We start from the raw sequence: 70,578 nt of genomic DNA, 5'->3' as shown, positions 1-70,578 counted from the left end.
GGAGGGGTGCGCAGAGGGGAAGGCAATCCTGCCTGTGCAGTGCACCGAGAACAGCAGGGTGTTAATTATACTAGCAGGGCCTGTTTGGTTGCTTTCTAGTCAGGCAGTGGCGGGGAAGCTTTATGGCACTGCATCTGGACAACAGCTGCATTACTGAGGCAGCTCCACGGGAGCACACGGCTTCATGACCTCTGCTCTATGTGTATGCATGTGAATGTGTCTGTGTGTGTGTAGGGAATATGCCTGCATGGTGCCTACAGTATAAAATCAATAGGCTATAGGTATGTGAAAGTATGTGTGTAGGTGTGTTTATGTGGTATGTATGTGAAGAGGTTAACATGATTCAAATGTATATCGAATACATGTGCGTGTTTGAGTGTGCATGAATGTTTTTGAGTGTGTGTGTGTGCGTGTGCGTGTATGTTTGAGTGTGTGTGAATGTATCTGTGTGGGTGTTTTCAGAAGCTCACCTTTGAGCAGCAGTGGGGTAAATGGGATGAGCGGGGCCCTCAGACTGGCTAACAGGTCCCTGTATGACTTGTGGTTCCTGGAGGGGTCCTGAAGCACACACACACAAACATACACACAAATAAGGTCTTACCATTCTCCTGTGTCTTGAACTCAGAGGAATGTGGTATGGCCTACCGCAACTGAAAACTCACCGCAATGCTCTCAAACTGCTGGAACTGCTTGCGGAACTTTCCTGGCAAGCCCTGTCAAAAATTGCACAGAATTTTCAGGAAAAAAAACCAAAAAAAACAGACCTCACCTCAGCTGAAATAAATATGTGTGTATGTAATGTGAACTGCAGGTAGGAAGGAGAAGCAAGAAAATGATGGATTAAGCAATACGTAGCTTGCTATTGAAATAGAAAGGTACACATGAGAAGTGTTTCCTTTTGAAAGGTACTGCTTAGTCAGATAGGTTGCCATGACAACAGGCCTCTGCCAGAAATAACACTCAGCTCATACAAAAAAAGGCAGAAGTATGTGTATATATGTGTGTGCACCTACTTGAGCGAGTGAGTGAGCAAGTGAGGCAGACGGATGGGCACAGAGAGCAAGAGATAGAGAGTGGCAAAATGAAAGTGAGAAATAAAAAGGGAGGGAGAGAGAGAGAGAGAGCGAGAGATTGATGCTCACCTCCCAGGTAAGGCGTAGGCGGCTAACTGCAGGGTTGTCCAGCCCCAGAACAACGGCAAGAAAAGACAGCAGGTCCTGCTGCTGCTTACACCTACAACCGAACCCAACCAGGGCTGTTAGCACATGCTCTGGAAACCTGACATCCAATAACTTACATTAATGAGTGTGGCTCTCCCCACAAACACACACACACACACACACACACACACACACACACACACAGTATGGCCTGTGGTTTAAATGTATGTATTGAGTACATGTGTGCACACAAAATATATCTGTATGTCCAAAAAATACATCTGCGAGTACATGTGCGTGTACACACACACACACACACACACACACACACAGGCAGAGGTTCTTACAGAGCTGCAATCTTGATGAACTTGCGCAGTAGCTGTACCCTCTTTGGCAGCGACTGGCACTGCAGGATCTCCGTGGCAACCCAGTGTTGTACCTCGCTGCACCGCTGCAATACCAGCTCCAGGTTGAGGGGGCGCCATCGAGCCTCCTCCCCGTGGAACACATAACTCACAAACTCCACCTGTTCAAACGCATGGCCAGCATTCAGGCACACGAAACAAAGTTAGGCACAAACAGTGAGTGTTGAATGTTTACATTCAAATGACTGGACTGGAGTGTGTAGATGCATTTCCTCACCTCATGCACACAGCTGAACAGCTCCCAGTCAAACACCACCAGCTGATTGGCTACTTCCTCTGCACTCATGTCATGGAGCTTGCTGTCGCCCGGTGACCAGTGGATCTCTTCAGGCAGGGGCATCTGATGGACACAACCATACAGAGGGAGATGAGAACCCCACAAACATCCAACATGGTATGCAGCTAGAAGGAAACTGCATGGCTAAGTGTCTAAGCCTGTGTTTATCTGGTTCTTATCAACACAGTCATCGCTCACTGTCTGCCTCCCTGACTGGCAAACAATTAGCCATGAATGTGTTAGGACAGAGAACCGTAGCACATACCAAGCATTTAATCTAACAATAGCAGTGACAAACATGCCTTATCAAATGCCTTATTTTCAACTAAACCCTGAACTTCTCTTAATCCCTAAACTCCCTGAAATACACAGGGCTAGAAAGTCAGTCTGGGACACCTCCTTATCAGAACTTCCCATTGCAGTAGAACAGCCATAGAGAAACAGTTCAATCAAGCATGGCTAATGAGAAGTCCAAACCGTGCAATGTTAATATAGGGGACCTGTGGCCTTCTCTCGCTAGCAGCTACAGTATATTAGCATGTGTATTTTATATTGGTTGATCTGATTTTCATCTTTACATGCATATTTGCATGATATTTGCATGCATATACCCGTTTTCTCAAACCCCTCCCACTGCACTCAGTGAGCTTCCCACCCACGTTGCCTCTCACCAGGCTCTCCAGTTCCGAAGGCTCACATGCAAACAGGTGGGTGTTGACTCCCAGGGTGGTGAAGACAGCCTCGTCACTGGGGCGGAACACAGCCTTCTCTGAATAAGGACACGTGCACAACACACACACACACACACACACACACACACAGCACCACGTGTCATGTGACATTTAGTTGCTCATCGCACGCCGCTAAGTACAGCCCAACACTTCCCACAAACGCTCAACTGCCTGCTGTGCTTCACATGCTGAAAGATACATGCTGTACATGACTGGCGTCCCCTGAGCTTGGCTCTTACAAATGGTTCGAAAGTGGGAGGGAACGAACGCTGAACAGAGGCGGGGTCATGATCAGGCCACGGGCACCCCTGTGTGGGGTCTTACCTCCAGACGAGGTGACGGCCACCAGGATGAGGTTGGCTGGCTGGGTGGGCTGCTCCTCACTGTACTGCAGCTTCTCACGCACCAGGGCCAGGATCTCACCCACGCGACACGACAGACGGCTGCGGATGGTCACGTATGAGTGGTCCGGCGTGTACACCCTGCAGAAGACTGCGAAGAGGAAACACCTGCTGACTCAGACCCCCTGGCCTGTGCTGATAGCCAGCTAACCATCAGCAATCTCCTCACTGCATTCCTATTGCTTACAAGGTAGCTTTGTTAAAGTCTTCTCCATACCACACTGTGTCCTAGGTGATTTTTAATGCAGTTACATTATTTAGAGACTATCAGACCAAGATGACCTCAAAAGAAACTGCTTCAGTACTGGTTCAGTGCAGCAGTTTGCTATTTGTTCCTCTGGTCGTATATCTATGCTAAAAAATAGGCCAGATGAGGTCACTGGCAGTGAGGTCAAGAGCTATTTCCTCTTTTGGATTGCTTATTGATTAGAGTCTGGGAAAGCACCCGGCTTGGTCCTTTGCTTCGATAGCTTTGGACTAATTAAGTGCTGACAGTGTACACCAGAACTCGACCATGAACTAAGAGCCGGAGAAGAGCTCTGTCTTCTTCTGCCGTCTCTGAAGCTTAAGCCATAAACAGTGTTGTGGGTGTCGGAGGTGAACTCACTCTCGTCAGAGCCGCGGAAGGCCTCGCGAGGTTGCAGGCAGGCGTCTATGCGTCGGAAGTGGCGGAAGAGAGGACGCACTTGCTTCCTTCGGCAGTCCTTGTCCTCCTCCGCCCTGGGGACGCAGGACAGCGAGAAAGCAGGGCAATGACAAACCTCTCCAAGGGCGGAGTACGTTTGCTTGGCGATGAGCAGCTCTCAGGTTCGAGTGCTTAACTGCACGTTAAGAAATGCTTCCTGAACCAGTGCCCATGAAACGGCCGAATGCAAACATTTCCCAAGTATATACTCTATGTATAAATATGCCAACCAGCAGAGGGTTTCTGCTTTGTGTTGTTATTATCTCATTTCACTTGTTAAATGTAAAAAATAAAAGAAGGATTTAAAGGCTTCATTAGATGGAAGAGGGGATTTAACAACCCAGTCTAAGCTCAGTCTCATATGGAAAGCATCAAGTATTTTTCCAATTAGCTACTTCAGGTCATAATAGGCTACAGTGTGTTTCCTGGGGGGTTTAGTGCCTGCTACTGTGCTACTACAAAAAGGACTCAGGGATATTTGGCTTGACTGTTCTTTTATAGCCAACCTAGTTATATCCTGAATGGCCCATAAAGGGCTTAACGAACTCCATACGTCTTTGTCTTTTAATGAAGATCTCACAGTATGGCGTGGCCCCTGTGCATCACCCCCTACTCATTCACGCCCAGCTCACAGGCTTCCAACCTGCTCTGGTGTACACCACTCACGGGTTGTGGAGGATCTCGGTCCAGCGCTGGAGCTTCAGGACGTCCTCCACCAGCTCTGGGAAACGGCTGAGGTCTTGCACAGCACACAGGTACAGGTCCTGCAGAAAGAGTGCGATTAGGGCAACAATCCGGAACAACTAGGCAGGCAGGAGAGGCAGGGTGCTGCTAGGAGTCTCACTGGGCATGGCTAACTTGGAGGAGACAGGTGCCTGCCCATCCACATTTACTGGAGAGTTTCAGAAGGCCTGGCCAAAACAATTCCAACCTAGGTGTTGCTTAGTTTTGTTACCATGGCAACCCTGATAGGCTCCTGCCAGGATAAACACTTGAAGCCTCTAGAGTACTTTTCAGTTGGATGTGTTATGTGTGCACGTGTATGTGTGTGAGCATGTGTGCGCGTGTGTCTGTGTATGTGCGTCTGTCCACGTGTGTGTGTGTGTGTGTGTGTACCTTCGGGAAGCTGTTGCAGCCATCGCCCTCCTCCTGGAGTAGTTCTCTGTACGTGTCCAGGTAGCGGAAGGCCACGCTGAGCACAGCCTGTTTCCTTTCTGCGCCGTCCCAGCTGGGCCAGCCTTCACCCTGCCTGGCCTCTGTTCCAAACCTGACCCTGGGGTCAAGGAGTGCAACACTTACACACACAAACTATTGCCTGTATGAATTTTCCATTGTGTGCCATATAAACATATAGACCAGAGGACCTCATAATTACAGACAGATAGCACCTATCACACATGTGCACATGCAGACACTTACAAAACAGGATTCAGCCAGTCTCCAATCACTTAACACACACACAAGCAGGGATGGAAAAACACAAACTGCATGTGGCCAGCACACCAACATAATTACAACCTTGGAGAAGTGCTGAAGCCAAGAGAACACACCCATCATGTCTACACATACACACACACTCTTCTTCTCCTCTTCTATAGTTTGTTATTAACAGGCCTTTGCCACGAGACTGCAAGAAGTACAAAGTTTCCTCCCCCTACAGACAAAGCACTGCAAGTCATTCATTCGTCTTAGTGGCAGGTACTCTATTGTAAGAGCACTAACTCCCAGACATATAGGCCATACTTTATATGGACTTTCCCTAGTGACTCGAACAAACTTCCGCAGATCAATTAGATAAACGGTTTGTGCCCTCTTTTATGATTAGAACATCTGTAGGTCTCTGGAGACAAAGTTGTGTACAAAGGATATCACTCAGAAAATATACACATAGATGCACATACATCCAGTATATTTATACAACAGAAACCTAAATTCAGGCCAAACTAAAGTGGACTAGCCTTAATTTTTTCCTGGTGCGCCCTTCAGGTCTATTTAAAGAGTCACTCCCCAACACCCTGTCCACATTTAAAACCACTATTCCTGTTCATAATGGCCAGGCAGTACACATGCATGAGCTGCCTTTGATGACATTCCAGATCTAGTGACTCTATATTTCTGGCTACTGCCACTTCTGTGCTAGAATGCAGTGGGCAGTGGGTGAGCTATGCTCGCCAGGTTAGAGCTGACCCCCTGGCCCGCAAAGCAGCACACAGCAAGCCGGCTCACCACGGCACAGAGCAGGACTTTGATCTCTCAGTCGCTCAGAGGGGAAGAATGTGTGTGTGTTGAGCTGACAGAGCCATCATTGCTAAGTAAAAGAGAGGGGTTCTTTTTTTTTTTTTTAGAGCTAATCCAATCAGAGATGGCGAGAGGGAAGTGGGCCGAGGGGGTTTCCCTTTGTCTACGGCCTCAGCAGGAAGCAGACGTGTTCCCACAACAAAAGATCTGATTAGGGCTGGATTATGTCCAGCTCAGACCTGGAGAGACACGTGGAAGAAGTACGATAAGGGGGAGAGAAATGGAGTGAGAGGGCTAGGAAGGAAAAGAGAGAGAGAGAGAGAGAGAGAGAGAGAGAAATGATGATAGCAATCAGGGAAGCTTACCAGGGGTGTGATTAGAGCACAAACATGACCCCTCCCACAGCCACACCCACACACTGGGGCTGTCTGAAAAAACAACCCACCCCCCAGTGTGGCTTGGCTTTGTGCTCTGAGACCAGACCCCCCCCCCCCCCCCCCGCCTCCCCAAAGTCTTACCGGGGGGGCATCTACACTGTCCTCTCTTCATACATGTAAACACAAGCCCAAACCTCATACTCATACAATGTACCTTTGTCACAAATATTTAGGAATTGTGATAATTAGCCAGCCTCCGCTTGCCAGAGGTTGGTCAAATGAGCGTTTTGCCACAGAGCATAAAGCCTGTGGTGGAGAGAACTATCCTCCCCGTGTCGGCGAGGCGTTAAGAGCTTGTCTGCTCCTGGAATGACTGCTGGTCCCTCCAGGGCTAAGCAGCCTGTTTTTAACCAGCCGGTGTTTTGAGAATTCTCAGCTGCTTTAGATGCTCTGTTCTAACTTCTCAGGCAATTCAGGGTCAAGGCTTGTTTGTTTAAATACTAATACTAGCCGACCTCCCACCTACTAGATTTTCAGATGAGGAAAATCTTGGGCAGTAACAAAGTTATTATACAGATAATCCAACTCCTCACATAATACCAGAAAGAAATGAAACCTGTTGCTACTGGTCCATTACTAAAACGCCCCCAAATTCGTGTGTGCACTGGCTTTTGGCACAGCAAAAACGTCTTGCAGAGGTTTTCTGTTAATATTTCCATGGCTGTAGAGAGGCGGTTGCTAAGCGCACCCACGCCATGGTGAAGGATACTGCTGAAGCAAGACCTGCTGAAACTTGTCAGATGCCAAGAAGATAGGGTGCGTCAACATGAAGTCATCTAGGAGGATTTCTGCAAAATGATGGAGAAAAAGAGAAAGAGAAAGAGAAAGAGAGAGAATTAATCATCCTAAATCACAGAGATGCAAAAGTGTAACTGCATGAGCAGGTGTTCATGATGCAGAGGGAGCTGTCCTGATCCAGGAGCTGCAGAGGGAGCTCTACTGATCCAGGAGCTGCAGAGGGAGCTCTACTGATCCAGGAGCTGCAGAGGGAGGTCTCCTGATCCAGGAGCTGCAGAGGGCGGTCTCCTGATCCAGGAGCTGCAGAGGGCAGTCTCCTGATCCAGGAGCTGCAGAGCTCCTACTGATCCAGGAGCTGCAAAGGGAGGTCTACTGATCCAGGAGCTGCAAAGGGAGGTCTACTGATCCAGGAGCTACAGAGGGAGCTCTCCTGATCCAGGAGCTGCAGAGGGAGCTCTCCTGAACCCAGGTCTAGCGCATACTCAGAGCTGCACTGTGCACAAGCACACACCTCCGCACCGCTGCACCTGCTTGGCTAGTCGTGAAATCAAATGGCAGCATGCCAACGCAGTCTGGGACTGTGAAAGAGGTTGGATCTCACCTTCACTACTGTCACAGATTGTTTTCAAAACCCCAAGGACAGAAGGATTCATGAGTGAACTCCTGCGATTGCATGTATAATAACGAAGGACGCGCCTCCATCCCCTTCTGTAGCAGCACTGCCCTTCACAGACCCAGCAGCAGACAGATACCATCATAGACACTTTATATACAACAATTAAATGTTACATGGGATCCACTTTATAGTAACATTAGTAACTAACTGAATTGACCATTGGCTTTTGAGCTAGCACACATTTACCGTGTCAGTAAGGTCTAACAGTCTCTCCAAGCTGTCAGAATTATGCATATGTATCTGGGTTAGATGGCATATTCATCATCAATTAAAAGAACACATGCCTACCACTTAGAAAATGAACAAAACAAAAAAAAAAAGGCAGGCAGGAAATGAACACATCAGCTTGGGAAAAGTAGGTCGCAGGTGAGAGAAGTGGAACCTTCCCAGAGTACACAAAAACCTGCAGAGAAAGCGACCAGGAAGGGACAAGCTCCTGTCCACTACTCAAGGAACAGCATGCCGTTAGAGAGCTTTCGATCCGAGCTGCCTCGAACCAGCCCATCGTAAAAACACGATCAGCCACTGCACTCCACCAACTATTAGATTTGTCATAAACATCAGATCAGCGAAACAGACATGTAACATTTTGTCAAAATCAAAGAAATCACGACTTGGCTACTAATTTGTTTCCTTTCTGGTTCTCTGGTCTGGTGCTGGTAGAAAGGCGGGTGCGCAGGCTGGGCGAGGCGTGTCCTGGAGGAGGGCGCTGGCAGGTGTGTGAGGTTGCTAGATGTTCCCAACATGCTCAGACTTGCCTTCTGAATTGACTAGAAGCTCCTTTGACGTCAAAAGACTTCAGCCATACAGGTGAGAGGAGACCTGTGAGTGAGTGTGTGTGTGTGTGTGCGTGTGTGTGTGTGTGTGTGTGTGTGTGTGTATTTGAGCAGGGGTGATAGAGGTTGATTTGTGAATACCAAAAGCTGTGAGCATTTCCACTGATTTTATATAAAGAGTAAAGGCATTTCAGCGTTAACATTTAAGTGCAAACTGAAAGAGTTTTGCAAATTCCTATTCTGTCTCTGTGCCTGCTTGTATAGCTGACCAAACATGCATTCTGTATGTGTGTGTGTGTGTGTGTTTGTGTGTGTGCGCATGTGCGTGAGTGTATGCACACTTGTGTGCGAGTGTCATGGTGGGCGTGTCGGCTGGGGCCCTGTCCACATCTTTGCAGCTGCAAATTTCCCACGGTTGCCAAGGCGACATTGCCTTAAATGGCTACAGGATGACAGAACGAAAGATGGAGTGAGTGAAAGTAAGTACAGACTGTAGAGTACAGATGCAGCATAACTTAAAGTGCACACAACAATATCCAAAGGAGATGCAAAGTTTGAAGTCAGTAGAAAAGTGCCAGAGAGGGTGAGAATGACTAGGACAGAGTGAGTGCAGAGTGGATGAGGTGAATTAACACCTCTGATAGTGTCTAGTCCCTCAGATTTGAGCCAGCATGTGTGTGTGTGTGCGTGTGTATACCCAAAAAAGTTTTTTTTTAATTCCTTCTGGTCCCAAAATTAACTGTCACTTACAATTCAGTAATAATGACAGTTCATGCATTATAAAAGTAGTGTGCCACTGAGGAACACTAAGAATCTGACTATGTATGTTTTTTGTTGTTTTTGTTTACGTACATGTGTGAAGAGATATTTTTAGCTTCTTTTCATGAACAGACTCATGTCAGGTAAGCAAATGCAATGAGCCCAGCACACACACTAAATAAATTTGCACAAAGGTTCGGTCCTGCTCTACCATCAAAATCAAAAACCAGTTAACAAATATGTGAAGTTTGCATGGCACGTAAAAATACTGCCTCTGCTTTCAAAGACTATTTTATATACAGTCATATAGTTCTGAGAAGCCTAATTATCGCTGACTGACTAATACATTTCAGCCTGGCAACGTGAATAAGGTAAGCAACAAAGTTCTGATGAAATGAAATGAGGGAATGAGGGGCTTCTGCCTGTCTCTGAGAGAAAAGCCCGTCGTCTGGCCCGCACTCTCCATCTCGCTCTGTCATCCGCGGCTCTTTCCCTCTGCCCACCTGCCTCCATTATGACAGCGCTTTAAGTGCAGTGAACCTCTTATGCCCACGCATTCACACACACTTACAGACACACACACACACACACACACAGACACATGCGGCGCACTCCCACGCATTCACACACACTTACAGACACACACACACACACACACACACTCACACACACACACTCAAAAAGACGCACATGCACACACACACACACACACTCACAAAGACGCACATGCACACAAACGGACACACAAGCACACTCAGACAGATGCACACACGCTTACACGGAAGCCAAAGCATATATCAGCACATACCGCGTCTGCATTTGCATGCAGGTGCCGCATGCGTACATGCATATATACACACGTACCGAGCCCACTTCTGAAACGAGAAAAATGCACATCTGCGAGGGAGGAGGTCAACTCTGCCAACACAACACAGAGCCAAAGCGGTTCCCGCTCCTTTAGTCGTGGCTCGAGAATACCAGCGCCAACATACAGCCCTCCGAGGATGAGGAGAAGGGAAGGCTTTGGACAAGACCAAGCACACGACACGTGACGCACCTCAAACCATAACCGCACACCTGCCAGTGGCCTGTGTGTGGGTGGTGGAGAAGGGGGGTGGGGAGTCACGTCACTCCGCTAACAAAATCTCGCAGATCCCCCTTTCAGCCTGGAGGACAGTAAGTTTACCATTGCATGATGGGAAAACGGTGACCGCCGTAAACCAAGACTGGAATCAGCAGGATATCCAAAGCGGAGATTTCAGCAGTGCAGGGTTATACAAAAGTGTGATAGAAAAGCCGTTACCATGGAGGCCTTATCATATGTGAACCCTGTTACTCACACTCTTGCTCCTTCCTCCATATCTCTCTTTCTCTCTCTATTTCTTTCTCTCTCTCTCTCTCTCTCTCTCTCTCTCTCTTTTCTTCATCTCTCCCTCGTTTGCATTGCACCTCACATGAGGCAGTGAGACATGGAGACGGTGTGGGAGAGTGTGTTCGTGTGTGCCTGGGAAAGAGAGAGAATGTGCGTGCGAGATCTCCAGAGCGTCACATATCGGTTTCATCTCGAGCCGCCAAATTCTTCCCTTCTGGCTGTTCTCATTTGGCTGTTCTCTTCGGCCGTTCGAGCTCCACGTCCTGTCACCTGGGCATGTGACACGATTTAACGAAAACACAGCTAGTGGTGACGACTACTTCTCCACAGTCTCTGGAGGACATGAAAGGGCCTCTTATTCATTACAGTCCGAGTCTGGAACCAAACACGTTACGCAGCTTGTGTCTGTGCAGGGTGGATGTACGTCAGGATCCTTCAGATAACGGAAGACGTGAGTGTAAATATCATGCAAACTTTTGGAAATTCCTAAAATACCCTCCAGCATAAATAGCACTGCTATTTCCCTAATATAGTAGCAGCCTGGGTTTTGGCCTAACCCAGTTCATTTATGTCTGGGCGCAGACCCACCCACCAGCTCCCAGGACACGCCCATAGACCCGACCCCTGCACACCCTGATCACCACTACAGCCTTCTGTCTGCTGCAAGCAAGCCATGACTTGGCAACTCACTATCTCATTAGATAAGAACAATATATATAATATATATTTATTTGTATACTATACAATCTTACTATTCAGTTCTATACTTACAAATACCATAGAGTGTGCAGCATTAGTGCATCAATACCACACAGAAAACACAATACCATACATTGAAAATAAACACACACACGCACACAGACACAACAGGCAACACCCATGCAAACCAGCCACAGATGACTAAATGAATCTGCTTTCACACACATTTGCCTACAGTGGGCACACACTAATACTGCAGTCTGTAGGTCACAATTGACTGCACTCTCAGAGATAAGTGAGAATTGTCTGCTTTAAATTGTTCAGTATTTGCATTGTACTTTACATCACAAGCGCCAATAAAATTAATCAAGCACTTCCTCTAAAAGAGCAACAGGCATGAAAACCCAGCATTCAAGTACCTCATCCCAGTCTTCCCTGAAACACTTCACAAAAACTACTTAACACACGGAGCACACAGAAACCAAAATCACCTTGGACCTTATCTAATCGCTTCTGCTAAATATGTCATCTGAACCTCCCAGCTTTAAACATGCTCTGACGCTACGCGGCACACACGGCCCAAACGTCTCCGTGTGTACATGTGTCCTACTTTCCACTTTGCCTCTCTCCAAGGACATACATGTGGCCTCAACCATAGCCTATCTGTAGAGAGCGAGAGTGGCCCCAGTGTTTCAGAATCAACATCAACACTAACATGGGCAAAGTGGTGTCTGGAATCAGCACATAACATCTCATTCTGGACCATTTGTCTTCTACCATGCCAATCCAAAAGGAGGAGTTTTAAATGAAACACTCCACTTACGTATCCATGTGGAGCCATGTTGTGTTCTATGGTAAATGTACATAACTTGCCCTGCCTCATAAACATCCCTGAACCACGTCTAGAGGTAACGACACCCTATTAGCTAAAGGCAGCTTAAGAAAAACGTTTCACTCCACCACCCTCACAATATTAGATATTAGTTAATAATATATTAGTTTTGTTTTATCTTAAAGTCACTTTGTGCTAACACAATGACTCTTAAAACACTGTATACCAACAATAAATGATCTGGCAAAGTTACCATGTCTCTTTAAACAACATCGATTTAAAAAATGAACTGGTATCTAAGCAGAGCTATCATTAATTATTCATTGCTGCCTCTTAAAGTGACCGGATAACTCAACACAACGATGGCCTAGTCAGTCAGTACCAGTGAGTCAGTGCCAGCTCAGGGTAAGGGATTCACTCAGGCAGAAGTTTAAGATTCCATGATGGATGAGAGACCAACCTTCTGGTTATGATTAAGATTTGGCCTGTGGTAGACGATTATAAAAGGACACCTGTAGACTAACGCAGGGCTCATACTGTAATGGACCTAATCGAGTGTTTTATGATAATGCACTGGCCCATCACTTACCAAGTCACTTAACAAGACCTCCGGACAACACTGTTGGTAAAAAAACAGTTCCTGACAAGTTTCCGAGATTCGCATGCATCCATTTAGACATGAGAACCCTTCCTCGATTCTTTTAACTGTTCCTTGGGGATCTTTGCACCAAACACATCACTGCCATCTTTATAACAACACTATACCTGTTTGATAATGAAAATATAAGCATATGACTATGTTATGTAGTATGTATAATTAAGAGGTGGCTGATTACTAAAAATAATGATTATAATAAGGAAATAAGGAGTAAGGCTGCACAAGAGCACTGAACAGTTGCAAGCTGTTTTTGGCTTCTACAGTAACCGCACTTCTGCTACAGGTCTCATTACACCCAGATATGTCTGACACAAGCTTGGGTTACAAATGATTTCCAAAACGTAGCCCTGTGTTCCTTAGGAAAATAATAATGGGCATTTTTGGACTCTGAGAGGGTTCATTTGAGCTCTCTGATCTTCGATCAGTATTTTTTGAGCCAAACTGCTGTTTACACTCGGGTTTATTGCCCTCAGTGAGCTTTGACCTTAAGCCGTTCCTTTTTCCTAACGCGTTTTTTCTACGCTATTATAATTTTGTATAGTATCAAGTAACATGATAAATCTGGTTCATTTGTTCTGTGACAGGTGCAAGATGGAATGTCAGAGCCCTGAAGGTGTTTGGATGAAAGGATGATATAACATACAAGTTCTCACTTTTGCTTTTGAGTTTGGAAACTCTAAGAAAAGCTTGCTGACACTGAAAATGGCTCCCTTACAGAACGCAACTGAAGAAACAAATTGCTTCTATCTGGAGTGTCTGCTCTTAAGAAAGGATATATACCAAACTTTTCACCCAAAGATTAGGCTACTCCCTTGTTCAGCAGAAGAACCACTCTGCTTGCAGTATTTGGTGTTTGTGAATTCAAAACCCTTCTGTCCTAGCAAGCCTGAATCACAGAGATGGAGTTCTTTTTCACAGTGCACACATTCGACTGTTTCTTCCGATGACTGCGTGCTAATCACATCCCTCTCTCCCACACAGAGCAGGGAGGCGGCTTTGCTATGCTATAGGCTGTTATTAGGGCTGTCGGTCTCGGCACTGATCCGGGAGCTGAGGGCCATCTGCGTGTATGTATGTGTGCGTGCGTGTGTGTGCATATGTGTGTGTGTTTGTGTATGTGGATGTGCGCTAAATGTGGCTATGGGGTGGCAAAAAGAGTGCAACCGCTGCTGTCACTTCAAAGGGCCATCACGTGGTCTATTTGCCATGGTGGAGGACTGGCTCATCCCCACTGCAGTGCTGTTTTAGCACAGTGTGTGTGTGTGTGTGTGTGTGTGTGTGTGTGTGTGTGGGAAAAAGAGTTTATCGAGGTGGGTGAAAGTGCCCTCCTTTCTGATATATTAACCCAATCTCCATGTTTGAGAGAGCACATGAGTGAGAGCGAGTTGGAGGAAGCTGGAACAGGGGCGCATGCGCTTTTGGGGCTGGCCTCTTTCCGACTTTAGCTAAGCACGGTCCCACCATGCCCAGAGGGCCAGACCTGTCCCCAGGGAGCACGCTCCCCTCACTGCTCAGCCTCCCTTCCTTCCTGTTCCCTCTTCCTCCTCTTCCTCCTCCTCCCTAGGAAAGAGAGCTGGTTGCCATGTGAACAGGTGCTGTGTCTAAAGGGAAGCTCTTTTGCACACAGGCACATTTGAGAAACACACATATGCACATGCATGCACGCACACACACACACACACACACACACACACACTCACACTGGAGCATGCAGCACTCATGAAGGCAAGTATCCACAAACAACAAGAAAACACCTTGCAAAAAACAACAATCATACATGTGAGAAAGAGCACCCAAAATAAACCCCCTCCCCAATAAATAAATAAATAATACTCTCACATATGTCAAGAAAAAGCACTGACACATACACACAAACACTACAGAAGTGACACATATTCATATTGCGCACGGTCAGGAGAAGTGGCCCAGGGAGCCTCCATTCCATCTTTTTGGCAAAATGCAGCCCAGGTGCGTAGGTAGGAAGAGAGTGAGTGGGCACAACCAGGGAGAAAAAGGGAGAGAAGGAGAGAGAGAAAGAGAAAGAAAGACTGACATTATGTAAAGCCCTCCAAAGAGAGGCCAGAGAGTGGGCAGCCATTTCTTCCTAATCCCTCACGCTTCTGTGAAAAAAGCAACATTCCTCCCACACAGAGCCATGCGACCGCTCTCTCACGCTGGCACTTGCATCCCTCCACTTCTCTCTCTCTGTCCGTCTTCCTCACTTTCCAAGCTTGCCAAAGGCTCCTCAGGAATCCATCTGAAGATCATTCTACATTCTGAAAAGTGCTGCAAAGAGAGTTTGGTGGGGCTCAACCGAATGGTTCTTAGGCCAGCGGAGACTCACGTTATTTAGGCTGATTAGGCAAGCATGACTCAGCTCGTTGTCATAAAGCACAGGTGAGTGTCATCTAAGCACACCTGATTAGCATCATCCATTAGCCTGGTCTCACAGAACCGCTGAGTGCACTGTAGCTGTACCAAGTAAGCGGCAAGTTAATTTAGCACACAGGCTTGTCGGAGTTGAGCCGTTTCCGAAGCACCAGCACATAGGTGTTCACTCTTTAAATGCAGTGGTCAGGGACACGGAAAATCCGCAGACAAATAAAAATGCATGGGAGCAGGAGACAAAATGGCTTCCCGATGTCACGGCTGCCAATCACAAACACCTCCAGTCTGAATCACACCTGAACTGGAAGAATGACGCACAGCAATCTAGGTCTTTCCCAGAAAGCAGGAAAACAGGATAAGATAAACCCCCCCATGCCAGCCAACTCAAATGAAGTAACCAATACCCTGGGAAAGCAATTAAGGTTATTACAACTCACACAGATAATAGTAAATGTGCAAGCTTCTACTGTAAAGCACCCAGGTTCGCATGGACTTGCCTCAGCCAAAGCATGCCGCTTCCTACACATGAAGTGTGCGGGGGCAAAACACTCCTCTTACTGCACACGCTGGCGGGAAAGTCCGAGTGCAGTCCCAGCTGGCGCTGCCAAGCCAAGGGACTTGCCCCCTGTCAAAGGGCTGCGTGCACTGTTGTGTATTTTTTTTCTCAAGTCGTCCTCTGAAAACCTGCCCCAACATGTTAGCTGCAGACACGTCTTCTGCTTTCTGATGGCACTGGGAGTGCAAAAGGTAGTGATTGCACAACAACCTGCCACATGCGACCTGATGTGAACCTCATAACTTTTTGCCCCATCGCTGGCTGGCGACGTGGCTGGTCTGCAGAATTGCACCACTTGTCACTATTGTGAGAGCTAGTTTATGCCCCAGTATAATGGTTAAAGATGTAACTCTAGGGCATCACATAATGTAGCATTCCCATGTATATACTAAGAAAATTTTGAAACAAAGTTTAAAAAAATGCCACCACAGTAATGTGTACAGTTGATTGGAAAGCAGTTTAAGGCATGTGGTTTGGATAAGTGCATTATCCTCTTTAATATCTAATCCAAAGATTCACTGCAGCAGATCTGGATGAGAGAGCCAATCTAGGAGTCTTGAGCTAATCTGGGATTAGTGGCACTTTTTCAAATGTTCTCAGACCTCCATAATAACAGACAGCACTGCAAATGACAGCCATGCCTGGAGGCTATTAAGGCTTAAGATTCCAAGGAACAGGCTAGACAGGAGACGTTTACAACTCAACCGTCAAATACACAGTATAGTAAGTCTTCAAATGTCTCTGGATAGAGAAAGGTGAATTATTTTTTAAAAGGACACTAAAGACAATTATTTATCTTTGACACTTATTATAGTCACGTGAACAAGAAAAACAACAAACTTTTATGAGTAATCTTTTTTTTATTCTATTTTCTATTTTTCAGCCACTGGATGACAGTTATGGCCCACATCAACAAATCAGTTGAGTACTTGGCAAAAGCAAATGGCAGAAAGGGAGCGTGAGTGGGGCAGAGCAAGAATGTTAATTTCCTGACACGTATCTTGAGCTGACCTGAAAAAACAAAGACACCTCATGCACAACACCCCAGGTCAAAGCGTGATTCTAGAACGGGTTTACTGGAAAACACCAAGACAGGATCACAGTCAAGACTGCACGCAGGACAACATGTTTCCCCAGCTGAAACAGAATGAGGCAAACTCTGCATCACTGATGACCTATGCAAATGCTTCAGGCCTTTTCTGTCCTTTCTCCATTGGTTATATTATGAAGCCCTGTGACAAGCAGGCACCTTGGCCCTAAAGTACATTTTGCATGAGTCATTTATAATAGTAGCCCAAGTCATGGTAGAGGAATTTCAAACTGAGCATTTCTTTTTACATCCTCATTAAGAGCAGCAAAAGTAATCTGTGATAGAAGGCTACAATACCGCAGAGCTCAGGAAATTACTTGTCAGTCTATTGGATTCACATACAGTACCATTCCCACACACTGGCTCTTATGCACAGCCATACTTCTCAGGGCCCTGTAGTTTCCATGGTTACTTCACAATAACACTTCACTGCACATGTGCACTAGTCCTGCTGCAGCACAGCAGACTAGAATTATTATTAGAAAATAAAATATATATATATTGATAGTGTTACGAAATATAAACCTTGCTGAGGTGCATGCAACATGCTCATACCTACCTGATGACATTTTTCAAACCACAGATGTCATATGCCATATTACACGAAGTTGTGGTTGAGTGGGCTCACAGATTGACAGCTATTAAAGGAAACGCGATAGGAAAGCACCTTGGAAATCCTCAGTTATTTTCTCATATACACTGGTGAAACTGCCTTCTAGCCCAGGCAAGGTCTGAGAAAGGAATGTCCCGGCTAAAAGAGTTCCCCCTGTATACCCGACAAAGGTATGCACACAGGTAATAAAAAGCAATGACGACAGAAGTTATTTAATGACAATATCAAGTGAACTGGTAGCTGTGGACCTGAACATAAGATAAATGGCTTTCAAAGAAAAACTATGCAGGCCTACATGCCAAGGAAATTTGCCCTACTTCAGAAAGGCAATTTTAATCTAAATCTAGCAGCTCTAGATAGGCCTATCGTTAATTACTACTATGGGTTGCAATTGAAAGCGAGTATCGCCACGTTAACTCGCACACTCATATGAATGTTATTTTTCCATAATCGCTCAGCAATAGCTGAATAACTAGTATTATTATGTAACATCCAGAGAAGCGTAGTGGTCCAATGAGGAGTAATTCGCCTTGGGCAAATTGTTCTTTACTACTCGTGTTCTGATTTGGTCTTCGACATCATTTCAGACCTTATTATACGTTAGAGTTACGCTCTACTTTGATCTTTTACGCATTAAAGTTGTCATTACACAATTACACAAGGAGGGGTAAAACGGATAGAACGTGTAGGCTACAGCATGCAGATGCTCATTACATCCTAGGAAATATTGGGGAATCATGGTCATTTTACCAATGCACCAGACTTATCAGTAACGCGCGACACTGGCGGGAAATGGTATATTTTTTAAATGATTGAATCTTACCTGTGCAGTTGCCAAATCGCTTTCCCGCCACACTATCCAGAAGCGCCAGCGCAAGATTCTCCGGAGTGTCAGCGGGGAGTGGGGTCCAACTCGTGTCCAAACTCGCCTCAGAGCTCTGTTCATCGCTGGACAGAGATGGGCTCCTGATGTCCGCAGTGGCAGAGGGCCAACACGGCGCCTCTTCGCTTTCGGGGCTGAACACCTCGCGGGCCGGGCCGCTTTCGGGAGAGGTCTCCCTGAAAAATGGCACCACACGGGACAGACTGGCTCGCCGCCGCGAAGCCCCTGTGCCAGTTGCCTTATCCCCAAAGCCACCAGCCCGAGTCAGCGCGTTGGTCTGTTTCTTTAAAAACTTTTCAAGAGGCTTCATTCCGGCCGGCATTTTGATAGAATACCGCAATAAGGCCTTGTGTTTATCCTAATTAATAATGAATAAGGAATTGTGGGAATAAATAAAACAGCGAGTTTACATTTTAGCTGAGCTGCATAAAGCACAAAATAGATATACTGGTTTTACTCCTTGCTGCAATAGTGTCATGAAAATGCAGCCATCAGCAAAATGTAAATATTCCGACCAAAGATTAAACTGTCTCAGAAGATGCTCTATGATTCAACTGACAGTGATCCACAGTCTTGTAACAGTCCACAGCTACCGTCAAAAACCAAAATGTGTCCCGATGCAACCGCTCCCAGTCTTGCCGTAGCCGTATTCACTGCAGTCCTCCGGATTTTGTCTGAGAGACAATTTTCAGTTGCAGTAAACGAACACAAGACATACCATAAAACAGCGCTGAAGCCTGGGTCGAAGAGGTAATCTGCTTGGTGAGGATAAAACGTGGTTCAAACCAGAAATGCAGATAAGAGCAGCAGCAGCAGTAGATCAACACGGCTCCGTTGTACACCGCGTTGAACGCGATCAGTCTGTTAAGATGCTCAGCAGTGACACCGACGAATGGTGCGCTCGCTGCGGACGACTATGCCACCTAACGAAGTCGGCTTCTGTCGCAAAAGGACGAGGGTGGATTGTTCAAATGTGCTGTATAGGCCACATATCTGTTCGGTCCAGCGACTCCCCTTCCTTCCTTCTCTCTCTTTCCATTAACGCGGCCCACCGTCCAGTTCTATAAAGTCGAAGGACTCCTAACACGGCGCTTTCTCCTGCCTACACACACTATACACACCCTATGGGGGTGTGTGGATGTGTTGTAAACGCGACGGCGGCTCGGTTTCTCTCCTCTCCACCTCCTCCCCCGTTTTTTTCCCCCGCCCTCCTCTGCAGTTGCGCGTGCTATTGGCGGTGTGCGTGCGTCGGTAGTCTACTGGTTTAGTAGCAATTCCAGACTCCAGTAGCCGTCAAACTGGGGACGTGATCACAAGTGCGTGTGGGACACATAGAGGCGCTATTTAAACAAACATATTTGCATATATTTATCAGGTGTTTTGTTTTGTTTATATATATATATATATATATATATATATATATATATATATATATATATATATATATATATATATATATATATATAAAGAGCTCTAAGAGCTGGCCAACCTTATCTAGCTACACATTTTAGTGTCTCCTGCTTTAAAAGTCAGGTAATCATATAAATGAAATTGCTTACACCTTCGCATTTTACTAAAGGGGACGTGTAACAGTTTAGGTATGATCATTGATTTTTACGGAAACATTTCTGTGTGATAGGTTAGCGTTCTGTGAGACACGTCGTTATTAGACGTGTCTCAGAACGCTAACCTAACTTATCACACAGAAATGGCGTAAACGAATAAATAACGACGTGTCTCACAGAACGTTAATCTAACTTATCACACAGAAATGGCGTAAACGAATAAATAAGAGACTTAGGCTACAACTGGAACTAAGACCCATGCCATATAAACATCCAATTGTTTATTCATTGTGTGATAACATACAAAGTAACTTGATAATTGGTGTTAGGTTGCCCCTTCACCTTCTGTCCTCATTTCAGGTTCCCTTGGAAACAAACACGCAGAGCGTTTCAAGAGTAAACCCCTTTACTTAAAGTAAGTACAGCTAACATTTGTAATGCGTCTTGTTACATTCCTATAAATACCCAACGGTTCCAGAGTATTCATGCAGTTTAGTTTTAGCACTGTGACAGCATGGGTTAAAATACACGTGGTCCACCTTGAAATACATGAGGATTCTTATTTCAAGTTTGGTTTATTTGTCACATACATAGTCATACACAGTATAACTCCCAGTAAAATTTAGTAACTGTTTCTAAATATCCTGTTCCATATCCAAAGATTAGGAATACTTTCTAAACATGTATAAATATAAGTCTAAATGTGCACAAGTTTAAGTAAGTAAACTATCAGTTTAAAAAGGGAAAGTTGTAGTTTTAGTTTGCTTTAAAATGAATTAATTAATATGCTAAATTCTGTGCAGAGTCATAGGGAAAATATGGATAGAGTGTAGTGCAAAGACAACCAATGATCTCGTGTGTGAAAAATGGTTATCAGGATAGCTTGGTACAGTTCACTGCCACAAAAAGAGCTCATTTATCTTCAGTGCATGCATAATCCACAGACAATCCACAGACATTCATTAAATGAGACCCTACTGGCCCTCAAACCCTGACAGTTTATGATTAAAATGAGTGAGCCCAGCAGGCTCTTTCGCAGCTGTGTGGGTATGTGACTTCACGGCATCTCAGAGTCCACGTGCTGAGCTCTGTGGTACTGAGCACTGGGTCAGTCGGATTCCGAGTGTGTGAAATAAGATAGCATTTACTGTGAATGAAAAACGAGTTATTAAACTTATTAATAAGTAATTTTGTTTACTTATGACAAAGTGGCAGACCATTATGCATGTAAGCAAGGCCAGTTGCTGACAAAACTATAAAGAGGTGCGTGAGAGAGAAACCCATTAAAAGTGCTGCTGTAATGCCCCTGGAATGACTGTAGGTCACAGTGGACCTCTGGACAAAGATTGCCTGTGACAGAAACCTTGACCTCCTGAAGGAGAGGGTAGTGTGACGTAGACTGTCACTCAGAGGGAAATATGTTTTCTAGCTGCCATGCCAGTGAGCTTGCTCTTTGGTCATGTTTATCATCTGCAAACCTGGGCTTGAAACTAGCTGTGGTCACTGCCCTAAATTTAAACATATAAAAGGACACTTTCAAAATACTGTGATCTTAGCAGGCTGGTGAAGAGCCTCTTAAAAGGTGTGCTCAGTAGATGTATTGTGTTTTATAGGTCATGCTCCTAACAGAATGAAGAAGGCTGAAGCTTTCATACATAGAATAAGTTGTGACCTTAAACTAATATCTGACTGCATGTCATAGCTGTTTGCTATGCTCTGTAAGAAATCCATAAAAGCCTTAAATGCCATTTTTAAAGCCATAGATTAAATAATAAGAAATGTTTTACACACACACACACACACACACACACACACACATATAAGAATTCCCCAGTGTTTGAATGGAAATAACATTTTGAGAGAGAAACCATGATACAGGAAGGTGTTACATAACCCTGACTCTGTGGTTGACCCTAAAATAAGTTGACCTGTACTGTCATTGCATTTTGAAACCACTGACCCAGACACATGGACAAGTCACTTATTCTCGCTCTACCCACTGACATACATGGACATGGACACATTATTATACTTTAAACCCACTGACACCAACACACATGCATATTTATGCGCTATACCCACAGACACACGTGGACATGTAAACGCTATAATACTCTGTAGCGACTGACACACACATACACACACAAACATGTAGACTCCTACTCCGGATGTGTCACTTTTCTATTCTAATCATTTGTAACTGACAGTGTAGGTAAGAGTGACAAGGAGCTGGGTGATAATGTATTTCATTGGACTTGTTACTGATTTGGCCAGCTCTCATGTCAGATGCTGTCAAGTCACAAGACAACCTTTGAGCTGAAAAATGACACTCTTTCAGATTAAAGTCCTTTTAAGGCAATTTTTTACTGAGCCTTAAACACTGACCCAAAGTGTTAGCTGCTGCTGTAGGTTCAAGCAATGTAGTGCTTTCAGATTTCTATATGTTGTATTCAAGTCATTATAGAAACAAAATCTAGCATTAATAAAGTACAATGCTAAGTCAAAGTCTAAGGCCTCTATTAGATTTGTTGTTTTGGCAGTTGTATAATGACCATATATAATTATTTCTTTGTCTCTTTATTAGAACACAACCAGAAAATACAGGAAATGTGTATGCAGTCTTAAAAACCATGAAAAAACAGCTTTATAGACTACAGTGGCTGCCTTAAACCTAAATGGAATGGATCATGAATTAAATGGTACCAGAAGATTACTTCAGGACAGTATCCCCAAAAGAATTTAAGATGTTTTTATTGCCAAGGGAGGACACTCTAAATAGTGACTTTTGCCTGTAGAAGCCATTTTGTTCTGAAAATTGTGTTGTTGGGTTTTTTTGTTTGTTTAGGGGTTTTTTTGGTACATATTCCCTGTATTTTCTGTTTGTATCTTAATATAGAGACTGAGAAATAATTAAATATTTTCATTATACCATAGCTAAAACAGCACATCAAATGGTGGCCTAAGCCTTTTCTACAGTACTGTAGTCTAAAAATATATTTATAATAAATGTTTAATGCTAATAAAATCAATAGTTGTAAATCTGATAGAATTAAGGATTTGGTGGGCAACAGCACATTATATTGCTTAACTACTATTTATGACATCAGTCTGGGTTTATTCCTAAAGTTGACCACTATGGGATTATCCCTAAGGATAATAATTTTCCTTCTTTACGTAACGATGAATGTATTAAAACAAATGCCTAATCCATATTTCTTTGGCTGTCAGATTTTTTGAAAGAATTGATGAGTTTTCAATTATGGCCTTTCCTGTAAAGAAATTCTATGTGATATGGGAAGTGTTAGGAAACTTTTAAAATTGATTTCACTTCAGATTACAAAATCCATGCCCTTAAATGTAATTTATAACATGTTGTTTTACATTACTCAAAGTGAGTAACATTTGATCTACTTTCGATTACTTCAATATTACCCATTGTGTTACTTACATTGATTACACTTAATCTGCATTTATTAGGATGTATATCCGTATTAAAATATATCGTAAAAGTAACCTTCCCAACACAGGATCTGGGTGAGTAAGCATTTCAGGGTGGAGTACTTTCACTGTATTGGCACCACACATTCTGTTCACTGCAACACATACATGTACGGCATTGCATTCCCTTATTTTAGTGGTTATTTCCAAGCATTTCACACTGCAGATAACTTTCTCTTTCATTCTGGAAACTACACCCTAGGCATTTTTCCAAAAAAGGAGGTTTTTGTTTTACCAAATTGTACATGTGTGATGTTTACCAAAGGTATGTGCAACACATTAGGAGCAGATTACACTACAACTACAACAGTGCTTGGGTTTTATTATGAGTGCAGGTATGCAACCACAACCAAACAGGTCTTCTCTGGCCTTTTGGTTTACTGTTAAACTAAACCACTGCGTTGTTCACCAACAATCTGTGGGGTTAGGTGAAAGATACATGGTTTCCATGGTGACCGCAGAGTGAGAGTTATCCTGCTGTTTATCTTGGATCTTGGCTACTGCCTGTGAGCAATGTATGTGATTCATTTCTCCCACTGTAAAGGAGGTGTTACTGTAGATCTCAAACTGAAGGAAAGCAAGTAAGGAACAGGGAAGAAAAGTCTTTGCACATCACTGAGCTGTTGTCTTGGTGATTATGTAACCATATCTCTTCTTGTATTGAATGTGACTCTTGATAATGCGTGTGCACGGCTAAGGCAACGCTGACTTCACACACAGACACACACACACACACACACACACACAGATGACGAATGACCTCATGGGTGTAATGCACTAGCCCTGGAGTGACAGGGCTAGAGCAGGCATCTGTGATGACTCATGGAATAACCCCCCTCCCCCACTTCCAATGCGCACCCCGACCACACTCCTGACACTCACTCCTCCACTCCCCCATAAAAGCTGTGACAGAGCTGTTCTTATATGCCCTGCCAACCCCCACAACACATACAAACAAACAAGTACACAGCTTAGTGTGGTCACATGCAAGTAAAGACAAGTGCAGTGTCCTCATGCATAGCATGTTGTCATTTATTACTGCTACAGTGAATTCTGTATTGTTATTTTTGCAGTAATATTCAGGCATTCTGTATTAAATATAAAAATGAGTGACAAGAAATTACCTTTGATTTCCACAGGGCATAATTACTATATTTTAAATACAAATTTGACAAAAACATACTAAAAATATTTTAAAGTAGTTCTCAAAACTTTAATGCTTGTAGTATTTTAATATTCCTTTACTGAATGTAAAATGAACCCATTGATCAGTCACGTCCTATAGTATCTTTTCACCTAGACTTTCAGTTGGTTCGTACTTTTGTATACCCAAAGGGGCAGTTTCCCAAAGGGGCAGTTTCGTTAGGGATTTCTTCGCATCTCTGGTCATCTTCTGTTACCAAATGTTGCTATTTACATATGGCAACTTCACTGCAATTTTACCTCTATCTACAAACTGCCATGAAGTAATTTTAATTTGTTGGTCTACTAGAATAGATTTACATGCTTCAAAGGATCAAAGACACATTATTTTCCTCATCCTGTTCACGTCTTTAAATGAGAATCAGTTGTCATAAAAATCCACTACTCACTAGATACTTTTCGGTAATTCTGATGTACCCAGGTATACTTTCATGAAGATCAACCTGTGGGAATACAGATTTCCACACAAACTCAGATTTGTTTTTAATCTCTGTTTTATTAGACTTATAAGGCAAAAGGTTATTTAATCAGAGTGTAGGTGGTGTGATGTGAGTGTAAGGAGACTGATTTATGTCAAATCATTTTGTCAGATTCTATGCTGTACACAGACAAATTGGACATTGCAAAAAAAACAAGCCCAACTCTCAGAATTTCACACTCAACTGTCTTTGGCCATTTTAGGTCATATTAAGGCCCCATGCAAATAATCACATAAAAAGTAAGCTTCATGCACCTCCCTGGCATCATGCTTCAGTGAATAGATACAAAAACACTCTGAGGAACAGTCAGACAAATTGTTGAATGCAGCTCCTGTACATGACTGACCAATTATGTCGAATGAGAAGGGGGGACCTATAAAGAATGGTCAAAGCAAGGCACAAAATAGTGGACAGTGCATGATTGTAGAAAACAAATGTCAACATGAAACAAAAGCCAAATCCCGGATGTTTTAGGCATTTTAGAAATCCCGGTCGGACACATTTTTAGGTCCCAAAAAGAGGACATCCAGGAAAAAGAGGACACATGGTTACCCTAGGAGTAAGTGATATGAAAATCCAGCATTGAACTGCACACAGTTTTTGAAGCAGTCTTCCATGAAGTTCCACAGTAAAATAATTGGGACATTGGTAAAAATGAATTTCAACCATTGACCTCTTTGTGGTTCTACCAGAACACACAAAAAAGATTTCACCTCACAATGAAGTGTCTTCTCAACATAGCTACAAAATGAATAAACCTTTCTCGGTGTCCAGTACTTGCTATGCATTGTGTGAGTGTGTATCAAGCTTGCAGGAAGGCGGGCAAGATGGAAGGTGTTACGAGATAATGTCATCTTGTAACAAAAAAAAAAATGGCTGAAATTTCATAAAAAGTTGTTTCTTTAGCAGCTGAGAAAAGTTGTTACTCTGGCATGTATTTTGGGCTTTGTAACCTTTCACGTTGTTTACATGTACAAAAAGCTATATAACACACTAAAAGAAGAACAAAATGGAAAAACATAATAGGTCCCCTTTATGCTACCCTCTCACCAACACACTGCATTTACAATGCAATGACAATGCATGAGGAAAACATATACAACTACACAAAAGTAGCCAAGCAGAAATTGTTTATTGTTATATTTCTACCCCCTCAGATGAAGATAAATTTGTTTGGCTGTCCTGTGTACAGGATCATTGTTTGCATTCAGCTCGACCACTCAGCTCTGTGTATGTGTGTCTCTGTGTGTGTGGGGGGGGGGCTGTTGCACTCATAAGGGAGATGATCTTTAACTCGTTACCCATACTCAGCTTCCAGCGTTGTGATGTATGGAGCTCTCATCCCCATCCCCAACCCAGCCATGTCTGCTGCCCATAAGGCGAATGCATCACACCCAATGCAAGGAAACAGCTTATGTCAGCTAGACTGGGTCCACTAGACAAAAGCAATACTCTTCCTATAGCCAGAATAAAACATTAAATGCATATATTAACCCTTTGGCCAATATATCCAAAAAGCACTCCAAATGGATTGTGGATTACTGTTGTCCTGGGGCAAAGCACATAATTTAGCTCAATGCCTTCTGAGAGGTGTCATAACTAATTGGTTGGCTGATAGATGTCTTAATATAGCTTGCATTAGCCAAGGCCTTGATCCATATGGGATCTACTCATTTAAAGGTAGACAGACTTGACTACAGACACACCAGACAAGTAATCCCCAAACATAAGTCACAAATGCAAGTGGTCTGCAGTCAGCAGTGTGTGAGGTGCTCAGCCATATAGACTAAGTGAGCAGAGGAGGTGTGAGAGAAAGATGAACTGTGGTGGAGAGAGAGGCAAAGAGAAAATCGCTTTTATAATGGAGCCGAAAAGTTCAAGTGCTCAAGTGCATTTGCTGCTATCTGCTCACACACACACACACACACACACACACACACAAACAGGAGTTAGTGCAGTGGATTAGGTGAAGTAAAACTCAGTATGAAACATGAATCTGCTTTTTGAAACACAGAAGCAGTTGAAACACAAGCAGTTGAAAGTGAAACCCATTGAGGTGTCTGTCTTTTTTTGGGGGTTTTTTTTTTGGGGGGGGGGGGGGGGGGGGGTGTTTTTTTGTTTGTTTTATGGTTGGTAACTGCATCAATCTTGGGAAGTCTTTTCACATGCTTGACCAGGCTTGAGTGCATCTGTGTTAGTGCAGCGCACATGTTCATTTCACATTTGCCTCATACGTCTCTCTTTGGGTGGCTGCTCACAAACAGCTATCATGAATCATGCTTGCATCTAATGACTGTCAAATGCATGTACACGCACACACACACTCACAGAATCTGGGGGATGGGGTGACATGGTGATATCATCCTTCGTGGCACGGTGCTTTGTTTGGTGGCCGTCGCCTCATGACAACGCCGGAGGGGTCAGCCCCTCCTCGGCAATGTGCCTCTCTGGAGGGGAACAATAGCTGAGAGAGGGGATGCAGATAAATATGCAGAACGCAGCACCATCCCTTATTAAAAATGCAGAATTGATAGAAGCTGTAAAATCAAGCTGCATAGTTGTACTTGTACTTCAGTAGTTCTGAAATGAGAGTCTGATCGGGCCCAAGACCATATTCAGTATTTAAGACTTGGGGCAAATTTATCTTATTCTTCGGTCATTTCCTAGCAATGTTTGCAGGCCAGTTTCCTGGGCACAGTAACTACAATAGCATATTCCAAAGAGATGCCACTAACAATGACATTTAGCGTTGGACAAGACCTATTCTCTGGGGAAGGCTTTTTGAAACAGATTCTTTGTCATAAAACATTTTAATACTTGACTAAAAGGCAATGTAATTGACTTCTCCAGTGAATATTATTTTTAGTTTCGTCCAAGATTAATTATATTATGAGCTTACACCTTGTTTTAGCCTAAGGATTTTCAAGGGAATATCTCATTTAAAAATATAATTTAGGAAAAATGTATGCTTAATTATTAGTTTAGGATTATGAACTGTGCTTGGGAAAAACTGTAACAGTGTTTAGTTCCATAAGACTTGGAGGTGAAAGTACGCTATTATGATGAAAACTGACACTATGATAGGTCTGCCTGAGGCATGTAAGGCATGCAAGGGGCTCAAAAAGCCAACTTTGTATCTGAATGTCTTCATTACAAAATGAACGACGAAAACTGATTCAATATGAGCACTCTTCCTATGAGAAGTGTGATGCACACAGTGCTGGGTCATCCAGAGCTGAGAGTCATAAATCACACCCATGTTTCGCTGATCATATACAGGACGCGCAAACAAACCCGTGCAGCCAACACGCTTCACATGTCATGGTGGATGTGTGGTCACTGGGAGGACAGCAAGCGTGAACATGCCTCTGCTCTCCAGATGAAACATATATTGGGAGCCGTGTGTTCTACTGAGCTACACTGTTACTGCCACAGGGAGAGGGAGAGGGAGAGGCTTTTAGCACACCAGTCCATCAGAGAGTCAGAGAGGCAGTATCAAAGTGAGTTAGTGAAAAAGAGACACAGAGTGAGGTGTCGCCACTAAACGGGTAGGAGTGGCAGGGAAGAGTGAGACAGAGAGAGTGGCAGGGAGGAGAGGTGGAGAAGTGGACAAGCGGCTCTGTAGAGGGAGAAAGCCTGAGGGAAAGAGACAAGAAAGATTAGAATGATGCCACAGAATGTGCCAGCAGGAGAGGGAGTTTTTTTAAACACATTTCACAGTGTGAAATCTCTTTCAGCGAGACAGGAAACTGAAGAATTGCTTTTTTATTTAATTATTTGCTTTTTTTTTTTTGGTCCAAATGAATCTGATTGTATAACAAGCTTGGATCCTACTTTAGCCTTTTGCTAGTTTAATGCAAACAGTAATGCATCACAGAGGCCAGAACATCGCAGTGGCCTCGGCAGCCCCTCCAGCTGCCACCTCTATGAATATTCATTGACGGGCAGGCTTAAGAATTATTCGTCTGATTGGTCAAAGAAATAATTTTTCGCAGAATGACCACTGTACCCACCAATGCAATTGCTCAGTGCCTCTCACTCTGAATTAGATGAATATTCATTACGTTTTTCGGCTTTGCTGTGAATAAGGTGTTTGTGCTGCAGACAGATGACAGGCGTTTAGCCCCGGAGGCATGTTCCGTCAGAAACACAAAAAAAAAGCAGAGGGAGGAAATGTAACCAAGCAACTAGACTGAAGTCATGGTAAAGGTGATGAGTCTATTTCAAGCTATTCACTTGAATATTTGTGCTAAGGTGGCATTGATTGCTGTGCTTGCATGCATGGCATGGTGCAACAAGGAATGACAATGAAGGAAATCATAGGAGCTCTAACAGTAGTTAAAAACATGTAAAAAAAAAAAACCCAACACATCCCAGAACTGACACTCGGTCAAGAAACTCCTTTATTTAAAGGTTATTTCAACTGAAAAATTTGTGTAATTATGTGCAGCCTAATATTGAGTAATTAAACAAGTCCAAGACCACGCGTAATCTGAATTTAGAACACAAGCCCAATAGCAAGCGTCTATTACAAAAATTAGCTCTCACAAAGATACAAATTAAATTTAATGAAAAGTGTACCATTTGCCTTCTAATTATGGTAAATAGCATCTGCACAAGCTTGTCTTCTATGTGAATGAACAAAATAATTAAACCATTTGAAAGTCTCATTTGAATTTGGGTTACAGTGGCCTTGTACCCATTCATCTGTTGTCTGAAAAGTAATGTTTAATAAGGTTAATGAGCACCATTTCAGTAGCAGGATTAATGTGCAGGTGGGCATCCTTAAGTGGCCATTCGCCATCTGTTAAAATATTTCGCCTTTCCGTGGCTATACCCAGCCACTAATGAATATTACTGTGCATTGAACCGATGAATGCTGCAACAAAAAAAACAAACAAACCAAAAAAACAAAACAGGAAAAGCACTGAGAATGAAAACGGATGATGTGGATTAATGTGTGTGCACATTTTTTTATACATTTTATTGCATATTACATATATAATTAGATAGCTAAATTATTCATTAGCTACATTTGGCTAAATACCAAAAAGATGCAATGACAGGTTAGCAATATCGTTACTGCTGCAAGGTCCTGTGTGCGTCCCTTGGCTCGGGAGCGCTCCACAGTAACAGTACATTAGCTAGAAGCCAGCGGGTCTCACATCAGGCCAGTTCCCCCACATGGCCAGCGTGACAAGGGCAGGCTCTCCCGCTTGTCTGGCACATGACAAGGGACATGGGGTGACATGATGCCAGAGACAGAGTGAGCTGCCAGCTGATCACTTGGGGTTCACAGTCCTGAGGCAACAGCTCAGGTCCAGACGATAAAGGCTTGGTTTTTGGAGCTTTGAAGAGGGACTGAATATAAAATCACACAAACTATCTGCTTGCGGATAAGGGGGTGTGGAATTTTGCCATCTGCGCAATTTTGGCTGCAAGTTGAAGTACTCTGTGTTGCGACAAAACCGAGCTGTCTCACACTTCCGCTACCAGAAACGGGGCCAGGTTTGCTTCGCTATGATCACGTAAGAGCCAGCCCTCCCCAAGAGACGATGACACGGCCTTCCACGTGGGTCTTATTTTAATAGTTCTCTTGACAAAATTTTTCACAAAAACAAAACAAACAAAAAATCAAAACACTTTAATATATTCAAACACCTGTGAAACATACAAGCCTCCTCACAGTGTTGGCAGGTCTAGTCATTCAGAACAGATATGTTAAACCAATTCAGTTTAAGGCATTTAAAGTAATGTCATCAAATCACCATTTCTCATAAGCCACATCTCAACACTGAAAACAAAGAGAGGATAGCAGATATACGGGCACATCCTTGGGAACAAGTGAGCTGGCCGTTTGAAAGGCTGCCTGCAGGACCGTCCCCTGCAAGACATGCACAACTGTCTCGCAAACATGGGCATCCGTCTAGAACTGCTTTCACAAAGACATGTATCCATGTTCTCATGCATGCCTGTACAGAGCTTCTAAAAGAGAGAGAAAAACCCAACCTCTTGCAATAAGCATATATAACATATAAAAGGAAAAAATACTGACAAAATATCAATGATTGCAAGTGAATGAATTCAGTTAAGCTGTTAGATAAAAGGGGGAAAAAAAAAAAAAAGGAGGCGAGGTGTCCCTGCCGGCATTGCTCATGGTGACAGTATTCCACTGGTGGCCAAGTTGAAAGTATTACCTTTAAACCACAGGCTTCAATAGATTTTTTTTTTTTCCTATATACACTTATATTAGGAAGCTATCACCAAGCTTTAGCACTGTCAAGTACGTCAGTATCAGGCAAAGTTAACGGTTCTTTCTGGTTTTACAGTATTGAGTTCAACACAGTACGTCAAAAATACTAGTCTCAGAGGTGCATCGTGGATGGGGTGGGAAGAATGAGGAATTCACCCTCCTCTCCACACGGGTCTAGCACCATAAGGATAGATCTATAGGATGTATATGGGTGGAGCTCTATTGAAACCCCCACAAACACAAGATGGTTCGAAGATACCGGTGTCAACTAATAATATGAGATATGACCTCCAATAGCCCCTGGAGACCCCACACCAGCCCCAGACAGTTCGTTTGAACAGTCTGTAACGCAACTCAATGGGGCTGCTGCGTCAAAGCTCTGATCGACAATTAAAGGCGCAGTATCGCAGATTGCTACGCGGTGCGCTTGGTACTGGCTACAAAAAGGGAAGTCCTTGTGTCTGTGGTTCTGTATGCCCTTACTATGCTGCAAATATTATATTATAATATTATATATAGAGTGTGTGTGTGGTATGTATGTATGTATGTATGTATGTATGCATGCATGCATGCATGCATGCATGCGTTAAGCCATTTATCTAATGAAAAAGATCATACAGATCCTCAGCTCAAGGTCTCCTGCCTTCTCTGCCTGGTATGGAAACCATATTCAAGCTGATGTATTTCCTTATTCATTCTTACTAACAGAGAGCAAGAGCGTGCATATGAGAGAGAGAGAGAGAGAGAGAGAGAGAGAGAGAGAAAAAATAGAAACAGTGAACCAAAGTATATGCATAGAATGCGAGGCCAAAAAGTGCCTTCTAATGCTTAATGTGACTGCAAACTCGAAGGCGCTACATGCAAGACATCCATATTAAATTTCAATGAATTTATCGTTAACATAGACATTAAACAAGCATGTTACTGCAGCTGACCAAATCATTTCTAAAGAGGCTTCTCAAAAGTCCTATAGGTCCAGATTGATGTCGCTCTTCTCCAAGCATGATGAATGGGGTAGTGTAGTTAAAAAAAACAACAACATTTTTTTAAATACAAAACAAAACAAAAGCAAAAAAAAACCCCAAACACAAAGGCCCGGCCATGCGCAGTTGAAGCCTTCAGTCATGACCGAAATGTACTGTACTGCTGGCACACATGCCTAGACCCCCACAGGGATTCTTTAATGCACAGACATGCTGCAATTAATTAAAAACAAGTTCATACAATTAGCCATTCTCCAACTTTTCGACCTAAACTAATCGTTCAACTGATTTATGAGGATGTTCAAATAGATTTCTGAGAACAGTTACCAGCCACAAAACTTTCAGATACATCAAGCTGGGCTGGTTAAAAGGACTTCTATAGCATGTTCCCATCAAGGGCCAGGATGTGGCTTCATAAAGAAGCAAGATGACAGCACCCCCTGGTGACCAGCTGGGGAGTAAACCTGCAGCAGCCAAGAACCGATGCAAGCAAAAAGCATATCGTGAACTAGACCTCGCAGGAGGCTGAATGTGAACAAGGCTGACCGAATGAGTAAAATGAAACATTGAGGAAAGAACAAACAAATACGAGGCTAAAGATAAAAAAACAAAAACTGAATTCTTCGCATCCACAAGTGGTACTGGTCCAGGCAGACAGCGGTAAGGCCTCCTCTCCTCTCAATAGGAGCTAGGAGCGCACCTCCTCACTGGACTTCCTGCTCTGGTCCTACAGGATGGAGGAGGAAGCTCAGATTAGACCCACAGAGCTGTGATCCACTGCTACAAACAGCTTGCTGTGCATTTCTCCAACTGTGTTACAAGAAGGGCCATGTAGCTGCTGTTGCTAACAGTTGGAAATCCTCATTAATCAGGTAGAGCCCTTTTATTTCACTTCAGCAGTTTGCCTAGTAATTCTTCTTACATAAAAAAATGTAACAGCTTTGATATGCATAAACATAGATCTTTTCTAAACATACACTCATAAAAAATGTATATATATATATATATATATATATATATATATATATATATATATATATATATATATATATATATATATATATATATATATATATATATATATATGAATTACACCCCTAATAATAATAATGGCAAGATAAAGCAGATGATGTGATTTGTGTATGGCTTACCTCTGGCGGGGGGGGCTTGACTGTGACTGGCTGTGAGGTGCGTCGTGGGGGGGAGGGTTTGGGCTGGGCCTGTTGCTGCACTGTGTCAAAATACGTCACGCCACCGTATACCTGCGACTGTGCCTGCAAAAAATGAATGAATTACTGTGGAGTCCCCACCCCTGCATGGCCTTCACCGCCAACATGAACTGACACAGGCTAACTCACTAAAACTTGTTTAGCAATAATGCTACCTGAACAACAAAAATCTTTTACAGAACAATAAAATTACAGAGGACCACAAAACCCTGAGGTTTATTAAAAAAGTTAAATGAGACAGAAAGATTGTGTTACCTGTGGGTTGGGGTACATGGGTGGTAGGGTAGCTCCAGCAGGATAGGGGTAGTTGGTGTTGCTAAAGGTCATGACCCCAGGTGGGGGGTAGAAAGGTGGAGGCAACAGTTGCTGTGGTGGTTGCCCAGGCGACATAGAAACAGGTGGAGCAGCATAGAGTGCAGGGTTAGGCATGGGCCCTCCTGATTGGTGTGGATGCAAACCTGAAAGAAAGGGAGCAAAGACTATTGGCCAATCATCACTTTTTTTTATTTATATATATATATATATATATATATATATATATATATATATATATATATATATATATATATATATATATATATATATATATATATATATATATATATATATATATATATATATATATATAGTGGGTTGACAGGCAAGTGCTTCCTTAAGTATTATATCATTATCAGGCACTACATTTTAGAAATTACTGTTGATTTGTCAGCAGCAGCTTTGAACAAATTCATGACTTATGCTACACACAGCTGTGGTTTTTCACAAAAATGTTAATCCTTTTAAAAGATATTACAAGTGTTAACATTTCAAATAAGCAATAAGTAAAACCCTAAGAGAGACGGCTGGCGCCTCACCCGGGTGTGCAGGGTGTGGCAGGTGCATCTCTGGCTGGACCAGCAGCCCCTGTGGGGGCATTGTGGCAGGCCCATCACCGTGCGTGTAGATTGGTCCCTGGAACGACACTGCCAGCCACAACAACAGACAGCAGGTTTGAAATGGGAACTTTTTATTGTGCTACACACTAAGCTATCCTTAGGAAATGCAGTACATGTGTCTGCAATAGATAAATAAGTGTTAGAATTTATTTACAAAAACAAAAATCCCACAGTGCCATCCGCAGGCCCATAGCGGGAGTGCACTCACTGGGGTCATAGTAGTGGCCCTCCATCACCCCTATGTGCATTGGCGCTGGTTCAGGCACTGGTCTCTGGCGCTGGGAGGAGTAACGCTTAGCCCGCCCTCCACCCACACCCTGCCAGGGAGGGAACAGGACAAGAAGCATATGCTATCTCTCAATTTGCCAGACTCCATACAGAACTCAACAGCAATCACTAAACTGCAATGTGCGGCAGTTGTAGAAATATCCGTAATATCCAACTGTGGAAGTATGGATACTGCATAAAAAGACATAAGATTGTCAAAAAACTTAAGCTGGATCGGAACTCACCATGTCCTCCATGTTGGCATACTGAGGAGGACCACCTCCCATATGCATAGAGCTAGGGATGCCTAGAAGGGACAAAAAAAAAAACCAAACAAAAACAAACAAACAAAAAAAAACCTGATGACAAAACGCAAATAACTGAGTATAACTTTGCCACTCGGACTAGCAATTATTGGCACTTCCAGCATCACATTCTGACACAAGAAGGCGCAAGTCTTATGAAACACAGAGTATAAGAAAAGGAAACGAACACTAAATTATTAGTGAAACAGAAAGAAACAGGCAGCGCAAAGAAAGAAAGACAAAAGATTAAAGAAGCAGAATGAAAGCAGGAATACCCCTCATCTCAGGCCGCAGGTAAGAAGGCGGGCTTTGGGCCCAGTTCTGCCCAGCCAGGCTCAGACGGGCCAGATCCTGATCTAGTCCTGACAGGCTGCTCTGCGTGCCTGCATCCCCTTGCCAAGATTCGTTTTTGACAGGCGTCGGGGTGGGCTGCAGGGGAGGTGCAGAGTCCTCCAGAGATGCCTGTTTGCTGAGGTCCGAGGGCCTCGCCCGGGTCCTACGTGCCAACGAGTAGGATTTCTTCTCCACAGGCTTCTCAGGGGGTGGCGATGACTCCCTCGTGGGCCCAGCCCCACTCGTCGGGTCAGCCATTGGTCCAGGATCCTGTCGTCGTGGCGACGGCGTGGCCTCCCGCTCCACCCTATGCTGGTGAGCAGTATAGGTGGTAGTGACGATGGGGACCTCGCCCTCGTCTTCATCCTCACTGCGTGCAGCCTCGACTGGCAAAGTGGGGCCAGGGCGCTCAATGCGGGGACCTTGGGGGCCACGCCCTCTCAGCCGGGGTGCTCGTTCACCCTCCGGAGGCTGCGGTCGCACGCCACGAGGCGGAGGGCCGTCCGCAGTGGCCCGGGTGTGGCCGCGGCCCTCGTTGCGATGTGGGGCAAGTGGGGGGCCTCGGCCAGCCTGGAAACTGCGCAAAGATGTCTGGGATGAGGGCCTGCCCTGAGGGCGAGGGCCGGAGGGAGCACCCGCCTGCAGGGTTGCTGCCGTGCTTGCTGTGGCTGGTGGGACGCTGCGGGTCGGACCCTGCCAGGATGCACGTGGGGGTTTCTCTCCATCTCTGTAACGCTTGGGCTCTTGGTTTGGTGACCCAATATGTCTACAGAAGGGAACAGTGCAAACACAGACAAGCATGTCATGCAAACAAAACTGCAAATAGTGGAGATGCTTTCCAGCCATGGATGTCTCTGAATGTCAGGTAAATATTTAAGGATTTAAATATTTATATAGTATGTAAACTACATTCCAACTACATGGCAAAGTGTGTGCAGCCTATTGTGCAATCTACGAAAGATGGAAGGCACTTCTTAGCTGGACAGCATTCTTCTGAAGGTCTTTCTCCTGGACTCACCTTGGTCTTCGAGACCTGTACGGCCTGCCTTCGCCGGGGCCTGTGCCATTGCGAATGTCGTATCCATAGATGGCGATAAGCTCCTCACGCGACTTTGGTGCCTGCTCCTCCTCCCTGAACTTGTCATGCTCCCAGCGCCCCTCGTCTTTCCACAGCTTCCTGTGTCTGCCTTTGGGCCTGTGAATAGAGAAAGAGGGTGCAGCAATAATAAGGAAGAAGTGAAAGAGAGAACCACCCCCCCGAGAATGAATTAATCCTTTATTCTCAGTGGCCAGGATACTGAGATGCCTGAGTACATGAAGCGTACCACAGTTGCACTTGACCTCTGCCAGCACTCTCACCTCTCCTCGTCCTGAGTCTGGCCTCTTACGTCATGCTCAAAGAACAGGCCCTTTCGTGGAATGTAGGCCGGATTCTTCCGGTCCTCGTCATCATCCAACTTCTGACCAGCTTTCCCCGACGACTTATTCTCAGGATCATCGGTACTCTCCTGTAAGGGCCGGTCCCCTTCCATTAGTGCGGATCCACACAGCTACTAATAACCCAAGCTTTAGCACCACACTGCTCATGCGCAACTCTAAGTATGCACAGACACCGCATCTAACACCCAGTCCTTAGACTACAGGACATTAGAGACTGTACTGAGAAAGGCTAGCAATGTTTGAAATATACATCCAAAACATAAGGTCATAAAGACCCAATTATTCTCGCACACCAAACAGAGCAGTTCATTTTTCACTCCCTACCTGGCCGTCTCCGCTCTGCCTCTCCCCCGCTATGTTACCCTTCTTCTCTGCCTTCACCTCCTTCAGCACGCCCTCTTCTTCCTCCTCTCCTTCATCGCCATCATCCTCTGCATGCTCTTCGGCAGGAGCGTCCGCCGCATCTTTCTGCTCTGTGGCAGGGCACGCAGCCTCTTCGTCACTGAAGTGCTCCCCCTCCTCCTCCTCATCCTCTCCTCCCTGAGACACAACCAGACTGAATGGATGGCATTGGTTTCCCCATCCAGATATTGGATTTGGATTTCCCCACTCCCCTTTTACATTTTTTGATAGAATGTCAGTGTAGATGGGTGTTCCAACTCATCAATGCAACCACCGGATAAGTAGCTACTCAATTTAGATAATCTGTTTTATTTTTTAGTCCAACAAGTCTTATTCTTCTGGTGCCTGTACAACAAAAACCATTTTGCACACATTTTACTACAGTAAGCCTGCACCAAATAAAATGCATGTATCTATTTATTAATATATTTTCAGCCTGTCTTACCCTTGCGAGAGATATTACCACACACACAGACAAATTAAGATCTAGTATTCAATTGTATTATCACACTGCAATCTACAAGAGTATTTCAGATTAAAGTAATTAAAGTCTTAGTACTCAGGTACACCTAAACCTACAAATATTAGAAACAATCAGCTCAACATCCAGCTCCAACACAGACAGCAGAAGAGACAAAAGGAATATGGGTTGCTAGGACACCCAGCAAAATGGCCAACACTGGAAAAAGAGCCTGTATAGATTTAGCCCTTTTTTCAATGAGACATGAAGCAAACAGCAGTATAGAAATGAAAAGCCTCCCCACAAGCACCTACATATAGCAGTATGATTCACTTGCTGTGATACTGTCAGAGATTGTCAAAATAAAGCCTGCTTACATAAGGTCTTAAGACATGTCAAAGACTTTAGATTGATCTGCATGAGGCATTTAAAAAGCCAAATTTTTTATTTGAATCCATCAACAAACATTTCTAAATATTCAGATTCTGAGCACTCATCAATAAGGAGCTTTCAACATGGCTCATATGCCTGTCTGTAATGAACAGTCAAATTAACCGCATAGTACCTCATTATAAGATTTTTATTAAGATTGCTCAAAACAATACATGCAAATAACCTGTCCTGCATGGCTACACCACTTGGTGTATATATGCCATGCCAATGAAAGCCCACCTAGAACACCCAGTCCTAACCCCACATTTTGGCCCTCCGCTCAAGCCTGTGTAGTGGCAGATTTCCTCACCAGCCCTCTGGCTTGTGTTGCCATGGTGACTCACCTCAGAATGAGAGCCGTTCTCCTCCAGATCCGCGCTGTCGTAGTCCGATAGGACAGCTGCAGGGGAAAAAAGAAATCAGCTTTGCAGACCCACTACACCCAGGCCACCTATTATGAATCAGGCCCATTGCTCACTGCTTCCAAACACCAAATGCGAAGTAGAGAGAGGAACACTCACCTTCGCCTACAGCATCCTCACTTTCCTAGAAAAGGGTGGAGACAACGATTAAATGCATACTCCTGTTAAACCATCAGCAAACATCACACAAACTATACAAGAATTCCTTGTTAAAAAGACAGCAAGTTCCTCATTCTGTTAACCACTGCTCTGACTATGGTGTGATTCCGAACTTCATGTTGTTACAAGCTAAAGCCTGACAGAAGAAAGGCACTGCTAGGGACAGGCCTAAAATGATTAAAAACAAGTGATGATAAAATGTCTGTTAAATGAAAGGTTCCAGGCAAGAGTGGAAGCCAAGCTATACAGGCTGTAGGTAGGTACCTAGCTAGCTGTCTCATGAACTTTTGTAAACACAAATAACATTTACACAATTAGACTGTAACCATAAGAGCGTACCTGTCATTAAACATTTAAGCCAAACGTTTAAATACGTCAAAACATATGTTTATGTGGTCAATTGCCACACAAAGGCACTCTGGAGGAGCACCTCTACTGAAACGCACCGTACAAAAGACATCAAATTACAGCCATCTAATTCAAGATGGCAATCAGTTACCCCATTTCTAAAACGCGTTAGCTAACATGTTATCGGATAATAAGAAGCCGAACAAGATCCACATCCCGACTCTAGCGGGTTGATGGTGGTGGTGTTGAATTGATGAGGAGCGCCTCTGCGACCTAAACAAAAAAAAAAAAACACTGTGGAAAAATACTACAAATCCTCTAACGGGCCGAAAGAGCACAATAACCAGTGAATACCTTAAAATCAATTTTTTCAACGGTATAACGAAACGCAGGTGTTTTTGACCCATTTACATAACGATAACGACTTGCTAGCTAATATGGTAGCAGGGAAGACACACTCACACATTCAGATTCGTCATCGCTTTTAGAACCAACACGAACAGCTGGCGATTCGACAGGCTCGGGAATTCTTGCCCGGCTCTTTCCTCCAGGAGAAAATGATCTCCCGCTCTCAGATCCTGATCCAGATTCTTCCTCCTCCTCACTGTCCTGGGACGCGCGCCGTCTTCGTCGTCGCCGGTCCGCCATCTTAACTCACAAGGAAGGAAAACCGGAAAAGCGCAAGGAAACGTGGGTGTTAATAGAGTCGTCATTTCCTCTCCCTCTACCACCCTACTCTAGTAACCGCTAGGTTGAAATATGTGTTTGTTATAGTTAACCCTAACATACACAGCATTTCTTCTAAGGAATATTGTATATGGGTTTTCTGTTTAAATTAGTTTAAACGTACAGTCGCTAATATGACCGATGTACATTTAACGGATCCATGATCTTAAAGGATATACTGTATTTCTCGTTGCCAACCACAGCTAAAACACTTATAGCTGGTGCAGCAAATTCACGAGCTGCAGCTTTATTGACCCCGGTGACCTTGTTGCTTTTGTTTGTAATTACATTAATTTTTTCAATGAATTTTCAACCTTAGTAGTCTACTAATAAACTCTACCTAACCCCCCCCCCCCCCCCCCCCCCCAAAAAAAAGTTGAGCTAGTAATCATATGTTAGATGTAAGCTCATCTTGTGACAGGCAGCAATAACATTGCTTCATGAGTGCATGGGGAGTGTTAAAATATTGTGAATGAAGCAGTTTTAGTTGGCAAACTGTTATATGCTTGATATAATTAAATTGGTTACCCTGTGCTTAAAGTGTATCTATCAAGCCCTTAAAGTTAGTCTCTGCAAATCTACCGGTCAGAATAATGGAGAACACATGAAAAAAAAAAATATTTTGAACTTATTTTAATACTTCAAATATTTCCTTTAGATGCATTTAGAATATTTTACATTTATTCTCTTGAATCGACACTATGTTACAAGATACACTTTTCTTAGATACCACCCATTCACAATGGACAGAAATGCAAAAAACAAAAACAAACAAAAAAAAAAACACCATTGTGATTAGGCCTGACATTCCATCTTCGACATGTCAATTTTTGGTCCATACTACCCTTCTGAAAGCTTGTACAGGATGATGCAAAAGCGACCAGAACACAAGTATTATAATTTTGCACTGTTGAAACGACCATAAACTTGAACTTCAGACAGCTTGCTTTTGAGTCACCTTGGAGCTGGACTGCCATACAGTTTCCTCAGGGGTTCCAAATAAGGGCTTTAGAGGGAAACAAAATGACCCTGCAGTCCACTAATAGATCAAAAGTGCAGTCAAGGCAGTAAGGTATGCTGGGGGAGTGCATACTGCTGGGACGATCCTACAGCACACAAGACATGCCACAGGACAGAGCTGAAGCAGAATCTCCTTGATGCAAGCAGAGACAGGAGCAGCACATCTGTCCCTCTCCCCTGGTTGCTCCTGGAGGAGCTTCACTTGCGGCAGGTCCGATGCGGCGTCTTTTTTTTTGACACTTCTTGCCGGTAGCGGCTGCGCTCGTCTAACCATGGTATATCAAAATTCCTGCACAAAAATGGAAAAAATTCCATATCTACTTTAGGCGGACTATTCCGTCCATACGTAATACATAGAAACCAACTTGAATGAAAAGAAAAAAGTGATACAAATGTGTCAGAAATACTTGGTTGTTAAAAGTAGTTTCATAAGTGTACATTTACCTGACTGAGAACCAAGTGTTTTGCACTTAGCTATATACAGTAATGGCCAAGAATCCATTGGATTTTCTAATTTGCATCAGAGAACTCACTGTTGTTTAAAGTTAGGGAGCGGTCTACCAAATGCCACCACTGGCAGGAACGGTGTGATCATTATAGACTCCACTGGAGGGAGAGGAGAGAAACAAGCATGCTGTTGGTTGACCTGATGCTCCAAGACAGGAGCCATTTTTATACATCACAGTGAGCTGTAGAGGTATAACTGACATACCATCTTCTGCTTCAGGGTAGAAAGAGAGCAGCTCTGGTTCACTCTCCTGGATCACCTTCCGCTTGTTCATTCTTTGTTGAAGGCGCTGGAACATCCGCTGCTCACGAATACGTTGAATATCCCACCTGAGAGCAGGAGAGGCAATTGGAGATTTTTGAAAAAAGACAATGAGCTTGAACGGCTTCCTCATCACCATTACCTTTTTCTTCTCTTCTCATCCAACTCCAATTTTGAATGCCGCTTCAAGAAGACACTGTCTTCCAAATTCTGAAACAATGTAATTTTAAAGTCATCATCTTAAAACCCAGAATCAAATATCGAGCAAAGTCTTAATCTAAATTTCATTTTAAGGAATAATGTCAATCATGCACTTTTCCCCCTGCTACTACAATACAGATTACTGAGGTAATCTGAGAATTAGTGGTCAAAAACAAATTTTGGTCAATCTAGTTCGAGTGTTTTATAGCACACATTTTCATAGTGATTTTCAGACAAAAAAAAAAAAAGAAAAAGAAATGTTTGTCGGCCTCAGGACATGGAATCATGACTTTGCTTGCAACAACTTGTTCCTCACCTCAGGGATGTCTGTTGCCCTTTTCTCCTCAAGAGGTTCCACAATGCTCTCTCGCCAGGAGGGGACTAAAACAGGAGGGACACACAACAGTCATATGACACCCTGCCTGCACATCACATCTGTATCAGCATCAGCATTTCATTCATCAGTGCTCGCTCAGGCCGAGTAACGTGTTACGAAGACATTACAAAGATATATGTTATTACAAAGCAGCCTTCTGCTGATTTCTTATTTTAAAGATACCTTGAACTTTTCACTGGGATTAAGAACTAATGCAGTCCTAACATCCAAATGGTAAAAAATAATTTCTGCATTAAAGTACAGGAGAATAACTCCTAAAAAGACCCAACATGTACTGCTTTCCAAAGCCATGGGCCTTTCTGCTCAAGAATGCCATCCATGGAATATATTTTGCCTTTAAGATCCTTATACATAATTACATAAACAGAGGGAAAGCTTATCCTGTACCAATAAACTTAAATATCTAGTAGATAATACATCATATTTCTGCACTTTATTTTATTTTAGCTCTAGAACACAAATTCACATCCCACTGCTGATTTACTTTAAATGCTACGTTTATTTTACTTGTGGCAAGTATGAGGATGTCTTGAGATGGGTTGGCAAATGTGTGCGCGTGTGTTTTGTGTGATTTCCATTAACTAAATCGGCCCACAGCATCCCTGTAGGTCTTTTTTAACTCACCAGCAACTGTATCCTGTTGCACAGGAGATGGATCTCGCCATGGTGATGGTGGTGGCTGGTGCCAGCAGCAAAGATACATCTCAGTCGTAGTCATGTAAGGCAGCTCCTCTGATTCGACGAGAGGAGAACCATGTGACCTAAATTCAGGACACACCTCTTCCTGAGACTCCTCCTTCAAAACTTGGCTTTCCCTTGGAGAGGGTGTTCTAGGCTGCCCACGCCTGGACCTGGCCATTCTGGATTCTTGAAATAGGAACCTCCTACAAGTGCCAATGAGTTTGTGTTTATGTACTTGACAGAATTTAACCAAGTCAAACCTACTGAAGTCAGCAACACCCTGTTGTTTAAAAACACTGCAGGCCTTACATTTTACTTTTCATAAGAAGCTGAAAGTTTTGCAACTTGTACCTTTTCAGGCCCTTGCCACCCCTTCCAAAGTGCATGTGTCTGGGGGTGTGGCTTGGCCCCTCAGAGTGTACTGTGCCTTCTGAGGAAAGTAGTTCCATAGTCTCTCTGCGCCGAGGCGTGTGAGTGGGCCGGCTCTCAACTCCATCTTTTTTCACCATCTGAAGCCGTCTTTCCATTCGCTCAATGCGTGCCATCAGCTTACAAAATTATTACAAACACAAGGTAAATTTTACTGCAGCAGAGCTAGGATTTGAAAAATCCCAGCCCTTAATTCAAACTTTTCCTAGAATAAAACACACTGACAAATTTCAAAGAAATGTTCTCAGTTATTAAACTTGGGTGATTTAATTTAAGGAAGCCTGCTGTAATTTGGTGAATCTTAAAAAATACGGTCTAACTTTGAACTGATATCCATTTTCATGGTCAGACATATATGCATGGGGGGAATAGGTAAAATATGTGTGTAAACATAAGCAGATTAAAAAACTCTTTATTGTAGTAAGCCTTTGCATACCAGCTCCTTTTCAGCCTTGAGGTCATCTATTTCCTTGTTCTTGTTCTGCAGTTGCTGCTGTTGCTGTTCAATCAGTTCTAGCTGTAGCAGCAGTATCTGTCGGATGCAGCCAGTTTGTGTGGCAGAGTGGCCAGTGCCCTTCATCACATTCCACCGTTTTCCATCAGGACCTTGTTCTGTTGAGGGCACTCCTGCCATTGCCACTCCCCCCACCGGTCCTGACTTTCTGGGCTGTTTACTGCTGTTTGATGCCACTAGATCCATCTTGCCCATATGGTTGTGACTGGCCTGTCCAAACAGTGATTTGCTTTTGACTGGGGTACCCTCGGCCCCCATCTGCTTGGCCAGAGGAAGTGTCAAGGCCCCCAGGTTCACCCAGTTCTCCTCTTGTCCCTTTCTAACTGCTGGAGACTGACCAAGTCTGCCCACTGCACTCAGACTGCTTGAGCGGGTCTTTGTTTTGCTGTAGAGATGCTGTCTGCTACTATTGTGAATGCTGCTCAGAACAGCAGGAACTCTGACAGAAGACTCACAGGTTCCCTTTTTTGAGGCAGTCTGGGATTCAGTAGACGTCACACGTTTTTTTATTTGGTTTGTGATGTCCGTGTCCAGCTTGTTTCCTCCACTTGTAAACAAAGTGGTTCGCATAGTCATGGCGAGTGAGAGTGGCTTACCAACACCCACCACTGCAGTTAGGGGGGGGTCAGTGTCTTTTTGCAGTGTGCTCTTGACACCCCGTCCACATCCATGCTTAGCTCTGAAAGAAAATCAGCGAAGCGATGTTGTACTGCATTACAGAATCAAAATTAGAGAAGACTGTTTAATTCGACGATGTAGTAGCCGATCCTTAGAAAGCGGTGCTAAAGGCAGGACTAAATGGTTTCTGGAAATCTCTTTACTGCGATACTGTAGTTGATCACTGGAAGACCAATAGCTAATTGCTTCCAAAAATTATAATCGCTTACTTAGTATTTGTGCGAGCCGAAACCAGTCAGCTCAAATAAACCGACATGCTCGCATGGGTTTTCAAAACAATAAAGATGGTTAACGTTAACTACCTAGCCTGCTAGCTAACAAGTTAAGCTAACTTAGGCTAACATGTTTATTTAGCTAGAGATATACATTTCTGATGATTGTGTTGCAATACTTCATACCTAGAAGCGCGTACATATACGACTACAGAGCTGTCACAAAAGCAAGCTGTCAATTTGCGCGAAAAATGTGTTTTCTGGCATATGAAACCAACGTCATGTTTGCGTGCACTATGCAGCAGTGTCCACCATTTTAGATCTTCAGGAAAAAACAATGACAGTCACTTCTAGCAGCGTCTTCATCTGCAAAGCGTAGTTGGTGACGCCATTTTAAACTATACACAGTGCGAAGCTAATTATTTATACAGAGGATTTAAGCTTTGTTTAATTGCTTGCAATTCGTGTGCGATAGCATGCTATCTAAAGTTCCTTACGCCCGCACGAACATTTCTACTGGCGACTACTTACCCAAGCTTCTGAAGTGTTTTTAAAAATATAAATACCGCGCATGCGTTGAATTTCCTGCGCTCCAATCTGATTGGATGCTGTCGGTTATGCGGAGGCGGCCTTTTTCTGGCCCGCGCTGTAGTCATACCTTTCCAGCGGCGCGCTCCCGTGGCCCATCCCGTATCCGCAAAAACGCCTGTCAGTTTAAATTGCCATTTGGTATTGTGTTGTGTTGATAATCGTTAGATGTTCTCTTAATAGACAAAAACTGTGCGTATCACGATAGGCGATGTTCCTAATGTAATAGCATGGCTACACAGCTTGTGAGCCGTCATCCTTTCATTCCACCCTCGTATTTATTTTCCCCGACGGAATTAGCCTAGACGATTGTTGGCCATTTTCTCTGCCATCCCCCATCTTAGTGGGTTATTATATATTATACACAAACATATTGGAAGAAAAACCACAAGGTGTCTCAACTTATCTTCGAATTGCCCGAACCGAGTTAATGATTGGTAAACTACGCTTTTCAATTAATGAGATAATATTCATAAATTCGAGAGCGGTGCAATTGGATCCAGTAGAGGGTACCCTTGGCTAACTATACGCAGCTCAGGCTCATTCTGCCTTATGAAACAGCTGAAGATGTAAATAAGCGGCACATTTTCAACGGAAATAAATATGCCCTTATTTATAAATATGACATATTTCAGAATGAAATTAATCGATATGAATGATGGACGTTTGTGTGAATTGTACTAGTTCCGCACCCCCAAATGTTTAAAACAAGTTTCGCGAAAGTGAACTTTTGTTTATTTAAACTGCAGGTCTACGCTACAACCAAAATGCTAACTAGCTAGCTACGACCTATGCTAGTCTAGTTTAGAGCCACAGCTAAAAATGATACATCTGCAATGGAGCAGATTTATTTTCTGGTAAGTAAACCTGTAGGCTAATTCTGACAAGTTAGAGAGGATACGTAATAGCGAATTGGTTGGACAGAATTGTGGGCGACTTTCTGTTGTTCCGCAAAAGCTCGGTGGCTATTTTTATCAAGTCACTGGGAATAGGCTTGCACCCTATCTGTAAGGAACCGGACGTGTCTCTTAAGATTTATAATGATTCCCTACGATGCTCTATGAAGGAGCCAGCTTCTGTGGAAAAACAACAAGCCGCCAGCATACCCTTTGCTACACATACGATTTGTTTATTTTGGAGAGGAGCCGCAGTCACCCACTACTTGCTTGATTTCTCGAAAACAGAGCGCCGGGTCACCGCCCAGCTCGCTGTTCCGTATCGACGGTACAGTTAAGTCGTAATAGCGTGGACTCACGTGGACCAGCCTGGTGACCGCGTGCACCAACCGCAGTACTCTGTGACGACACTCCCTTCTCACGCGCCGGTGCTTGCAGCACTGTCCTCGGTGCTGGAGCGCTCACATGGCGCACGGGGGATCCTGCGACAGCGGCGTGTAGGAAAATAGCAAAACATGACACGATACCATAATTTATCGATGGGTTTAGACGGGCTGCGTGCGATATGACATTAGATCTACTTTCGGGGCTCGTAGTGCAGTTCATTAATTTATGAATACTAGTGGGTTTAATAGTCTAGTGCTTTAAAACGAGAAGCAAACATTTCCATGGCATGCTTTGTTTCTCTTCACAAACGGCAGAATAACCTAGATAGTTACATCTCTCATTAGCCCATGAGATGATCTTTAGTAGTTACAAGGTATTGAACAAAGATCATCTCACTGAATCAGCTCCACCAAACCTGCAGATTTCTCTACAGCGTCCAATAAAGTCCGCTGCGCTGTAGCCTACTGAGTCACGCGGACAGTAGGTTAGGAGGCGGCTTTACTTGCTAAATGACCTAGATTTATTCGAAAATACCTCGTAATTTTACAATTTAAGTTTAATAGAGAAATAGTTTAGAATATTTCCATAGCGAGGTTTGGTTATGTTAGGCTAATTCGGGTGTGTCAAAAGCACTAGACTACTGTCCTGGAGATGTAGAATAAAGGTAGCCCGGCTTTTTATTCTGTTCACTGTCGTGTATATAACGACTCCTAGGCTGGATCTTGGCTATTTAGTTTAACACGATAGTGTAGTCTTCAAGTTTTAGTTTTCGCCTGAGCTTGCTGTATTGCGGTATATGCTCTGTTGAGGATAACAGCGGTAGAGTGACTGAACACCCAGCTAGGGCGTCCTTCATCACGAGGACAGACACGGGTGGTGTTGCGCCTTACGGACATCGTGGGCAAACAGCATGGATGTATAGCTTAAGTATGATCGCCAGGGTTTTGAACACGAGTTATCCCTGTGCACGGAAACGAGGAAACCTCGTTCATGTCCACCGGCGATTTGACAAAGAAATTCACTAGGCAGTAACTTGCAAATATCGTCTTGTCATTTATGACGGCTTAAAAAATATCGAACAGCTCTAACTGGTTTGAGATTCTGCATTTGTTTTATTCTTGGAGTCAAAATGCCCGAACATATACAGCCCACTAAACTAATGTACCCTGAGAAGGAAAACTCAAAAAGGGAAAAGAATATGAAACTCAATTGTATTATCTCTTCTTGTAACACAGCGTATGACCTTGCGTTCCATTGCTAAAATTGAGCACACTACATCAAATAATTTTATCTCTAAGAGAAATTATCTTCAATAATGAATTTCACGTGACCACATTCGGATCTCATTGCAGGTATTATCACCGAGTGAATGCTTAGACCTACAGAGAAGTACCTTCAAATAGCCGCCTCGTGCGCCCGTGTCTCGTGTTATTTAGGTAGGTAACGTGTTGTACAAACGTGACGGAGTGCTTCGCATATTCCCCGGAAACCATTTTTATTATACGGCTTTGATGCTTTCAGTAAGCCTCGCATACTACAAAACATTAGTGATTCATCGAAGAAATCAACACAGATTGTCAAAAAAGCGTAAATGCGTGGAATTAAGATGAGCGTTATTTGCACTGCGCGCACAGCAAAGTGCGCACAACCAACCTGACAGAGTGTCTGTAAGTATAACAATTACTAGTACAAAACTAGCCTGGTGCTATCAGTAGGCTGGTAAAACAAACAAGAACCATATTCACGTCTATTGTCATACAGTCCCTTAAGGAAAGAATGATAAAATATCTGTAATTAGACTCATCAAGTAAAATATTAACAGCTATCAACCGAGTTCCTCGGTGCTTCGATAAAGGGTTGCGTTCATATACACTGACAAGCCACTTCTAAACACCACTAAACACGTTGTACACGTGCACTATATACTTGCATGACAACTCTGTAACCGAAACAGTTTCTTTCCTCAAGATCAGTTTTGGCAGGATTGGCTGGCTGAACTACTCTCCACCCAGGAAAAACACTAACGCGTGAAAAAGCACCAGCATTACTGCCGTGCTGACAGACGTGTACTGGCTCAACATCCACAAACATTCGTCTACTGTTCATGATGAGTTAAGAATGATCTGCCATCTAAACAATATCCAATCACCATGGTCCTAACCGACTATATGAACGAGGGTGACCTACAGTCAACTATTTTACACTTATGTGTTCTGTGTGTACAGACTCAGAGTAGGTATTTTTAATTAAATGGCTGCTGAATGGTAGTCTATTTGAATTTAAATATAATTAATGAATTTATGTTTTCAGATATTTTACTGCAAGACCTTCTATTTTTAAACTAGAAGTCTTGTTCTCTGACACGTGCTGTTGCCAAAAAAAAAAAGAGGACAACAGTCCAGTGAACTTGGTCAGCCACTCTCAGTGGACAAATCCTATTTAGGGCACATGCTCAGAGGTAAATTATTTTGAGGAGAAATAGCCTACATCATATGAACTGGGGCTGACTATGTGTTTGTTGTGGCATGTGCCAGCTATGTCTAAAGTGCAATCAAATCTATTTTGGGTTAAGAAAATGAAACACATTTGTCAGAAAGTACATTGAAGTATAAATAGCCTCAAACCATTGTCAAAGATAGAATGCTGTTGGGTTTGTACAGCCTCTGTCACTCTGCATGTAGTCTAGTCTGACTGTTGAGGTTATTTCTCACCACCGACAACACTGTGTTGTGACAATTAAACCAAGGGTATAAATCCAGTGGGCGGTCTGTGATAAAATTACATTTAAAAAGAAGACTCCTAAAAACATTAAAAAATTTCAGACTCCTAAAATAGTAGCATTCCACGCTGCGTAGGTTATACCTTTAAAATGACAAACGATAAATGTGATTTCTTTAAAATCAGCAGAACTGATCTTTGATATGGTACAGATATCAAACGCATCCTTTTATGACATTAAGATATGGGGTAAAACTATTTCATTGACGCCTATCCTGTCTATTAGCCCCTGATTTCGAGATTATTATTATATCGCCCATATTTGTGTGAAACCCGTAAGTCTGACGAAAAGGTAGCCTTTCAAACACACTTTTTTGTCAGCTCCGCACACCCAAGAAAGATAACTAGTCACAGTCATACTGTTTTCTGTGTACAGAAAAGAGAAGAGAGAATATCTGGCCTGGAGAGTATCTAAGAACTACAAATCCCAACGCTGTAAAAACCATACGCCGTGATTTAAAAATGTACTGAAATGTGTTCTCAAGAAACTGTGTCACTGGGCCACGAGGCCCCCCCCTCCTCCCAACCACCACCAACCGGGTCACATGGACACATTTTGAGCCTCGTGCAGAGCCAGTGGCCACGTTGCGCCTGCGCTCAGTGCGCATATGTGTCGTATGAGATGAGACAGCCTTGCAAAACCGGGACGACTTGGCAGAGCGGTTTATAGTGGCACAGACAGCACGAGTGACACTAACGCGACGCGGGCTGAAATACCTTAGTTTGCGTTCAAATAATTACCTATTATCACATCGTCTTATAGCTGCAAGCTATGTAGGCTATCTATACAGTATGCATATTTTTAGAAAGTAAGCGCTATGTTGTGAAACTGTTCGATCCCAATATCCGTCAGCACCTTCTAGAAGAAAATTTATTCTCCACACGTGTGGCTTCAGAGAATGCACTTTCTGTAGGCTTTATATTTAACTTTCTTGTCGACACATGTATGACTGGGATACAAATGACAACTACAATGGACAAAAATAACAACACGGGTAAGAAATCTGCGTGCTTCGATAATGTTTTATATATGTTTCAATGCTCTGTCTATATCTTTTGCAACCTTGTTCAACATTTTCACTGAGTTAAACGCAGGGTTTGATTTCTATTGTTTATTACTTGGTTATAACGTATGAAGGGTACAATCTGGTTAAATCACATTCTATTTTCCCTCCATACCTTAAAAACAATTAAGTGAACTGAAATGTATAACATCCAGTTTCTGCAGGATCTGATGCGTACATTAGCCATGAGTTTTCAATAGGTTTATTTTAGGCTAACGAACAGTTAATATTACGATCTGCATACTTTTAATAACATTTTAAACTATGTTTTTGCGACCTAAGAGTTGAGTTTTAATACGCTGTACATTACGACGAAGTAGGCAAATCTAAAGGGATACATATAGTTTATTCTTAATTACTAATATCTAAAGGATTTCCGTATCGCGTAAAGCCAAGGACGTCGCGGTTTAATCTAAAACACTGTGTTCTCGTAGACTTCGTGGAAGTAGGTCAGGACAGAAAAGTCAGGTGCACAAACATCACTGTGGTGAAGGCAGCAACTCATGTCCTTGCCCGGTTCACATGGACCGCCGGATCCAACCATGTGCGTTTTGTTTTCATTCCGCCTCTCTACCTCTATCTATTGGTAAACGCGAGCGCTCATTACATAATAGCACTGCAGAACGCCCCAGCCCTCTCGCTCGAGTTCCTATGACGTGTAAATGTAAGCCATGTGCGCGCGGTGATTGGGCAGATAAAGGCCATGCACTGAGAAGTGGGCAGGACCTCACGTTAACCCGTGTTCGCTTCAAAACTAGGACATGAAATCAATCCAAGTCAACGTAACAGTTTTTTTTTTCCTCTTGACATAAATACATAGACAACAAACAGCCTGTGTCGGAAAAAAAAAACAAAACGCCAACGTCGATATGCTTTTATTATAGTACATCTGGTTTTGTTTCGTTTGAAACTGGCTTATAACAGATGTGTAGGTTATTTATCTCCGAAACATTTTTATTTGAGCGTATATCCAATGTCAACCGTGTCATAATTATTGTCTCGGCAAAAAACAATGTAATACACAATTGACTCGTATATTCAGTGCATTTGGATTAGAAGACTTGTAGGCAATGCGGGATGTAACACAATTAACAGTAATTTATGAAATGCAAGAGAGTTGTCTGAGTTGTTGCTGTGAAGGTCGGTCTCGTTGTGAAGTCTTATGTCTGAGGCGCACGTGGAATGAGCGTGTGCTTGGATGATACGCTTGAGCCGTTCTACAAGGTTGCGTGGTCTGCTACGCGGGTTTTCCATCAAATAAATATTTTGTTATTTAAGATGATTATTATTGAGTATTGCGCCTTTGGTAAGGAAGTTTAAAATGACAACTTGACAGACTTGATAAAGCCCAAGTCGTACAAGCAAAAACATATTTTAATGATGGTACTATGCGGTTGTGTTTAGGCTCGAGTACAGAAATGCAGGGTTAAAAATAAAACTACGTGGAATGAGAATGATGCGAGGAGTGAATTAGGGCAATGGGAAGCACAGGCCACTGCACGTGTTTCTGTTGCGATTCCACCTGACACAGTGACCCTTTGGCTTTTTGTCCTAGTATACAGCAGTTATAGAACCAGTTTTTTTGAAATGTGTAGAGGAGCAATAGAGTCCACATTCTTCTGGTTATAGTTAAACAAAAGTGAACCTTATCACCTTGTCAAATTTGTATTTACACATGAGTTTACTGTATGTCATGTTCTGTATGATTATGATTAAGAAATAGACTGTGCCTCTAAGGTTAGAAAATTGAAGAGAAATGAAAGAAGAAGGGGCACTCAGTGAAGGGGGAGGTGGGTTCTTACAGATGAAACAGAAAATTTTTTATACTGGTAGGGCAGTTCATGGGACGTGCCCAAGCACATCCTATTAGTGTCTTCCATGCAGCGGAGACTCAACTTTGTGTTTAAGAAGAAGCTGTTTGTGACTACCAGATCAATACATGTGTAAGACAACGCCTGTGCATACATGTGTGCTGAAATAATAAAAAAAACTGGATCTGAATTCCTTTCATGAATGTGCTGACTGCATAGCACGCATGGGTGATACAAGACAGGCGGGGCATGCACACGTGGCTTAAGGCCCTGACAGCAACAATCATACACACAAAACATTGTAGGACAAGGACGCTACTGATTAGATAGCCTTATGTGGTTAACAGCGGTTCTTAGAAATTGGCTGTGTTTTCCAAACATCTAACAGGTCCACTCCCATCTTCTTGCTGCCAACTCACCATTTGTGTTGCAAAGGTTCATTGTGAAACTGCATTCAGTAGGTACAGCCTAGCACACAAACAATGATTTCACTCCTTCTCTTCACTAGGGGGAGTAATCTCATACATTGGATCATGTGGAGGCTCCCCAAACCGCACCAGCCCAGTATCTATGTACAGTGAGAATTCCAACAGCAGCCTGCAGTCAGTGACTCAGCCTTGCTTTGGCTCATCTTTCCCACCTTCCCCCAATGGCTCCCATGATTCTTCACGAATGTACACCAGCAGCAGCAGCTCGGTCTCCGGTGAGGATGGGAGTTCATCATCCTCTGGAGGATCCCCAAGGGGTCTTGATGAAGGCTGCAATGCACGCAACTCACCAAACAAATCAGTTGCTGCACTTACAAGTGTGTAACTAAGCCAATCTTGTTACGTTTTCTGTATGTGTGTGTGTGTGTGTGTGTGCTTATATATATATATATATATATATATATATATATATATATATATATATATATATATATATATATATATAAATAAAATATAAAAACAACAACAAATAAAAATCTAATCTATTTATCAATTAATTCCCAGAGCTGAATGGGATGGTGCTGCTTTGTAAAGTGTGTGGAGATGTTGCTTCAGGCTTTCATTATGGTGTCCATGCCTGCGAGGGCTGCAAGGTAAAACTTTTACTTGCATATCACATGGAAATATTATATTTAGCTTTGAACTCTCCAAACCATTTTTTTATTCACTTTTGACAGGGGTTCTTCCGTCGAAGCATCCAGCAGAACATCCAGTACAAAAAGTGCCTGAAGAATGAAACCTGTACTATTATGAGGATCAACCGCAACCGCTGTCAGCAGTGCCGTTTCAAAAAATGTTTGTCTGTGGGCATGTCTCGTGATGGTGAGTTCCACGAAAAATGAAAAAAAAAGTTTTTTCTTAGCATAATCCCACTTGCCAAAATCAAGACGCCAAGTACAATAAACTTTTTTGTATTGTCCTTTCAGCTGTCCGCTTTGGTCGCATCCCGAAACGTGAGAAGCAGCGCATGCTGGCTGAGATGCAGAGTGCCATGAATAACATGGTGAACAATCAGCTGCAGAGCGAATTTCAGCTGGCTAGTCTTAAATCAGTTACCCCATCCTCTTCATCATCAGCATCATCATCATCTTCCTCATCCCCCTGCCCCGGTCTGACAGTGGCCCCTCAGCCCCAACCTTCTGCTGTGCCCATAGCTCCTTCCCCCTCGCCCCCTGCCCCTGCCTCGCCCCTGGTTCCTCCTGCTCAGAGCCATCCTATGATTGCCACCTCCCCACCACCGTGCCCTAGTCCTGGTGTTGACAGCACCATCTCCGCTATTACCCGAGCACACCGCGAGACCTTTGTCTATGCCCACGATAAGATAGGTCTAGCACTGCGGCCTCACAATGGCGTTGATCTGGATGACCACAGTGGCAATCGTTGCTTGGCTGGCTACCATGTCAATGGCCAGAATACAATCTATCACCACGACAATAATGTAGCCCTGCAGCGTAATGGCTTCAAAACAACACCTGATAATGGACGCCATATCCATTCCTCACCAGTCTCCAACCAGCAGCACCAAGGCTTGCCACCTCAGAACAATGGTCGACGCTTCCAGAACAGCAACGTATATGGTGTTCACCAAAGTCAAGAAATCAGCAGCAATATCCAGGTGCAGAACTGCCCATGGAGGAACCACAAGGATATTCTGCTGGTGATTTCCTATTTGTCATCGCAAGCAGGTTTCTGAGATAGAGTGAGAGATATATTGTCTCACACTTTTCTGAGGGAAACAGGGTGACATTGTAAGACATTTTAGACATTTTAGCTCTAGTAGGCCCCACCTAGTTTTGTGGAATAAGGAGACAAGTGACTGATGTTTTTAAAAAAAAAAAAAACCTGAAAATGAGCTCACTTGTTTCAAATCAGTCTTCTCATTTGAATTCAAAAAACTATAAACTTTTCTGACAAATTTCCTCTTCTGTCCTCCCATTTCTAGGCTTGTCCAATGAATCTGCATCCTCACACAGATCCCAACAAGACTCCTCAGGAGATCTGGGAAGACTTTTCACTAAGCTTCACACCAGCTGTGCGTGAAGTGGTGGAGTTTGCCAAACACATCCCAGGCTTTAGCTCTCTGTCCCAAAATGATCAAGTCACCTTGCTGAAGGCCGGCACCTTCGAGGTATGCCACCAACTGACTGTTATTCTAAATAAACTCCTTGCAATCTTAGACTATTAATGTATGCTGTGCATTCTAGCATAGAAGGGGAACTCTATAGTGCTAAAAACAATCACTATGCATTAGAGGTCTTCACATAACTACTCAGACACAAACTCCAAGATCTGAAATTCTCAAAGGTTCTAAATGACATTTTATGTATGTATGTATGTATGTATGTATGTGTGTGTTTATTTATTTATAAAAATATTGTCAGATATGCAAGCCCTCGGGTATTATTTTGGGCTTGTAGGAACTGAAAATATTGCTTTTATCAATTCATTCTTCTTAATCTTTAAATAGCACACTCATTGCAAACACAGAATGTCACAATTACTATTCCTTAGGGTGATTTCTCACAAACATGTGCCCATAATGAAAGATAGCACTGGTTCATCATAGATAACAGCAGGTGTGATATCAGCAATTGGAAACCAGAGAACTCCTTAGCTCAGAGTTGACAAGGTGATAAAGTGTGCTGATCATTGACAAGAATGTAGGAATATCAGGAGAAGCAAAACATACATGCGCCACTACAACATACATAAGCTGGGTCATCGGTGTCTTTAGTGCAAACACACAGGAACTGATTTTGTTCAATTAGATTTATCCATCTTTTTGGATCCAGAGATACATTGAAGGTATGCATTTAAATGTTGCCACAGTATTGGACAGAAACATTTGTTAACCATTTTTGTTTGCTTATCTTTCTTTGTCTCCTTATATAGGTGTTAATGGTTCGTTTTGCATCCCTGTTTAATGTCAAAGAGAAGACTGTAACATTCATCTCTGGCACCACCTATAGTCTAGAAGCTTTGAAAGGCATGGGAATGGGAGATCTGTTGGGGACCATGTTTGATTTCAGCGAGAAACTCAATGTATTAGAGCTCTCTTCAGAAGAGCTGGGACTCTTTACTGCTGTGGTACTGGTGTCTGCAGGTAAGAGTCACAGGTTTCCTTAAAGACCTTTAACTACAGAACAAATATTTTAAGGTTACTGCAAAAATGGCTCTTTTGATAAATAAAAACTAGACATCAAGCATCTCATCGTTCCTCTAATGAACACTGATAGCAAGTAGAAGCCAAAGTTGCAGTAAATATCATTTTATGTAGTATATTTAACATTTATTCCTGTTTACTTTATCCCCATTGTCCAGATCGCTCTGGCATTGAGAATGTAAACTCGGTGGAGATGCTCCAGGACAGCCTGATCCGAGCCCTTCGTGCACTGGTCAACAAGAGGGCTCCTGGCGATGCCTCTCATTTCACCAAACTCCTGCTGAGACTGCCAGATCTCCGCACCCTTAACAATATGCACTCAGAGAAGCTTCTCTCCTTCCGCATCGATGCTTGAGATGCCCGTGGCTGCTGATAGGTGTTCCCACTCAGCTGAGTCAGTGGAAGTGGGTAGTGGTGTGCCTGCTGGAAGGCTTTGCAAGATCAAACACTGGTGCTCTTTCCAAGAGTATTACCTTCCAAGAGTTGACTGGCATGGATGGTGCTCAAAAATTATTGATTATGAACCTGAAGGGACACAAAGGGTACCAAGTGTTATCAGAACGGTCAAATGACAATGTTTTTCGGCCTCACATGAAAAGATTGATAAAATTCTGCCTCTCAAAGAATTCATATGCCCCTCCTGACTTTTCTAACACTCGAAAACCAATGCTCTAGATATTTCAAAGCTTTTTTAAACTGAAGGACAAAGCAAGGCACAGACTCAAAAGTCCAAACCATCCTAATCTTCCAGTCTACTAGGGCAAGCCATACGGAACCAGTGCAGATGCCCTTTGCAAGGAACCACAGTGAGAGATTCTGTAATTCCTTTACCCGAGTCAGGTTTGGGCTCCTTGAAGTGGCTAATGCAAACACTAGAATGACCAGGTCATCTCTACTCATAATGCACAGGAAAACAAGTTTAGGCGAGAGACATCTTATTTGTGGATGTACATCTGTGTGCACTTTGTATAAATGTGTACATAGGCATAAATCTAAATATACTTGAAATGTTTAAAAATATAATATATTCAATAATATATTTTTTTTAATGTTTAAACACTCAATGCAAAGATAAGTGGGCACAAATATGTATGTCAAGTATATGTATACTGTAGAATATTTAACTTGTATTTCAGATATGTTTTACATCTTAGACTTTTCTGAAAAAGTTGCATAACTTTTTTCTTTTTATTGTTAGCTTATCTTTTGATAACCTAGTGTTTGTACTGGAAGCACTGAAAACAACCAGGGTCACTTTGTGACCAAAGATTCTAAATTCCAAGAGAATAGACAAAAAAAACAAAAACAAACAACAAAAAAAAACCCGTAGTTTCACCTCAGCATCTAGACTTTTTGCATTGGATTCTGAAAAAGATTTTCTTACAAGCTCTGGAACTAATTCATGTTATAAATAATGGGACAAGAGCTCTGCACTAATTAGCATGATGATCAGAAATTAATTAATTATATGCCAGACATATACTGACATGGACTCAGTAATTACAAACTGACACTTTTAAGGCACGATCATACAGCAACCGATGCTACAGAAGGAAAATAAAAAATGAAGCAAAAATGTTTTTTACAAATTATACCTCCCTTGTGCATTCATTACATCTGTTAAATAAATCATTAAAAGGCTTTCTTTTAATCAAGTTTCTCCAAGTCAGTCTTAATCTGTTTTAGTTTAATCTGTACTGTCCTGTGTTTCATATATGTGAGTTTATAAATACAGAAAAAGGTAAAAACAAGTACTAGATCACTACACTCACATGTGAGATTGTGAAGTCAAGCGTCTGCTCTGCCATTGCTCTATGCTGATGTCCCGATTCTGTCATCTCTCAACTGAACAAGGGTTATAACAGAGACTGCACCTCTTAAAATAGCCCTGGCTCTATAGCAACAGTGACTTTGAGCAGGGTGAACACTATGGTCCTCCAAAAGACTGGAATTTAGGTATGAATTTCCAGGCCTGATCCCGAACCACAGAGATTTATTATCCTTGTGTCAATGAAGATGTTCTTGTTTCAGCCATTAAAGGAAAAAATGCATTTGACAAAAACCTCTATTTGGGATTAAGTTCAAGTTCGGTTTATTTGTCACATACATAGTCATACACAGTATAACTCGCAGTGAAATGGTTGAGAAAAACCAAGCTTATTTTGTTCTTTGCATGCAAAACCAATTAATTGCAATCAAGTCCAACAAATGGAGTTTGTAACAATATGTGGCTGAGCCTCAAGTTCCAGCCAAGTATATCAAACTTAGATAAATCATAGCTAACTACCTATCTACCACTGCCTGTCTCCCGTTACTCACCACTGGGCAAATGGCTGCCCTGTATTTCTTGTCTCATAATGGTTCAGTTAGAGGCATGGCACTGTGTCCTTAGTTTTGAAGAACAGATGACTCGTCTATATAAAACATAACTATAAGCTTACTTATATTTGCTCCTGAACTGTACTAAGGATGAAAAATCTTGAAAAACAAACAAAACAAAAACCCTCTCTCATAAATATGTATGGAAATACCATTATAAAGATTGGTGAAAAATATAAAGCAAACGTGACAATGCTCTGTGACTAACAAGCTACAATAAAGATAGAATAAAATTATTCTAATTAAACTACTAAATATCAATATCAAAAGCTTTTCAAAAACCCTACAATAAAGGACCAGTAAAAATCATTCCTGCCTGCATGAAAGCAGGCGATGAGAACTTCCTTCCTTTGGAAATCAAGGGTTCTTTCATAAGAGCTGTTAACAATCACCACCCACCTTGTCTTCTTTTTCATCAATTTGTCTTCAGACAGATTCTGACATGGAGCGGATTATTACTGTGCACCCCTAGGCCCAGCACCCCCTCCTACAGCACACGGCAAAGGGGAAAACGTGACTCAGCGAGTGAAGAGATTCTCTCCTCCTCCTCACACATGGACTACAGAAGTGGGTCAGTCTGCCCTCATAACCAACTTTTTATGGCCTTTTTCCATTGGCTCAGTCAGGAAAATGCTGCCCATCTTTAATAGCCAATAGGAGCAAAGTAAAGAGGGTGTGAGCCATGGAGAGTTAACGTGTGGCGCAGTTAAGAGTAAGTTGAGGGAAGGCAGAGGAAGAAACACTCCAAGAACCTGATCTGGTATTTCATAAGCAGAAACCGACTGGTAAAAAGTGGTAGAAAAAGAGGAAAGAGATGAAGGAAAATATTCATTTTCTCAACCAACACTCACTAGGCACTTTATTAGAAACAACTGCCTTGTACTACTTTGTACTCCTGGACTACCTTAGAGCTGCCTTTATAGGTGTGTCATTAGACCCATCTGTTTGCGTGTATAATGTTAGCAACACCCTAGACTGATGAAAGGTAATTTTTTAAAACACTAACAAAGCAGATCAGGTATTATTTGCGTGGAGGATCATTCAACACATCAGTGACCTTAACATGCAAGTAGGTGTTGTGCTAAAATGATTAGCATCAGTCACAGCCACGCTGCTTAAGTTTGTGTGTCAGTGCCATTGCTGGGTTCAGTCAACCCCAAATATCAAGCAATTACAGACTAAACCCAGTTTGCAACTGACCACTGATGCTTACCAACATCCGGACACCAACTGATGGCTTAGAATCTCCAACTGTACAACTACAAGGTTTTTCTGATAAACAAACCCTAATAATGTGGGTAACGTATAATAAAACAAAGTGGTTTTAAGAATAAATAGAAAGGGAAAGAACAGACCAATCCCGTGGCTATAAACACCATGCCCTGTTATCTAATCAGTCACCTGATGGTGGAAGAGCTGCTTCCTCTAAATGGTGCTTGCTGTGGTGTTTGCCGCCTCCTAGTGTTGAACGTCATCCATGCAAGATTAGAAATTAAACTCCGGCCAAGTTTCTTCCACTGTACAGCACCTCCAAGGAAATTGTTCATAACAATCCACAGCTCAAATGCTAAACCTGGCACGGTTTTTTTTATTTTTTATTATTATATATATATATTACACACACACACACACACACACACACACACACACACACACACACACACACACCATACATTCAGAAAAAAAAACAAAACATACAAGCGCAAACACGCCAATTTCACTGTACACTATTCAAACAGAAAATGATTTAGTAAGATAAAATTGAATTTATTATATACAAGGTTAGTTTTAAGAAACACTTCCATCAATTTCCTCTATATCCACACAGAGAAAATAGGTCAATTAATTAAAAAACAAAACAAAAAAAAAACACCACACAAAAACAAAAACATGCACTGACAAAACCCACAAAGCTTACCTTACTTATTAATAGCATGAAATAATTTGTTCATCATCTGCACTAGTGCACGAGTATACACTAGTGCAGTTCAAACATAACCTTAGTAAAACAAATTCTGCATGGACTGAACATGACAAGTGTTTAGAAGCTTCTTTGAGCAGACTAGCTTGGCACAGCAGGTGGAGCTCAGAAGGCTGGGTTGGAGGAGAGAAACTCAAGCCAGTCTGTTAGAGCAGGATTCACTACAGGGGGCTGAAATCAGAGCAGTGAAATATTTCAACTATACATAGCAGTAAAATACTGAATCATCACACACCCCACAAAAATTGTTTTGTAGTTTCTATACTATAAATGGGTTGTGATTGTTACCCTTTCTTCCTCGCAGACTTGCTCAAGGTTGTTTATGTTTGTTGGACAAAGATTGTGAACTCAAATCCAAACTCGACTGGACTGAGACCTGGTCTTTAATTTGGTCTATTATATTGACCTTTTTATTTAAGTTTAACTACTCCTGTGTTCAACTACTCATTTGACATTGAGCTTCAGCTCATTGTCCTGCTGAAAGGGGAAGTTTCTCCCAAGCTTTGCCCCATCCACCCATCCTTCATTTTTATCAAGAGGCCAAGTACCCCACAACATGAATGCTCCATACTTCACTGTTGAGGTGGTGGTTGTGGAGGATTGTTATTTTTTCACCATACATAGCAGTTTTAATTTTTGTTCATCTGACCATAAAACCTTGTCCTACATTTTATCTGGGGCAGGCTGATGCTTTCTGGAAAACTCCAAACAATCACTGAGGTTTTATTCAGTAATGGCTTCTTTCTAACCTGCCTGTCACAGAGACCAGTTGTATGCCGAGCTCTTGATACTGATTTACATTTATGGCATTTGACTTTTATCCAAAGTGACTGAGTACAGCTTGAGCAAATGAGGGTTAAGCGGCTTTGCTCAGGGGCCCAACAGTGGTTAACTTGGCAGAGGTGGGGCTTTTGAGCTACCATTGCCCCTATATTGACTGGTGCACCTTTATTCCAGTCTCAGCCACTAAACTCTGTACTTCCTTCAGAGTGATTGTTGGCCTCTCTGGGGCTTCCCTCACAATGCCTTCTTGCTCTGATGCAGTTTTGAGGGACAGTCTTGTCTAGGCAGTGCCTGGGTGATTTGATGCAGCACTGATCCAACAGTGCTCACCAAGAGCTCCAAAAACATCGGCATTACTTTTACCCTTTTCCTTGTTAATATCTATAACATAATCTTTCATTTCCTCAGATTCTGATTCTGACCAATAGTAAATGAATTAAGGTGATTTTTTATCCAGAATCTTTTTTTAATGATTCAGATATGGGCCAATTGTGTCTTCGTTAGGAAGTAGCTTTCATCTACATAAACATGGAGCTTCCACAGTATAGGGGTTTAATACTTTTGTAAAGAGCTTCAGTTTGCAATTTGTGCCATAGAACACTTGTGAAACTAGTATTAATTTAAATTGGTCCATAGTTTAAACTAAAACATAACAGTACTAAATATGTCTTGTCATTTGTACGGCAGATGAATCTGATGACTTAGTTACGGCTGAATAAAAAAAACTTTTGCAAGATGCTGTATACAGGCAATGCTGTATTGTTGAAATTCAAGAATACAGTAATACCTACTCTATTTTGAGACTAATCAGAGCCTAACTCTGTTAAGCAGAATACACACAGAACAATTTGCATTCAAATGTCATCAGCGCTCTTTAGCACATTTGAGAAGTTCTTCCCCTGACAATGTCCCCGCGTTTACCTGCATTGTGTCAACATCGAGCAGGTGGCCGTCTTTGCGCACAGACAGCAGTCGTGCTTGCCCACTCGAGGGGTAGCCCTCATCCAGCTTCAGGTGGCACACTATGGTTGCAGACTTCAGGAAGATCAACAGTCGCTTGGCTGGACACCAGTCAATCGCAAACCTGTGAGAATATTGCATAGTGGTGAATAAGTAATATTTTTTAAAAATAGGAAATATATAATTATATGTATGATTAATAAATATTTCACAAAAACTTGTCAGAAGATCCAAATGACAACACACTAAATGATGGCTTCTACCTTTCCCTTCATATGAATAGTTAGGTTTTTTTTTTTTTTTTGGTGAATTATGTATTTCAGTAGACAAGTACAGTTCTGAATTAATCTGGTATCTGTACCTCGAGTGCAATGTTTGGATCTCAGCAAGCATGTCTCCTTGACTAATGTAGCGCTGTGTAACCTCCAGTAGGGCAGCATTCAGCTCTCTTACAGGACCTTCTACTGACTCCTCCAAAACACCGGCTGTGCCCTGAAACACCTGTAAGGGTTGAGAGCTATAGACTTCAGTTTAGACACAGGCAACAGCTTTCGTTCCTGTCTCTTGGTATAGTGTCAGTAGAGCCTTTTACACTCATTGCACAATGGAGCCAAATGACAAAAAAACCTTAATCAAATCCGGATGGTTCACCTGAAGGTGGAAGATGTCGTCACATGTCATGGTGACGGAGAGACAGAGAGGGTGCAGTGACTGTTCAGTGGAGCGGGGCAGAAGCTCTAGACACAACTCAGAAGGGCTGGCTAAGAGCAGCTTGTACTGCATTTTAGTCTGAGTGACCGTCAGCACATTCTGCAACCTGAGAAAGGCACAGTTATGCTTAATAATGGAATATCCACAGTGAAGGAGGTGGTGGCCACATCATAAAGGTCACGGAGCTGGCCCCATATAGCCATTCAGCCCAACAGATTTTACCTCCATTTTAGCTGCGCCCTCGGGTATTCCCACACCACAATGATCTGCACTGATAGATATTTCCTAAAACTATAATTAAAACTACCGATTGGGTGAGCCATCGCAGTTTTTATTCATTTCTACACCTAACACATACATCTCACTGCAGCTGTGACTAAACCATGTACAGTTTACTAAAGCAGAGCAAACTGGTCTGGATAAGTAGTTTGCTATTCTACAAATTGTGGAAGACTGAAATCTAAGCAAAATAAAGTGAAAGCTCCATTTACATTTATGGCATTTTGCTGACGCTTTTATCCAAAGCAACTTACAATTATGACTGAATACAACTTGAGCAATTGAGGGTTAAAGGGCCTTGCTTAGGGGCCCAACAGTGGCAACTTGGTGGTGGGGATTTTAATTGGAAATCTTCCAATTACTAGTCGAATACCTTAACCACTGCCTCTCCACTGCACGTAAGCATAGTTTCATGTAAATAATGTAGGCTTTAGCGTAGAACTCAGAACATCACATTCATAAATTTAAGACCTAAACTTGAATATATTTTTAAAAACTGTACTCTCTTTCTCTCATGCCCAGAACCATTCATCTTTTTTTGGGAGGAGGATGCTTACCTGTGTATAATGACTGTCCAATCAGCTACATGAGTTAGTTGCTCATCTACATCACTTCTGAGCTTGGAAAGACGTTTCTCACAAACACGCAAGGCATTCTGCGCCGTCTGCAGGGATTCTTCCAACTGCAGATTAATCTGTTTCTGTAAAGGAAAGAAAGTGTGAATTTGTTTGTGAGCCTGTGAACTATATGATCAGGAGTCATGAATGAGAAAGAGAAGGTGAATATTTTGTGTAAGAAAGAAAAATACTAAAATGTACTAGAAACTTGTATAAGTTGAACAGCACTGCAGTAAAGAATTTATATAATGATTAATAAGATAAAACCTCAGTAACACTGCCCTCTACCAGCTGGGTAATGTCTTTATGTATAAACTTACCACAGCTCTCTGCTGCTGCTTTGCAGCAATTCTCTGCTTTTCCTTGCACTCCTCCCTCTAAAACAAAGTAAATTGAGTGTATTGTGGATTACACAATAAATTGAAACGTGTGACACATTTACGGTTTTCACACAGAAAATTAAACCAACTCAAATGAACAGAAGGAAAAAATAAAAGAGATCACAAGAAAGAACATTCAAGATTTGGTCACAGTACTTTCTTGTCCAGGGCTATCAGCAGGGTCTCCACTGTCTGTCGTTTATTTTGCAGATCCCCCATTCGCTTCCCCAGTGTGCCCATCAAATGCTCCAATTCTTCAACCTGCTCCTGATACTCTGTTTTCAAAGCCTTCCAGGTAATACGGGCCTCACTGCCTGCATGCATGTGTATACATACACACACACAAACAAATCTGTGGTGCTCAGCAAAAAAAAAGTCCTCTGTGTAAATCCTATCCCCTACCCTGTAAGGACACACTCAAGTCTAATTTCTCTAAACATGGTACATCACAGAGCTCCAAACACATCCATATTACTTTTACCCTTTTCCTTGTGAACATCTATAATATAATCTCTCATTTCCTCAGATTCTCATTCTGACCAATAGTAAATTAATTAAGGGGATCTTTTATCCAGAGCTCTTTTTTAATGACTAACGGATAAGGGCCAATTGTGTCCTTGTTAGGAAGTAGCTTTCGTCTACATAAACATGGGAGCTTCCACAATATAGGGATTTAATACTTTTGCAAAGAGTTTCAGTTTGCATCCTATCCACTACCCCATAACGATACATGCCAAGTCTTTAATTCCTCTAAACATGGTAAATTACAGTGCTCAACATTTTTCTAACACCCACATATTCAGATGATTAAACGGTGCAGACTAATAAATGTGTATGTACGTTACCTGGGTTAGGTGGGCAGGTCTCTCTGAGGAACTGCTCTGCGGAATCTAGACCGCCAAGCAACTTCAACATATCATCCAAAACACAAAGCTGCTGACACATGAGCTTCTGTTTCCGTCTGCAGTCCTACGCAATACAAGCAAATAAACCAGCAAACAAACTCGGTTACTATATAAAAGTGCATCATATCCCAAATTATAGATGTGCACACCATATGTATTCAAGTATACTCTAGCAGATGCTTACCATTAAATAGGAAGTCATAACCTCTCCAGCCTCCTGGGGCTCTGTGGTATCCCATGGTTTCAAATGAGAAGGGTCGCTTCTTTCCAGAAGCCTGCATATAGAAACGAGTTACCTAAACGTCAGCAAGCTAGTTAGCTAGCCAGCCGACTTGGATATCTTAACTAGCTAAACACTATGACTAGTCATCATGTGCATAGGAAAGGAAATTTATCTCCAAGAAAACAGCTTGCGCTAGTAGCTATCAAAAATATTTATGAGAACGTGTGCTATTTCCATAACTAGTCTAGCTAGCTACGGTTACTAGTGTAATTGAAACTAACTAGCTAGCTAACGTTAGCTTCGCAGGAGAACGACATCAGCCAACCTAGTGTGCTTTGTATGGAGAATGATGCGTTAACGTTCATACTCGATAATTAATACATTTAGCTGTGTATACGCAGTATGCATTTTAAGACGCTTAAAATATTTGTTTAGTTTATTAGCTAGCTTGTTAATGAATTAAAGAATAAACTGCGTCGCTTACCCAACGACTCTATCTGACGCCATTTCTTTTTGTTTTTAAAAGAAACCCGCCCGTTGTTCATTGGTCAAAATTGGACCAATTAGAAAAGGGTTTTTGTTTTGTTTTTTTAGAGCTTGTATTACGCTTGAAAATCGTTAAATAAGCATTTTTACACAATACTTTAGAAGCCCTGCCATATACATTCTGTCGGAATCTTTGTTAACTCTAAACTTCTTCAGCCTTGACTCTAAATATTATTGTTTCTTAGCTGGTCTGAATCTCATTTTTAAAATGAATAGAGGAAAGCTTCTATGCATTTGCTCTACCAAATATTCTACCATTTGGACTAATTTAATTCATTTACAAAGTAGTTTTAAATTAAGACTATAATTAATCAGAATACACTCGATGTATTGTACTAAATAAAAATGTTCTCTCTGAGATTAGAAATTTGGTTCATAATTCCATTGCATTTGGCAGTGCAATACTATACCAGTAATTCATAATTTTTCACATTTGTAAACAATTGGCAGCTCTTAATGTATTCTGCTGTTCATATTTCTAAAAAGATACTTTACTCTGACAATTCTACCAGTGAAAACGAATAAAATGTTTGCTTCATGTGATACTTCAAACCTTTTGTGGTTTTTCCATGTAGTATCCCATTAGGCTTCATTTGCTTGAAGCAGGATGAAACATTTGGATAATTTTTGTAGTGGTTGTATGTATGATAATTGATCATTTTTCTTCATTTCTTTCAAAATGTCAGTACTCACCAATGTTACATGGACTTGGTCATTTTAAGTGCAGTTTGGTAATGAAGTTAAACACGTGGTACACATTTCATTTATTAAACTCTGTTGTCTGAACCATGCCAATTGTTTTTACTGTTGAGGCGCATGAGGCATTATTAAAACAAACGGAAAAACGGAGTCCAGACAAGAAGAATTACCGGTTTTCTCATCTTTTAATAACACATTCATATCTATGCTCTGTATTGTTTACAAGGAGTTTCAAAACAAATGTGGATGAACTAAAGAAAATCGGACAGGCAGAAGGTGAAAATCCAGATAGTGTCCATGGCACCTGCTATCAGAGGGGGTGAGTGGCTGGGGTGGGGGGGGTGGCTAGATCTGATAAGTTACTCTTCATCCTCCTCCTCTTCCTCCTCCTTAACTGTGCCCTAGTCAGCTAAATAGTCCCTTGCTTGCCTGTTGCATCAATAGACATTAAAAAGAGAAATCATTTCAGTATCATGCTGCTCTGTCTCTTCGAGTACTATGTTGCAGTTCACACAGAGAGAGAGAGAGAGAGAGAGAGAGAGAGAGAGAGAGAGAGAGAGAGAGAAATTCTAATGCATCCAAACAAGAGATACAATCCTATGTCATTTTAGAAAGCAATCAGAAAAATAAACCAAATAAAGGGAAAAGAATCGCAAGGTTAAAGTAAGTCAGTCTAATGAGGAATGGAAAAAAAGAGACTGAATAATGAAACTGACATTTCTTATTTTCCCCTCTCCCATTCCATTTAATTCCATTTCATAATCATTTCTGAACAATGTCTAAACAATGGAGAAAACAAAAATTCTTTGGAAGTTTTTTTTTTTTTTTTTTTTTCCCCTTCAATATACTATCCACTACAGTATATGGAGATGCTGCTACCCAGTTGCTTAAGTCATTTATTTACTTATTTTTCGTTTGAACATTTTCGAATATTTTAAACTTTTTTTGTATCCTTTTTTTCTGTTTTACTTTTGTTCTATTTATTCATTTGTTCTCTAAGAGGTAGATCAACAAAAAGAAAAAAAATGAAAAATTACTTGGTTACAGGTATGGTGCCCCTCGACTGAGGAAGTGAAGATTAAAGGGGGGTGGGGGGGGCCTATAGGCAGAGAGCTGATCATGGGAGGGTCTTCAGGTTGAAGCTACCGTGATGCTGATCCAGGACTCCACTCATCTATCCACATCTTAATCTCAGTTATTACAGAAAAAGAAAAAGCAACACTAGTCTCAGATCAGTGTGAAAGGACAACTTATCAATGGAACAAAGGGAACTGTATGGCTATACAAAGGGTGCATTTGTGTAATGGGAGGTCAAGGCTTGCATGGTGAGGAGGTAGCGCAGTGTGTTTAAGGGGAAGAGGATACCGAGTGCTGTGAAACAGGCACACAATATGCATCATCTACTGAAATATCAGTAGAATCCATTAGTCTAAAGCAAGCCTAGACTCCCGCAGCGGGTATTCACAGTTCAGTATAAAGCAACTACTGAACGCCGCCCTAGCTTATTTAACCCATTCATTAATTCTATAAGAAAGGACTGAGTTTATTACTGAGCAGCATTCTGGGGCTCTGCGACAAAATGTGATGACAGACTACATGAAGTTTTGCGATGGCCATTTTAGATGTTACAATCCTACAGTGTTCTACAAATGTAGTCTTCAGTCCTCCCTTACTCCGCCTCCTCCTGGACTACAAACCAAAGCCACCCAATACCAAATACCCAGATCAGCTTCACCTCTCCTTCAGCTCAACCGTAGCCCCGCCTACTCACCATAGCACCGCCTCCTTTCATTCTGTTACAGCCCTAACGCTACGATAAAGAGAAAACCAAATATAAATGGAAAAAAAGCAATAAATTAAAGAAATTAAAGTGAAAAAGTAACATGCACTCTCGCTCTTGTGTCACTGATAAAAACAATCTTATGGCTAAGTCTTGAGGTAGCATTTCCTGGTTATGTGAGGTTTAATTCGTCATTAGCACCCAAATGTTTTCTTTGAGCAAAGGCCTGAAACTAGCACGATGAGAAACAACTGCGGTGTGCATCTATTTGATGCCTACATCCACCTAGTCTGAGGTTGGATCTGTTGTCTAAGCGTAAATCTGTGCACTGCAATGGGTAGGCTCATCATGTCATCCTAAGGTGGCTTCCCACACATTTAACAGTCCTTGTGACAAAAGCCAGCCAGTAATTTAACTTTGTCACACAATTGCATAAGTAAAGAACATGCGGTGGCGGATTTGAAATCATTTGCTTAATCAAGAGTCCATATTGCAGACAGGTTGAGAGTGAGAGGATTTCATTTTTTGCTGTTGCTGTTTGTGTGTTTTTAAACAGAGCGAGTGCCAAAGGGGAAACCTCTCAGAGCGTCAGTCTTAACACTACACCCAATACAGGCTGGGAGCAATTTGTATTGGGTCTTAAAGTACGAGAAAAAAAAAAAATCTGTTTGGCACAGTTATTACTTGCATCATAAGTAACTGGTTAGTATTTCAATTGATCTAGTAGCAGTATAAGAGATCTCTGTGCTTTCCTAAAGGAACCTGATCCAGGGAGAAAAATAAATGATCCAATCAAAAGCAAAACCATAAAACAAATCCTGAAAATAATCATCAAATGACTGAGCAGAACCGAGAAGACGGACACAACCAAGACCAGCATAAGAGAGGCTGAAGATCTACTGCAAAATCTGACAAAATGTTTGTTTTCTATAGCAAATAATGCAGTTAAAACAAACAAACCAAAAATAATCTAGAAGGGAGCGAGTTGTGTAGGGGGATGAATAAGGAGAAATGGAGAAAGAGAAAGTGGAAAGGAGAAGAGGGGTGTAGCATTAAGCATGTCTGACAAAACCAGCAAAATCATAAAGGACAGAAAAAACCAACTGTAATCAGTGTTCAAGTTAGTTTTCTACCTTTTGCATGACAAATGGTTGGTCTGGCCTTTCTCCCTCAGCTTTTTTATACCCTTCCTTTCATTAAAGTTTAACACCTCAATTTCCCCCCCACAGTTTTCCAAGTTCCTGGAGATTTTCATATATATTTATATATGTATAGACACACTTTCATATTTTTCTCTAAAACTAATGAAACAGTATGTAACCAGATGTCATGTCCAAAAATAAGCTTGCCGTTATAAAACCAAACAAAAGGGAAAACAAAACAACCTTACATACAAAATGGCTGCAGTCTGAACAAAATAAAAGTTGTGACCGTGTCTTGGTGTTTGACAGAAATCTATGGGCTGAAAAGAGACAGATTTCCACCTGAGGAGGAGCATGGTTCAGCCTCTGTGGAGACCACTGACCTCACATCAACGACAGTTTTGGAACCCAAGCAGAAACCAGAAGACTGCTGTCTCCTGAGAAAAGGGGAGGCATCAAACACAAAAGACTTTGACCCGTGGATGAAAGCAAGCACACCAAACGGCGCCAGCCAACCCTGCACAGGTGCTTGTGTGTACTTATCCCTGTTGAAAAGGATTCTGGCAGTTCAATCATCAATCAGCTTTTAAATCATTACCTATCTTTGCCCAATTGTTTTTTATTCTAAAAGTACAAAAAAAACCCTTTCAACTGTTTTCATTTAGCATCTTATATACAAGTTAAATCTGTTTGTGTTATGTGAACCTTTTCTTGATGTTTTGACTCCCGTTTTCCAAAGTATTTTTTAAATTCAGATTTGTTTTAAAAAAGTTGAACTGATACCATAGGATAGGAGGTCTATTTTCTGCCTTTTCTTAAACACCCAAACCACTTTCCCCCCAACAAAAGACTATACATTTTAACTTTTTAAATTTTTCCATTCTTTTTTTTTAAGAAAACAAAAAACAAAAAAACTCCCACTCACACACCCACACACCTATACCACTAGACAATGGGGTGAGACTCAAAGTAAGAGGTGCTAGATTTCACATTCAGTGTTTTAAGCTCAACATAGCTACTGAGGCAAGGATTATGCCAGTGAGCAGCAGTGGCCCAGGCCCTCTCAAGTAAACAAGCGATCGGCCAATATAATGGTCATGGCACTGCACATGGTGCATAACACCGCCCCGGCAACAGAGCCCGAGCCACCGGAGAAGCCAATGATATGGAGGCAGGTAGAGGCACAAGAAGCTTCTTTCAGTCAGGACCACTGTCGGCTTTCTATATAATAAAGGAAAGCGTGTATGACAAACACATGTAATCATCAAATTCTGATTCAAGTCG

The 70,578-nt window shown here is 42.4% G+C and overlaps 5 protein-coding genes across 8 annotated transcripts in view; 1 reads left to right on the top strand and 4 right to left on the bottom strand.

Annotated features, from left to right (window-relative positions):
- rapgefl1 (Rap guanine nucleotide exchange factor (GEF)-like 1) overlaps positions 1–19,566 on the bottom strand; it is a 27,787-nt gene extending 8,221 nt beyond the window's left edge. The window contains exons 1-12 of the mRNA XM_026997870.2: positions 18,335–19,566; positions 7,064–7,142; positions 4,796–4,946; positions 4,346–4,443; positions 3,602–3,714; positions 2,918–3,085; positions 2,534–2,631; positions 1,803–1,925; positions 1,508–1,686; positions 1,143–1,233; positions 663–713; positions 471–558 (exon numbers count right to left, since the gene is read on the bottom strand). Of these exons, the coding sequence (XP_026853671.1) occupies positions 471–558; positions 663–713; positions 1,143–1,233; positions 1,508–1,686; positions 1,803–1,925; positions 2,534–2,631; positions 2,918–3,085; positions 3,602–3,714; positions 4,346–4,443; positions 4,796–4,946; positions 7,064–7,142; positions 18,335–18,716 (1,621 nt within the window). The 5' untranslated portion in view covers positions 18,717–19,566. The remainder of the gene's footprint in view (positions 1–470; positions 559–662; positions 714–1,142; positions 1,234–1,507; positions 1,687–1,802; positions 1,926–2,533; positions 2,632–2,917; positions 3,086–3,601; positions 3,715–4,345; positions 4,444–4,795; positions 4,947–7,063; positions 7,143–18,334) is intronic.
- A 10,526-nt stretch (positions 19,567–30,092) lies between these two features.
- Positions 30,093–39,755, bottom strand: casc3 (casc3 exon junction complex subunit). Of its 2 annotated transcripts, none has more exons than XM_035529264.1 (13): positions 39,570–39,755; positions 38,700–38,724; positions 38,523–38,578; positions 37,209–37,424; positions 36,804–36,952; positions 36,463–36,639; positions 35,387–36,210; positions 35,052–35,113; positions 34,748–34,856; positions 34,459–34,566; positions 33,860–34,062; positions 33,527–33,649; positions 30,093–33,102 (listed from the first exon to the last, which is right to left on the bottom strand). In XM_035529264.1, exons 1-13 carry the CDS (start codon positions 39,753–39,755, stop codon positions 33,064–33,066), a joined length of 2,277 nt encoding a protein of 758 aa, XP_035385157.1. In that variant the 3' UTR covers positions 30,093–33,063. The 2 variants fall into 2 exon arrangements, with proteins under 2 accessions (XP_035385157.1, XP_035385163.1); XM_035529270.1 differs by having other exon boundaries at positions 37,266–37,424.
- Positions 39,756–40,451: 696 nt separating this feature from the next.
- msl1a (MSL complex subunit 1a) lies at positions 40,452–45,328 on the bottom strand. Of its 2 annotated transcripts, none has more exons than XM_026998025.2 (9): positions 45,266–45,328; positions 43,767–44,523; positions 43,253–43,449; positions 42,845–43,104; positions 42,140–42,204; positions 41,765–41,832; positions 41,566–41,690; positions 41,387–41,459; positions 40,452–41,142 (listed from the first exon to the last, which is right to left on the bottom strand). In XM_026998025.2, exons 2-9 carry the CDS (start codon positions 44,418–44,420, stop codon positions 41,052–41,054), a joined length of 1,533 nt encoding a protein of 510 aa, XP_026853826.2. In that variant the 5' UTR covers positions 44,421–44,523; positions 45,266–45,328; the 3' UTR covers positions 40,452–41,051. The 2 variants fall into 2 exon arrangements, with proteins under 2 accessions (XP_026853826.2, XP_026853825.2); XM_026998024.2 differs by lacking the exon at positions 45,266–45,328 and adding an exon at positions 44,921–45,252.
- A 4,679-nt stretch (positions 45,329–50,007) lies between these two features.
- On the top strand, positions 50,008–57,564 carry nr1d1 (nuclear receptor subfamily 1, group d, member 1). The gene is made up of 8 exons (XM_026997954.2): positions 50,008–50,378; positions 52,767–53,063; positions 53,251–53,339; positions 53,424–53,568; positions 53,673–54,403; positions 54,689–54,874; positions 55,639–55,849; positions 56,068–57,564. The coding sequence occupies exons 1-8, from the start codon at positions 50,330–50,332 to the stop codon at positions 56,262–56,264; spliced, it is 1,905 nt and encodes a 634-aa protein (XP_026853755.2). The 5' UTR covers positions 50,008–50,329; the 3' UTR covers positions 56,265–57,564.
- A 2,387-nt stretch (positions 57,565–59,951) lies between these two features.
- On the bottom strand, positions 59,952–65,641 carry si:dkey-225f5.4 (ZW10 interactor). Of its 2 annotated transcripts, none has more exons than XM_026998012.2 (10): positions 65,612–65,641; positions 65,089–65,179; positions 64,845–64,968; positions 64,156–64,313; positions 63,940–63,996; positions 63,560–63,702; positions 62,664–62,829; positions 62,374–62,513; positions 61,974–62,136; positions 59,952–60,440 (listed from the first exon to the last, which is right to left on the bottom strand). In XM_026998012.2, the coding sequence occupies exons 1-10, from the start codon at positions 65,632–65,634 to the stop codon at positions 60,375–60,377; spliced, it is 1,131 nt and encodes a 376-aa protein (XP_026853813.2). In that variant the 5' UTR covers positions 65,635–65,641; the 3' UTR covers positions 59,952–60,374. The 2 variants fall into 2 exon arrangements, with proteins under 2 accessions (XP_026853813.2, XP_035385770.1); XM_035529877.1 differs by having other exon boundaries at positions 64,156–64,274.
- Positions 65,642–70,578: the final 4,937 nt, after the last annotated feature.

Source organism: Electrophorus electricus, chromosome 1, assembly GCF_013358815.1.
Source record: "Electrophorus electricus isolate fEleEle1 chromosome 1, fEleEle1.pri, whole genome shotgun sequence".
In the NCBI taxonomy this organism is placed as follows: Eukaryota; Metazoa; Chordata; class Actinopteri; order Gymnotiformes; family Gymnotidae; genus Electrophorus; species Electrophorus electricus.
This window is presented reverse-complemented; position numbering and strand designations above follow the sequence as displayed.

Excerpts from the sequence above, each read along its gene's own strand:
- casc3 (XM_035529264.1), bottom strand. The coding sequence starts at position 39,755 with ATGGCGGACCGGCGACGACGAAGACGGCGCGCGTCCCAGGACAGTGAG. Across the intron at positions 36,953-37,208 it reads GGCAGAGCGGAGACGGCCAG|GAGAGTACCGATGATCCTGA; the intron begins GTAGGGAGTGAA and ends CGGCCCTTACAG. Across the intron at positions 33,103-33,526 it reads TCAAGCCCCCCCCGCCAGAG|GACCAGAGCAGGAAGTCCAG; the intron begins GTAAGCCATACA and ends TCCATCCTGTAG.
- msl1a (XM_026998025.2), bottom strand. The coding sequence starts at position 44,420 with ATGACTATGCGAACCACTTTGTTTACAAGTGGAGGAAACAAGCTGGAC. Across the intron at positions 43,450-43,766 it reads TCAAGGCTGAAAAGGAGCTG|CTGATGGCACGCATTGAGCG; the intron begins GTATGCAAAGGC and ends TAATTTTGTAAG. Across the intron at positions 42,205-42,844 it reads GCAACAGGATACAGTTGCTG|TCCCCTCCTGGCGAGAGAGC; the intron begins GTGAGTTAAAAA and ends CTCCTGTTTTAG.
- nr1d1 (XM_026997954.2), top strand. The coding sequence starts at position 50,330 with ATGACTGGGATACAAATGACAACTACAATGGACAAAAATAACAACACG. Across the intron at positions 53,064-53,250 it reads ATCAGTTGCTGCACTTACAA|AGCTGAATGGGATGGTGCTG; the intron begins GTGTGTAACTAA and ends ATTAATTCCCAG. Across the intron at positions 54,404-54,688 it reads ACCACAAGGATATTCTGCTG|GCTTGTCCAATGAATCTGCA; the intron begins GTGATTTCCTAT and ends TCCCATTTCTAG.
- si:dkey-225f5.4 (XM_026998012.2), bottom strand. The coding sequence starts at position 65,634 with ATGGCGTCAGATAGAGTCGTTGG. Across the intron at positions 63,997-64,155 it reads TGATAGCCCTGGACAAGAAA|AGGGAGGAGTGCAAGGAAAA; the intron begins GTACTGTGACCA and ends ACTTTGTTTTAG. Across the intron at positions 63,703-63,939 it reads AGCAGCAGCAGAGAGCTGTG|AAACAGATTAATCTGCAGTT; the intron begins GTAAGTTTATAC and ends TTTCCTTTACAG.